A 72,089-nucleotide genomic window follows, 5' to 3' on the forward strand; every position below is an offset into this window, starting at 1 on the left:
TCGACACTTCAGCTGTCGAGGAGATGTTGCGCACAAGGGTGACCAACGCAATAGTGCTACTAGATAGGGCACTTATTATAGACAAGGAGGCCAACAAGCCCACGATTATCAGTTTGAAAGGGGTGGGATTGAATATGGCTACGCTCCCTCAAGAGACACTCTACCTCTTGCAGGATGGAGTCATCGCAGAACTTAGGGCTCGGGAGAGTTGCGCTCTGCAAGTGATGAGCGAGCAACGCACCAATATTGAGCAGTTAGGCCTGCAGCGCAATGAGGTAGTAGAATAGAACGAGAAAATCATGCAAGTAGTGGAGGAAGCTTGCTGGATGGTCCCAAAGTTGGGCATTCAGGCGGAGGAACCGGTTGAGGTGCGCGTCAGTAAGTTGGCCACAGGGGTGCACGATGATCAGACAGAGACGGCCAGGATTCAGCTAGAGCTGAACTCGCAGATTATAGAATTGTAGTTGAGGGCTCAACCTTCAACTCCGCCAGAAGTCAGGGAAAAATGTACCACCGCTATTACAACAACAATAATGGCGGTCGACAGTGCAGTAGCAGATTACGTGCAACTTTTTGAACAATCATTCGAGGTCTTGACCACCCTGCAGGAGGACCCGAATGTAGAGCGTCTAGAGACAGAGGCGCGCGAGCTACAACAAAGATATGACAAGGTCAAAGGGACTACGCAGATGGTCGCCCTTACATAGAGGCTCGCATGGATGCAGGAGGCAAAGGCGCTTAAGGAACAGGTGGATGCCGCTCGGCACAAAGAAGTGGTCCTAAAAGCGCGCCTACAACCATGGATAGACAAGGCATATACGATCACAACTTCCATTGAAGGAAAGCTTGCGACATTGTAGGCAACTCAATAGAAGATTCAGGGCAGTAGTTCAGTGGTAGTCACCGAGTAGAGAGTGGAAGAAGTCTAGCAGGTAGCCACTCAGTGCGCTTATTGTTTTGGAGAATTTGGTATCTACGGATAAATACTTATTCCCTAGATAAGTAGCCATATCTAGAACAACAGTTTAAAGAATTTTAGCCTTTTCCTATAAACGATACGTAAGACAAAGAAGATGGGAAGACCTACTTGTAGTTCCTCTTTCTTCTTGTCTCCTTTGTATCGATCCTGTCGCTCCTTCCCATACTTAACACACTTGAGAAGTACCTGTAAACACAAACAAAAGACAAATAATCGATCAAAGCAAAGGATCTATTGAATACAAGTGAATGGAATCAGATACATTTCACACATATAAGCATCATAAGACAATACAAACATATGGGAGAAAGGTTCAAATACTTTATTGAATAGAAGAAGGAATTACAACCATTGTGTCTGATTCAAAGCCATTACTCTAGCTTGGATCCTATCCACATCACATCAAAAGCATGAAAAACTTGTAGCATTACAATACTTGCTTCAAAGCAAATTCTCATAGCAACATTATCTCCTTACAATTCAACATAGTCTAGCCCCTGATCACTTAGATGAGTGCTCAATTTATATGGAGATGAAGGAGGTTTTGTCATAAATGGTGGTATTGAATGGACTTCCATACTTAGAATTAGTTCCATGGAGGAAGGGATGAGAGGATAGGATGCATCTTAACTGATTCCTCATCCTTTTTCGAGCTCATAGGAGTTGATAAGTGAGGGAACCTTCTAAATGACTCCAAAAGATAAGAATATTCCCCAAACCCTATGTGAATTTCGCTCAAACTCGCCCAACGCAAGTGAAAGGAAGCCTAAGTGCTCTGCAGAGCACCCTGGCATGGACTTAACTACTCTGCAGCGCACCCTTACATGGGCCTACCTACGCTGGTCCCTCTAGAGGTCATTTCAGGATGTCTTCATGTCATGAAACTGTCTGGGAAGGAGGCATTCAAAAGGGTGACTTTTTTAGGGCATGTAGCAACTGAAATTAGGGTTTTATGAGCCCTAAAACACTAATCTGGATGATGGGAGTGATGTGCCCAAATGGATCTGTAACAGATTCCCCCTAAAGCATGAAGTCGGAAAAATAACAATGTCGAATGAAATGCTCTATGATGTGATGAGGAGGTTTCGAAGTGGAAGGTGACTTGCATCAATTACAATACATATATCATGATATTTTGATATTTACATGAATCGCTGAAGGAAGGCATACCCATGCTCAGCTTATAAACTTTCATTACATGTACATAGATAGTCGTCTACAGATATAGACCCATGATCGGAATGACCATCAATGTAAAGCTATTGTACTTATGATTTAGTACTCCTGAAATCGCAGCCCGGATGGATGAAACTAGATCCAGGGTCTTCTATGTCGTTCAATTGTTTGCTCAAGTACGAGTCTAACCATGTGAATATGTGATCTGAAGTCAAACATGGGAAGACACCGTCTGATTGCCAGCCAATGATGTAAGCTGTTAATAGAAGTGAGAGAAATCACCGATAATGATAATGATCCTCAAGGTACTGTAGTACATTCTGCATGGTGTGAATGGATGATTTGATGTCGAACACCATATAAAGTCTTTCGATCGAATGTCATTGATGTAAACCTATCGCCGGAAGCGAGAAACTTGCCATTGATGTATGCAAACCTCAAGGTACTGGAAGGGTGTTTCTAAGTCAACTTCTTGGATAATGTGCTGATGTCGACAAGAAGCAACTCGTCACAGGAGGGCCTTGATGTATCCCACATCAACGACACGAAATGAGTGTAGTGATTTTGGAGATGTAATTTGATAGATGACACAAGGTTCAGGAATGGCGGTCGTGAAAATGAAGGTTTACGGTATTGCAAAGGATGCATTTTGACTAGATGACTTCTCTTGAACATGTCGGTGACACTGAAATGAATTGGTAGCATTGATCCAAAACAAAGTGATGGATGGTATGATAGACCAACAGTATGATAATCATCAAGCTGATAACCCAACCCAAATATTCACAGTGATGGAGTGAAAGTGTCATGTTCAAGAGCGACCCGCTACCATAAAGTTGTTTTCCCCTTTTTCCCATTTTCCCCAGTTATCACTGACCAATGCCTCTTTATTTTTTTATCAAGCTTGAGGAGGATAACATATGCTTGTTTTATAATTCCACCCTTCGGGTGAATCCATCGCTATTTGATGTTTTAACGAGTCTAGCGAAGGTGAAACTCGGTCTTATCTAGATGGACAAGTTTGTTTCTATTTGATGTTTTAACAAGTTTAATGACAAAGATAACTCAATACTTTTCATGTTTAGAGAGTTTGAAAAGGGACAAAAAGAAAACTCCACAGTTCTTTTTCATAGATTTGTCTCTCAAGTCCGAAAAAGAGTAAAATAATATAGGAGAGAACCTATTGACCATGTTCGATCAACATATTCCTTTTTCGTAAATAATCTATCCCAACTTGAAAAAGGGTTAAACTTATACTAAGTAGATTTCATTTACAATCTGTTAACAAGCTGAAAAAGACAAGCGATTTACAACATTTTCATATTTCGAGAGTCCAAAAAGAGCTTAAAGTTGATTCCACTTTGAGGAATGAGTGGTGTCTAGGATAGCAACTAGTTTCGATGATGTTGGAACTTCTCAAAACATGTTGATTTATGTGAAGAGGCTGGCTAATAAGACCACTCATTGCAGCTGTTCCTCAAAAAGGGTAAAACAACCAAGTGAAAGTATATGATCAACGAAGCAGATAGTGAAGATGGAAGGAGAAAAACCAAGGCTCATCTGACAGAAGAGGCTGATAGAATGGCAATCATGAGGGTTAAAATGGAGATGGTTTCATTTTTACACAAGATTGAACCATTGGGAACTATGCTTGGATTCAGTTTCATGTTTACACAAGCTTGAAACGAAAATCTATGCTTGGATTCAGTTTCATTTTTACACAAGCTTGAAACGGAAAACTATGCTTGGATTCAGTTTCATTTTTACACAAGCTTGAAATGAATAAATACACTTGAGATTGGTTTACATGCCCCTAGCATGATGAAAGGGAGAGTCTCCTGTAACTAGATGGAAGTCATCGCAGTGAAGCAAAATGGTTATCCAACACCTTCCTGGCTTCGTCCAGATAGGGACAAAGGTGAATGGGGTGATTCCATTCAAATAACCTACAGGGAAACTTAACTTTACCACTAGGTGCATGCCCCTCAAGCTTCATTACATTCACCTAAGTAGACTGCTCATGGCTATCAGGTGGATGGAATTAAGGTTTGTTTACGAGATCAAGTGAAAGACTCGACTGGGATTTTACGAGATCTAATCAAAGACTCGAATTGAAACTTCGCTCCAGGGGACCTTGTTTCATTTTTTAATGATCTTGACACAAGACAAGGAACTCTGTTCAGATTCCTTGTTTCTTTTTTTAATGAGCTTGACACAAGAAAAGGAACTATGGTCATACTCCTTGTTTCATTTTTTAACGAGCTTGACACAAGACAAGGAACTATGATCATACCCTTTGTTTCATTTTTTAACGAGGTTGACATAAGACCGGGAACTATCCTCATATCCTTGGTTTCATTTTTTAACGAGGTTGACATAAGACAAGGAACTATCCTCATGGGAGCTATTTCATTTTTTAATGAGGTTGACACAATAAAAGAACTATCCTCATATCCTTGGTTTCATTTTTTAACGAGGTTAACACAAGACAAGGAACTATCCTCATATTCCTTGTTTCATTTTTTAATGAGGTTGACACAAGACAAGGAACTATCCTCATATTCCTTGATCATGACCCATAAGAGGTCATGACTTCCAAGAGGTTCTCATCAGATGGGAGAACAATTCTTTGGAAGGGATCCGAAGCAAGGAAACTAAGATCTGGTTCCAATGCCCCTAGTAAATAATGTACAACATCACAAAATTGATCGTCAGTTGATGTAGGCATGGAACGGGTTGCCACATAATTAAGTTGTGGCGGGGATGATACCATTGGAACAAAAGGACCATTAAGGGAAGATGGTTGACTAGAAGCCATATTTGGACCGGGAAACGAAAGCTGGTCAAGAGTGACAATTCTGCCTTCATGTGTGAAACACATCACTCGAAAGAGTGTTGAAACAATAGCTCCCATGTCATAAACATAGTTTCGCCCAAGAAGTAAATTGTAATCTAAAGGGTCTAGGCCTACCATCACATTCAGATAAACGATTTTTCCTCCCAAAGTAATAGGCAACTGAGGAAGGATCCCTAATGGTTGACTGGTTCCTCTGTTAAAAGCTAACAGATTCTGGGTAATAGACACAAGTGGTGACGAACCGAGTGCTTTCCAAGCAATAGAGGAAAGGATACTCACAAATGCATCTTCATCTATAATAGTGCCAGATACAATCATATTACAAACCTGTACTATGATCTGGAAAGACACATAAGAAGGAAGACGACATCTTACCAGTCGATTCCAATCAAAGGAAGTGACCAGACTACTTGGAGGGGGTACCATAGGAATGGGAGAATCACCCCTTTGAGTTACGAGAACTAGAGGATTTTCCTCCTATCTTGATGGAATAAGAGGGTTTCCCCCAAGCTCATTGGAATATGAAGAAACGAAAAGAAATTGAGTGGTATCATACTCACTCTCTATGGGAAAGGTACGATTAACTGAAGGTGAAACTGGGTCAACTGGCTCGACTTGTGATTGGTTAGGTATAGACTCATGGGATTCACATTCGGAGAGAATGGTTTCGATCGACAGTGGATTTAATTCAGTCATTTTATCAACTAGTGAAGGATTAAGGGAGAGTCTCCTATAACCAGATGGAAGTCGTTGCGGAGAAGCAGGACGGTTATCCAACACTTTTTTGGCTTCATCTAGATAGGGACAAAGGTGAATGGGGTGATTCCCTTCACATAACCTACATGGAAACTTAACTTTACCCTTCTTTCCATGAACTTTACTACCACTAGTTGATGGTGTGTCACCAGCATGATCTCCAGAAGTTGATGACACAAGATGATGTGAACGAGAAGATCATTCTTCTAAGATCTGAGGAATACCAGAACAATTTCGGAGAAGATGGTATCCCACACAAAGTTTGCATGGATATCGCACTTTGTGAGGCTTGACGGACGGTTTCTCTTCAGATGTTGCATTCAAATCAATGGTTGCTTGGTTTCCCCTCTGCTGAATTTGCTTCTTCTTCTTCTTCTTCCCTTTCTTCTTCTTCTTAACCCCCTGGTTATTAGTACCAAAGCTTTCACCAGGTGAAGAGGAAGAAGGGGAGGAATAAACAACCGAGGAAGAAGGCAAAGGGTCAACTTTAGGACCAACTAGAGGTTGATTTTTTCCAGTTGGAGGAGTACTCGATTGCAGAGAAATCGTGGCATTTTGAACCAAGGAGGTTGAAACAACCATACCAGCAAGCCAATGGTAAATCCCAGAAGGGACAATGTAGCCATATAAGGAGCACCAATATTTCCGAAAGGAGGAAAAGGACTAGGATTCCCATCAAAAGGAATTCCTTGATCGATGGACTCCGAATTTTTTGTTATATGTTTCAACCTAAGATCAACTAAGGAGTGAGCGTGGAGGATGTTATCTGCGGTCAATTAATTTTATTTTAATCAAAAGTAACATAACAAAACAAAAGAAGGATAATCTAGGCAAAAGGTTTACCAAGTAACTGTGAATTGCAGAATACCTCCTGGCGAACCAAGAAGTACGAGTAGGCAATCTCCCCGAATGTTGTGCTCAGTGTACCCAACAACCAGTCTCGTCGCGACACCATCGCAGGTGTACACGTGTTTCCCGCAATGGTCACTCGACGCGAGGCTCCTATCTATTTATTGCGACGATTGGTCTGAATGCATTACCTCCTTGCGATGTCGTTGCTGATTCTTAGTTCATGACTTGCAACGATCTAGATTTGGCGAATTTGTTCAAATAGTCGGCCTTCTGGGTGTTTCTAGAGCTGGTTGTTGGGTCATTTTGGGTCGCTTTTCCTCCTCTGGGATCGTGGTTCCTCCTATTGTGCAACCTCCCTTGAGGATAAGCTCCCTCTCCCTCATTTCATGGAGACTCCTTCTCCTATAAAATCACTCACCATTGCTATGATCTGCTAGTTCTTTTAGTGTTGGAATTAGTGCTTGCTGGTTCTTTTGAGTTTGGTTTGAAACTAAGTAGATAGTTTTGGTGTGAGTTTGATAAGTGTGGAATTGCTAATAGTTTGGTAAGAGGTTGTGGAGTGCCTTAACCTTGCATTAGAGCTTGTGAGTGAGAGAGAGATATCATCTATTTGGGAGATCCATTCTTGAGAGTGAATGCTTGAAGAAACATACTGGCCGAACCCTTTGAGAAGGCTTGCGACATCAAGACTTGGTTTTGAGCTTTGCTCTTGATTCATTTTAATAAAATCAATGATGATTTCCTATATCTTGTGCTCAATTTACTTGATATCTTATGATTTCTTGACTTTATAAGTAAATAGATCATTGTTGTTCTCAGTTATGTGTTCTGTTGTTCTCTTATGCTGTTTCAGGTTGATTGCTCATTAAGGAGAAGGAAACAGAAGCTGGAGTGGCGCAACAAAAGCTTCATCGAACACCGGTTTTGAGGTAGGCCCCCAACGATGACTATTTAAGGAAATCGATTGTTGTTTTGTTTTTGCTGTAACTAGACCCACTCTAGGGCTAGAGGGGTTGCCTCTGTCCACAGAGGGAACACTTTCCTTTATCACAAGAAGATGGCCACTCAAAATGATACATGAGTCCAAAACCTGTGTTGGTGAATAAAACAAACTCCACTTTTTCTGATGCTTCCAAAAGACTACCCAAGGGGTCTTGAAAATCATGAAACATTACCTCTTGTGGATCAACAAAAAGAAGGGAGATGCTTTCAAATATAATGGCTGATTGTTCTTCTTCATTTGGTTGATCCCTCTTAAATGGAAATGCAACAATGTGATCTTCCATATCATCCAGATTAGAGACAAGATTTGTATGTTCTTGATCTTCAATTGAGGTAGCCAAATCAACATCAACACAAATATCTACAAGTGGCTTTTCATGTCTATTAGAAAGAAAATTGTCTTGGATTTGAAAAAATTCTATATCTTGATATTTTGAAGGTTGTTGATCATATTCATCAAACTCAAGACAACAAACCTGCTGCACACTTTTTTTAACCTCAACGGATAAATCATGACTCTCTAGAGTTTCTATATAAGCACACTCAAAATTCTGATTTGCACATATTTCCTCCTGAATTAAAAAATCATAAGAGGAAAGGAATGAAGGGCCGGTAGAAAAAACATCTTCGTATATATCTTGATCGCTTGAAAACTGGTAAGACTGCTGCAAATTATCATCAACTTCGAAAAATGGAAGATCAATGTCATCTTTTGAAGAATTCCGCTCAAGTTCGCTGTCATCCATAGTAGAATCCATGATGTTCTTATGGTGGTGAAAAGGGTTTTCATTCAAAGAATCCAAGAGTTCATCATCCATAAACTCTTCATCGTCATAAGAACTTTCCAGCTCTAGAATAAAATTCTCAAAGTGATCACAAGAATCCTCAATCAAAAGCAAAGAAGGATAGGCTTCTCTATACTTCTCAAAAAATAATGAGTGAAAATCCTTGAGAGAATAAATACAAGCGGGAGGTAAGCTTTCATACCAAAATTTTGCTCTTTCTTCTAATGTGATCATGAAAATTTTCTTTAAACAATCTTCATTAAAATTAATCCTCAGCTTATGCACATGCATATGAAATCTTATTAAATGAAGTGTAGCATCATCACCTTTTCCATCTCTGAATTTTGGCAAGTATGTTTTCCAATCTACCTGAGGCATACAATTTGGAAAGCCTCGAACATGATCTCGATGCATAGGAGCATACCTTCTGGATTGAGAACTCATTTCATTTTCTGGATCCTGTTGCCGGTGAAGTCTTTGGATCAAGTTGGAGTCGCCAGGTGAATATTTCAGCCTTCATTTGTCTGACTATTGTCCACCATCAACAATCAGATATACAACGTGAACAATATTTCCTGGAGAATATTAACTTTTGTTTCGATCCCTAGCAACGACGCCAAAATGTTAGCACTCATTAGTTTTCCCAAGGCCGATAAAGGAAACCAAAGAGGTAACCACATACCAAATTTGGACTTGACAGTTAACCCTGCCAAATTAGAGAGGGCTCTCTCTAAATCAACCTCAAATCCAATAGAAGTGACTGGAGAATACTAGGGTTTTAGGCTAGTTATCAACTCAGTAGGGTTTTGATTAGGGTTTGTTGGATAAGAAGCACATGGTCTAGGAACTAGGCCAAGTAGGTCAAAAGATCAGTTGCAGATATAGAATGAGGCAAGGTAGGTGTATTCAGTGACACAAATGGTTTGTCATTATAGTATGGTAATGAGGAAAGAAGGAGAAAAATGAGCATACATGTATGCATTCATTTGTTTCAGAAGATGAAACACTTATATGAAAATCTCAGACAAAAACAGAGCATTCTAGACAATATATTCTGTTTAAAAACTTAAGAGATAAGCATGAGTATAAATATGGATGGTTGCTAAAAAAATTTAAAAATAAAATGCATAAGAAACACTGGATAAAACAGTGCCACTAACCAAAACACACGAATCTTATAAAAATAGTTGCAACTGTATATTGTTTCTGCCAATATCAAGTACACTAGTTCAAATTGTATGAGCGTCCAGTATCCAACCCTCTCTTTTGCTTTATTTTGACTATGTATAGATGAAAAACAAGATTTTCCCTCTAAGGGGTCGAATCCTACTCCATAGAAACTAATTCATGAACCTATCCTATCACTTCCAAATCCTCGGGGAATAAAAAACAACTTTCCCCTTTTTAGCTAACTGATTGAGCTTATCTCTCAAAACATTAATTACAAGATTCTTTACTCTAGTAACCCCTAACAAACTCATTTACCTTAGGTAAACTTAGGTAACAACCATTTACATCAACCTAATTGACATTTACCATTTACAATACAATGAAAAAGTTTAAGGCACAAAAACGCAACAAATAACCCATAAACGCATCAACTCGTCAACAGAAGCGCAACAACTTTAGCTTGATATTTAGATGGATTGGAAGAGGTTCTAAGATTTGATGAAGGCTTGTGAAGAAAGCTTAGGATTTCTACTATACCTTGGGACCTTTAAACCAAGAAAAATCATCATTTAAGCCTGGTAAAAACTAATTCCAAAACAAAGTGCCGAGAAATGAAGCAACAATCCAGGAAAGTTAGTAGAAAGGTGAAAAAATGGCATTATTTTATCATTTCCTGCAAATTTATCATTCTTCAAGCATCCTCAAGAAGTTTTCTGGTATCCTTAGGCCTTTATCTATCCAATCATGCTTGAAATTTTGACTTTTGAGACTCTGAGAAAAAGCGCAGCAACTAGTTGATGCGTTTTTGTAGGGTACTTTTTCCAGTGTGCATACAAAAATTCAAAATTTGGTCTCCTTTTCTTTGCTTTCTGTCTTGCATTCAAACCACTAATGATGCATAAGATAAGAGGTCAAGGTTATCCCTCTTCTTGAGTTTCCTTAGGGTACTCTTGAGCTTCTTCTTCATGTTTTTAACCCTAACTTTGCAAACCATGTTCGTTGCATAGTAATGCCTTTCCATATTTCTTTGCATAATGGTATCCCTATTTCCCTTTTTCAATAACATCTCCAAATGATCGTTTAATCTCTCCTCCCTTATACTTCCTTATTTCACTAGTCTTCACCATGTTTTTGGCTTCACTTTAAATAGAAAACCCTAATTTCAAACAAGAAAGGGCAAGGGATTCGATCTGCAAAACAGGGCTAAAAGCGCAGCAACTTTAGGGAAGGGAATGAAGGGGAAGGAGGATGGGAAAATTTTTGAGGAAATTATGGGGATAGGTATTGGTGTTAGTAAAATACTAGAAGTGGAATTTCTCAAAAATAGTGAGAAAAAGGGGGGAAAAAGGTCAAAACATAGACCTAGGGTAAAAGCACAACATATTTCTAGGGTTTTTGGGAAAGTAAGGAAATGAAAGGATTTTGATGAGGGGAATGATGGAGAATGGTCAGTGAAGGATGATGAAGGAGGTATAAGCTTAAAACTAAGGCCTTTGACTCCTGGATGAAGTTATGAACCATGTACAAGGGAAAGCGCAACAAAAACCCTAGCAACAGAATTTTGATTTAATCTATGAGGAAAGAAGGTGCAAGTATGATTGATAGGGTTTGATTGACCATGATTAATCAAAAGAATCATGAAATATGGAGATGACCTACAATGATGAAATGATATTCATTTTTGGAGTGGGAGTAGCAATGACACCTATATAGTGACTTAGGACCATTTGACAACCAAGAGAGATGTCAAATTTAAATTTGAAAATATTATAATTTGACCTAAGACTATAACCAATAGTGCAAAGAGTAATTTTGATCACTATGAATATAAGACTCTAACACAACGAAGAAGAATGGGGAGGTAGATCCATTATAAGCACCGAGAAAGTAATCGAGGATATGCATCTCATGATCCAATTGATGAAGGAGAGGACGAACCCCAAATGAGTGAGGAATAACCATATATATGGCCAATTTTCCTTGTCAAATGCCTTTGATAAATCAATTTTTAGAACTACTCCTTTGAATCCACATTGTTTAAGACTATGAAGCCCCTCTTGAGCCATGCCAATGACCTCATGTATTTGTTTCCCATGGAGAAAATAAAATTGTTCTCCAGAGATCGAGTTGGAGAGAATAGGCTTTAATCCATGAGCGATAACCTTTGCAATGATCTTATAGATGCAATTGCAGATGTAAATAGTTCTATAGTCATCAAAGATACCAAAGAGTATGTATTTTGGATAAGTGCAATGAAGGTAGTATTAAAAGGCATGTGTATCCTACTAGTATCCCTCGACTCCTCAACCAGTCTGAGAAGGTGAACCCCAATGACATCGAAAATGCCAATGAAGAATTCTACCGACCAACCATCTAGGCCCAAACTCTTGTCCTTCTGAAAGTTGGAGAGAACCGCCAAAAGTTCCTCATTGGTAACCGTGGCCATCAAATGTTCATTTTCTTCTTCATATGAATATATGGGGAAGAGCAAGGAAGACCAAACCACCTTAGTGATAGGGGCACCCTGAGGGGCTTTGAATAGACCCCCAAATTGTGTGCATCCCAGGTTTTCCAGAGATTCAAAGGAGGTGACATTGTTCCCATCTTGATCTTGTAATTTCCATATATTATCATTTTTCTACCCTTTGTAAAATTTTGAAAAAACTTGGAATTTTCATCCTTGGCCTCTAGCCAGATAACACAACTCTTGATGTTCCAAGTAGCTTCTTGAGAATTTAGCAGACTCTTTTTACGTCCTTCTAGTCCTACTATTATGGCCTTGGAATCCTTTGATTCAAACCTTCTGTATCTTCCTCTGAAATGGCTTTGAGTTCCCCTTCAATGGCCCTTAAGTCTTGAGTATCTTGAATGCTTTTTGTGATTTACCAAGTAATTGAAATGTGTTTTACAGGTTTTAAATTGGCACAAACTTAGCAACCATAGATATACCAGCCCTGTGATCATAAGGCTTCCAAGTGGATTTTTTCAAGTCCATATAGGAGTCATCCTTTATCCATATAGAATTGAGATTGAAATGGCTTCGGGGTTTCTTGCACTAACCATTGAGATCCAAGAATATAGTAGAATGGTTAGATCCCGCCTGTTAGCACTTTGTAATTCCTCCAAGCTAAGGAAAGGAACCTAAAGGTAACCAAAAACCAATCTTTAGGGCTGGAAGCTAGCCCTTTCAAACCCAAAGAGGGCTCTCTCTTGTGAAATCTTCTGGATCTTAGGCTAGGTCTATAGATCAAGGTAGAATAATTTTAATAGTTTGATGGAAGGGGATAGGGAAAATCCATTAGGCATGGAGTTAAATTAAGCTAAATATTTTTAGTGCTATGATGGGAAAATGAAGAATCCTTAGACATTGGCAAGGTAGGAAATCCTTTATGGTGTCTTTGTCAAATTTCATTGTAGAGAGACAAGTAGACGAATAATGAAATTGATAATATCTAAAGCATCTAGCTGAGGATGAATTTTAGATATTATGGTGGAGGAAAAAACACTAAAATGTTTAGTTACTTATAACAGAGAACTTGAAATTGAATTCTGAAATAAATTCTTTTAACTAAACAATGAAGACATAACATTTAAGCATGGCCATAATAGAAGATAAATAAAAACACAAATAGGAGATAAACATCACCATAAATTATTGACACATGAATCCTTGAACATGTAGACTTCGACCTTCATCATTCACTAAAATTTTTAAATAGAGCTACACAATGTCTTTTTTCTATCACACACTGAACAACTAACCCCTTTCTCATATATATTTACAAGATATATAGGTAAAAACATTTCCCAAACTAATGAGGTCGAGTTCAACCATTTCCCCAAAGATAGAACTAGTTACATTAAAATTTAGCACTGCTTGCTAAGAAATAGAGATCAAATTTATGGTAAATAGGGATCAAATATTAGATCATATCTCTTGAATAATGACTGATGTTACAAAACAAAAGGATTTTTTTTGTATATGAGCTTGTTCTTGAGATAAACCTCTCTCATTTTTCTAAAATTCTTCTCCAACTCCTCAGAATCCGCGCCCAAAGATCATGGCTAAAACAGGAAATGACAAAATCTAAAAAATATGTTTAAATATTCATTCGAATCTTCCAATATATGACAACTGTGAAGAAAATCAAGGAGGTTTTTTTATTTATTATTTAACTCATGTTTGACAAAAAACTCTTTGTGTTTTTCAAATTTCATTTCCCGTTGTTCAAAATCTGATTTTGAAACTGATGATGAAAAAAGTATGTGCACAACAAACATCCTTTTCATAGTATATAATCAATGCTTGAATGTTGATGTCTTCTAAGCATACTAATGAGCTTGTGTTAGTATACACATCATCCTTCAACATACCAAAACAATAATTTGATCATCCTGGCATCTTTTCATACACCTGTGACTAAACTTGCACATATTGAAAGGAAAATATAAAACTCGTGGATGTGAATTTGCAAGACACTTAAGAACACTTGGCATAACCATATAAAATAATTTCAAGAGGTCTAGAGTCAAGTTTACAGGTTAAATTTCCGACTATGTAGAAGAGCAACAAATTTGTTGCATTACTTCCTTTAGAAAAAGCGCAACAAAAACACAATGAATTCACCATTCCCATACTTCTGACCATCTCCTGGATTTATGAATGTGTCAGACAGGTGGAATAAATCCTCTCAAATGTCAAATACCTATTAGAAGACATCTGTTCAAACTGAAAACCTCCATTCTAAAAAATAATCACCTACGAAAAAAAGGCAGCGAATGAGTGCAATGAAACTTCACTTACTTGGGTTTGGCCATGTGTTGAAGTCTCTTGCTAGGTAAGATGGTCGATGGATGATGTTGAAAATCTCAAGTACCTTATTTGAACCTCCATACATAAGAAGGAGTGCCAAAACTATGATCTCACACTCTTCACAAAAACTAAGGACCTGATCTTTATGAAATCATAACAACACTTTACAAATTGACGAGAATAATAAAAAGACAAAAATTGACTTTGATTACTATAACATAAGACTCTAACACCCCACCTTCCCCAATATATTGGGGAATAAAGGGGATTCCATCCAACAACTACTCAACAAGAAGAAACCTATCCAGACGCTTAACAACCCTGTCTAGACCTATCTTGTTGTTTCTCTAGGTGGGCTTAATTTATGTAGGCTCCGTATCAAAAAATTGATGAACTTTTAGGTAATCAAAGAAATATGTTGAATTTTGATCAATATGTGTCCTCAACACCCAAATTTGTACAAGCCCCATGGGGAAGTTAAGGTTGCTACCCAAGATTAGATCATTGGTCGATAAGAATGAAGTGTTGGAAAGAGAATCCCAAAATAGAATATTGTCCTATTGAGGACCATATACATTGAGTACCATGAGATCCATGTCTAGATAAATTGATTAGAATGAGTGACCCAAAGTTGATCCCGCACCCCATGAGTTCGTCATATTGACAAACCATGGATTCCAAACTATAGCCAACCCACCAGCATGACCATTAGCATCTAGACATGAGAACTCCCATCCAAGAAACCATTTTTTTAAACATGAAAAAATAAATACCTCCTCCCTCGGGGTATCTTGAAGAAGAAACATTGAAACTTAATCATAAGCTACCTGTCTATGGAGATCCTATTACTTGGATAGGTTGGCCAGACCCCTGTAGTTAAGGTATATAAATATCATGGGGGAACCTCGTGTGAGGGGTATAATGCTCTAACGACCCCAACAATAGTGTGTTGTTTACTAGAGGCTTGTTCCATAACAACCTTATTTTGTGCTTTAGAGAGATACAAATCCGACCTTGACCTTTTTGTGTAGACACCAATAGTGAATTTTGGCCCAGACCCTTAAACACACGAGGCTCAATGGATTAGGACAACTAAGATCAGAGAGGATATCCATGTTCATAAGAGCTATATTCCGAGGAATACACTTTGTTGGAAGCAACAATGGGAGGAGGATCAACCCTCTCGATGAAAGATATAGGGAAAATTATCGGTGTAAGATTTAGGTGGGACAAGACTTGACCATCAAAGCACACATTTGAGATATTACAAGGAGGATTCAAAGCCATCCCCATATCTAAAAAACAAATGACAAATGAGGAAAAAGAGGGATAAGGATCAGAAGTACCCATCATTAGAGAAGCTTGCAAATATGCCTCGAGGTCCTTCTCTAAAGCGAATCTAAGCCCATCCACCTTCGAAGCAACCTCCATTGGACCCATTGCATGAATATGCATAGATGTGTATAAGTAGCAATTTGGAAATCCATGTGCAACACTAGGATGTCCAATTAAGATCATAGAAGTAGAAGAGGTGGAAGAAATAAGATCCTCCCTGGAAACATTGTCCAAGCCCCCATGCCTTTGAGAGCGAGACTTTGCTAACTCAACATTTTTGCGAAACCCCAATTTGCATTGACCAATTTTGTTCCCATGAGCATGGCAATGCCTACAGTTGAATGGTATACCCATGTAATCCAAGGGGTTGGGTCGTAGAGAAACCTTTATGAGTTAGCACCATTTCACTCCAAATACCCTCTCGAATGTCCAAAATCACTAGAACCCTAGCCACTTTCATCTCAATTGCTTCAATCAAAGATAAATAGACCTGAATATATTCTCCCAATCGACTTCCAATCTCTAGGAGAGCTTGCTTAAACCAAAATTGAACATTGTGTCCCGAGAGTTTGCTTGTCCATCTTTTTCCTTACCAGGTTGAATAAAGGAGTCCAATGTTTTATAAGTAAGGGGAAATAATAAATACTCTACAGCTTGTATAAGACCAACTTGATCTCATCAACGATAGAGAAGAAAATAATAAACCAACCCCGCACTAATGTCTTGATGGAAAAAAAAAGTGGGAAAATTATCCCCCATTCCTTTTGAACCCAGTGTTTTAGCTATTTTCCACTATAGTGGTGCCCATGGGCACAACCCACAATCACAAGCTCACTCATCTGATTGACCCGGTGCATCTGAACATCATCACCAAAGACCATATAAATTTGTCCTTTTTTTCCTTAACATAAGAGTTTTTTCTGTTAACAACCCTCGTGGATGTTACATGTCATTTTGTCGCATTCACTCAAAAGGCTTGACAACCAGATCAATCAACATCCTTAAACACTTTTTTGTTGTCCCTTTGCAAAGACCTAAGTATCAACTCTCCAAAAAGTATGAGTTTCTAGGTCAATCAACTCAAAAACCATGTTTTTAGCCCCAACACACCCTGCACTTGAGTCCACCTGCAATGGTTCTAAGTTGCATAATTGAGCACCTGCACTGACTAGTGTAGGTTTCTCTACTTTGCAGGTGTGATGGTTATAGACTTTCAGGAAAAATAAAAAATATTTATGAATCTTCTCCTTCCAGAAGCTTCTAAGGTGATTTTAACCATTTACCATGGATAAAGATCTCTAAATCCTACTCTAGAGGTCCTATCTCTTATCCTTAGAGCTTATCCTCCTTCATTTGTGGATCTCAAGTCTAGATTGGTAAATCCTAAATACCACTTTTACCCTATAAATTCATTGCCTTCTAGAGAGTCTAGGTTGGCTTTTGGAGTTACTAGTGCCCTTATGTTGCTACTTTGAGCTTAAGGAATCATCCTCCATTAATGCATTAGAGTCAAGTTTGAAGGTTTTCTTTGTGGCAAGGAAGGATGAGACAATTGGGGAGGCATATACAGAGTCAAGCATCTATAAATGGTTGTAACTCTCTCCTTCATTTATTAATACAAAAAACACTATATTTTCCTATAATTGTGTCATGTTGATGCTTATGTATTTAAATGCAATTTGATTCATTGATTAGAGACATTAGTTTATACCATGTGGATATTGTAGTTATCTTGCTTGTGTTAGTCATTTTGCAGGTTCCATTTATATCGCTTTGAGCTAGAGTTGGAACTTACAAGCAAGGAGAAGAGGAGAGATTACTACAAATTCCAGGTAGGTCTCTTTTCCATATTCTAATCTCTCTAAGGAAAACATAGATATTTTTTCCCCTGTTGTTTCTAGATTAGGCCACTAGATCTAGGGAGTTCATTTTTGTTTGCATAAGTGAATTTTCCATATAATAACTTGGTGAGTCCACTGGGGATTGAGATTTCCCTTAGTGGTTTCCTTGGCATAGTCATTTTTAGCCTTTCAAAGCGACCTTAATTGACTTATTCAGATAGTAATTGGTCATAAGAAAACATAATTATGAGCATGGTAGGGTTTTTTTGTCATATTTTGAGCAAATTAGCCCCAACGCACTCTATGTTCTAAGATAGAGTGAACCAACGTAGTCTCTCCTCTTTGGAAGTGTGATGGTTCGCACTAGTGCCCATTCTGCATATGCGATGGTCTTGTAGAATACAAAAAAATTCATTTCTTTACCTTGCTCTCAATTCTTCTTTGATCCAGAAGGTTTTCTTGAGTCTCAGAATTTGTTTGTGTCTTTATAAAGCCACCATTGCGTTTACATTTGATTTTTCTTCCCTTTGATGAGATTTTCTTTAATTTTTTGTTTCTTCTTATCAATTAGGTTTTTGTAAACATTCGGCTTGATTGTTGATTGGATAAATGAATTTTTTATATCAAAATCCCATTTTGTGTGATTTCTTTCACCAATGATCTAGTTGCATTTTATTTTTATCACATTTGAAAATTAAATGAAAAGAAAAGAAATTTTTTCATTATTTGCATTACATATAGGATTTTGAATTTGAGTTGGAGTAGTTGCATTGAAATATTTGTTTAGTAAGTTTTGTTTGTTGCATCATTGTTTTCTGCATTATTCTTTGTCTCTTCCCTCTCGTAGATAGATCATCATCGAAAAGTAAAAGAGTTATTGTTATCATACTAGTTACATCATAGGAAATTCAGTGAAATCGTACCATGAGCCATGAAACTAAACAATAATTGAAGATCAACTTCAAAATTTACTCAATTAACCTAAGGACCATTTGGAACATTAACAACACACATAGAAGTCTAGGCTAGAGATATGTTTTGGTGTCTTTAAACATAGGAGCTATTGTTATTTGTCTGTGTTCCATTCTAGGGGTAGTTGATATTCCACGTACGTAAGTATATCAAATCATTCTTCATGTACCCTTGGGTATATTAGATGGTGCTCCATGTATGAAAAGTATATTAGAATACTTCATATTGTACAATATGCGTTAGATACCACTACCATGGACTGCGCTTCCACGTAACTCCAGGTATATTTTTGAAGTCCCCTATAGGTTGTTATCCTTTCATAGGTAACCGAGTTAACTGCTTTCTCTAATGTGATACACCAAACACAACTTTCAGGGAGATTTCCTACACATACTCGAAACAATATATTGCAGTTTACAGTTGCTTGGTAAACCCTTTTGCCTGGTTACCCCTGTTTTGATTTATTTATGTTGTTAATTTCTAAAATTTATAAATTCATCATGGAAGAACATCCTCAACAACCCTGTCGTTCGTGTAGAATGCAAATATTTCCTCCTTTACCTTGAGAGGAAACACTTGGTTGTCATAAGAATAAGAAGATGAAAACTACCGAAATTGGTATTTTAGAAGCTTCCCCTTCTAGAACTACATATGAAATCAATTAACCAGAATAATCACTTCCCATAAGTACTGAACTTGAAATTACATGTTTACCAGCTGGCGAGTCTAGCGCAGTCGAAACTGAAGCCCTTGAAATTTTACAACCTGAAGTCATTGAACCTAAATTTATGGATTCAAATAATTTACAACTTGAGCTCATACAGCCTGAGGAATCTCATCTAATTGAACCAATTACTTCAATTCCTTCTTCTTCTCTTCCTTTGCCTTTGTCTCAACCACAAGTTGTATATTTCGGTCCTCATGGAGAACAATTTTCACCCGACCTTTTGAGTATTGAGGAAATTATTGAAGAAGAGTCTTGACCTTCATCTCTTATCCATTTAAGAGGGACTCCTCTTTATCAAGCTCATCCTTTTCTTACTCCTCATACTCAAGTACAAGCCCCTTCACCTAGGACTCCTCCTTTCAATTCACTTTGAATTCTCCTGAGCAAAATCCTTTGAGAAGTTTAACCATGACTGAGTCAACAATAGTTTCTCAACCTGTGTCTGCTATCATGAGTGAGTCAACCAATGTTCCAACTACTTTTATGTTTGTAACTTCAACAAAAACCCATTAATATGGTGGTTCATCAGTACCGCCTGACTATCAATCATTATCTGTAACCTTTTATGGTGTGTTGACTAGTCCATGGACTTCTCCCTTGTCATTCTCAATTGGAATATTATCTTGTACCTCTTTGATGAACACCTCACAACTTATGCCACCTATTGCGCCCCAACCTTCTTTGGAGTAGCAATATGGCTCATTTATTAGTGGATTATGACATCCACAACAACCTACTTCGTCTTATATTAGGTGTTGTCCTCCAGGGGGGAATTGTCTTCATATCTTCCTTATCCCTAGGCAGGGGGGCAAATTGTTGCTGGAATGTTTCCACCTATTGATCAAATTCCATAAGTTGGTGCTCCATCCTATTTGAGTTCTCTTCCCCCGAGTCCTTCGTTTCCCATTCAACCTGGTTTGATTTTAAGTCAAAACCTGAATTATCAACCTATTCTACACCTTAGGTTCCTACATGCCAACCTATTCAATTTATATCCCAACTTGCTCAAGTTTTACGTCAAGTAAGTCAACTTGTGTAGGTTGTATCTCAAACACAATCTATTTCAATGGTATATGGGATCCTTCAATGTAACAGCCCTAGTGAAAATTCCATGTAATAAAAGTAAATAAAAGCAAAAGAATAACCACGGTTGATGGGACACTTATTCCGAGCTAAATGTTGGGAAAAATCCTAGTGATGGGGATCACTTGTGATTGTTTATGGCTAAGGAAATTAGCAAAGAAAATGGCTAAGGTTTTGGAAAGGGAAAATGGAAATTTTAGCACATTTATTTATGAAAAGATTGGAAATTAGGAGAAAAGGGAGGTGAAAGGTCACAGGTTGCATGTGAGGAGGAAAATGAAGAAAAATAATGGAAAATGAAGAAAATAGAGGCCTCATTCATAAAATGGCTTCTAAGGATTAGTTGGTAACCTTTTGTCAGTTCAGTTTTGGAGCTCTCTCATTACTCTCTCTCTCTCTCATACTCATGGAGAATTAGAGTTTTCTTGGAGCACTCTTGGTGGGTGTGGCATACTTCGTTTCTTGGAGAAAGAAGGTAAAGGAAGAGCAGGAAAGCACAAGAAGTCATCAAGATCAACAACTACATCATATTTACTTGCAGGTACTGAGTTGCATGTATGTTTTCTTCACTAGTTTTGGCATGCATGGCATATGGATGTGGATTCTTGGTTATGATCTGTCATTGGCATGAAGGATTGCCTGGATTAATAATGGATTTCCTAGCCTTGCCATTTCTTAGATGGCCATGGTGATTGTGGGTTTAATTTCATTTTTTTTAGTTGGTTCTCATGTTTCCTTAGCTTGGGTTGAGTTATTAGTTCTTGGAAGCCCTAGTTGGACAAACGATCTGGAAGCCCTGTAACAGCTTGGGTTGAGTTACTAGTCCTAGAAGCCTTAGTTGGAAAAATGCTTTGGAAGCCCGACGACAGCTGTGGGTTGAGTTACTAGTCCTAGAAGCCTTGGTTGGAACAAACACTCTGGAAGCCCTAGAAGGCTTGGATGGAGAACAATCTGATGATGGTTTTGTGATGTCCGACCATGAGGTGGAATCATTGTTTGATGGGTTGATGTGGATGGCCTCTGGAAGCCCTGGATGAGTTTTGATTGATGTGTCCTATGATATACCACATTCATGTTTGGAATATGGCATGGGGGTGAATGGCTGAAGAGAGATTTGGCTCAAAAATTCTACGGTCGGTTGGAAGGTGGAAGTCCCATCCCGGGTTTGGATTTTGCATCATTAATGAAAGGTTATTTCTCCTTGTATATCTATGAGAATTTTGATGGATTATATGTGGTCTATATGGCTATACTTTAATGAGTATTTCTACTACTATTATGCTGGTATATATGTGATTTATGACAACAACCATGTATGGCTTTCATCATGTTTTTACTTGTAATTGAATGATCAATGTGTTATCACTCAAATGTCTTCCCTAGAAGTTATCAAAGAAGGAATAGTCTGAGGTAACCACAAACCTAATCTTTTAGACTCAGGTTCTAGCCAACCTAAGTCTAGAGAGGGCTCTCTCTTTATAATTTAACTTTGTTTTGGGTAGGATTTTAGGCTAGTTATTAGTGCTCATGATGTTTTGTTTTGATTGGGTGGTGGAATTAAGAAAACAGATGGGCAGAACAAGTATTCAGGCCATTGGGCTATGGAGTCAATCAAAGAGTGGCTTAACTGGATCTGATCAATCACTAAAGTAAGAGTTCACAAGGCAGGCTAGCACAACAAAAATCAAATCTGCAGGTTCAAATGGATGAGGTAGTCCTAACCAGGGCAAAGGGCAATGAAGAATCCTTAATCGGGATTAAGATGAAGAAAAGAAGGATGATCAGTAGTAAAGGGCAATGAAGAATCCTTTACTATGGACCAAAGGGAGGAAAACTACGAAAGTAAGGGAGCAATTAAGAATTCCTAGACCAAGATAATTTAGTAGAAAACATATAGAAAGTAAATAGTTAAAATAGAGAGCATTTAAGCTAATTCTGAGATATCATTCCTTGTTTACTTTTCAGATTTCATAAGAGACACATATGAATATTTATAACATGAAGAGAAAACAATATTTAAACATGAAGAGATAATACTTATTTGTTCCAACTGTGCACAAGAATCCTGTGAAATGTCCTTAGCTTTATTTCATATCCAACAAAACTAGTCCAGTCTTGAATACAATAGCTCCTTGGCTCAATATAAAATGTCTACAGAAATGTATTTTAATCCACCCTAATTACTTCATTTTGTGAAGTATTTATACAAAAATTATTACAAAATATCTCATAACAATATGAGAATTATTCTAGGAAACCGAAAATATCTTCAAGCATGAAGATAGAGATAGATGGAGAACTGTCTTCTTGCTATCCCTTTTATTGTGACTGTGTTGGTTATTGAAATTCAGATTTGGCTCTTTCAGTTGCTTGATACTTATGTGCTGGATTCACTTTATGTCTTCTACCTACTGATACTCTTTACCTGTTCTGCTTTGACTCTGTCTTACCTGGCAGCCATGTTTTACCATGTAGATTTACTGCAGTAACTTTATAGTAAATCTGTTAGTTTCATCCACCATTCACTGTCAGGTAATTTCATCCTTATCATTTTTCTATATATCTCGTCAGCTTCTGTATACTTAGAAAAATTTGGCCTGCTGGTGAACAAGTGCTTTACCTCATGCTCTATGAAAAACAGATTTTCTAGACTATCATATAATACCTTTCCAGTGGGCAAAGATTTTACCCCTGAAGTACTAGCTTGGCTTCTGGCCAGCTTGTTTAGTCTTTCAATATAATCATCTTGGGTCATCAGCTTGTCATGTATTACCATAGGACTAGGAAGTCATTTTTCTCTTAAAATACCATACTTTGTCATAAATCTATCAATGTCTGCTTGGATACTCTGGCATTTTTTCTCAAGATTGAGCATAAGGTTCCTTTTAGTGAGAACCTTCTTGATTTCTATGATTGTTCCTATTTTGTCTTCTATTTCTAGTTCATGAAGATGATACTTGTTTTTGTTGTTCAGGAATGTTATCAATTGGTCAGCTTCTTCAAGCTTATATCCCAATTCTTCCATTGTCTTGCGGATTGCTTATGTAGCCACTTTTACTAGTTCATTTTGTTCAAAAATTACTTGAATAGAAGGCCAAACATCATTGATGGAGTCAGTGATGTTGGCCCAAGGAATCTCTTTCATGTCTCCAAGTGGTTGTTGCAATGTCAAGTCCTTTTCAAGGACTTTTATTCTTTCTCCCATTCTTTGATTCTTTTAAGCTTCTTCCTTCTGTTGAATCTGTGAAAGTTTGCAATTTGTTTCCAAACTTGACACTTGTTCTCTAAGTTTTTGGAGCTCAGTAGCCTGGATGGTCATCTCCTCCATGGATTTTACCAATTCAGTTGTCTTTTCTGTAGATGTCCCTGTGCTTGTTGATGTACCTGTAACTAGCAAAGCAATAGCTGGTGGAACTGTTGGTGCTAATGAAGTAGCCAATGTGGAGGGTATTGCTGTAGAAACTGTAGGAATTACAGTCTGAGGAGTGGTGGCCAACTCACTCTGTTTAGATTGTATCAAATTATCCAGTTCTTTCTCTGTTTCTTTTAACTGTTCATTCAACTTAAGGACTAAGTCCATAAGCTCTTCCTCCTTTTGAGTTTCCAATACTTCAGCTGTCTGAGGATGATGTAGAGGAGGAATTTTGAGCTGCTTCTTCAGTGCAGCTATGTCATCATTTTTCTTTTTAATAAGCTTTTCTGCAGCTTTCACATCTTTGGGATCATGCCCCAGTTCTATGACTAAGTCCTCTAAGGACTTTATTCTGGTATCTTTGGCCTGTGAAGAGGCCTTCTCTAACTAGAATTGCGCTGATATATTATTCAGCGAATTTTGGAGTTGGTGAGCTGCAATTGCCTTGCTGGTCAAGGTGGAGTAAACCATTTCCCTAGTCTGCTTATGTAATTCTATTTGGTCAATAGGATGGATATCCTTTTCCAATACTTCAAAGTCTATTTTCAAATAATCTGCAATTGACCTGGGCTATTGTGTTGTTGGCTTCATAAAAGTCATCTGCATTTTTCCTTCTTTCACATCAAAGGCTGACATTAGCCTTGTCTGATTAGTAGGAGCCATTTTCAAGTAATGTGCATAGCTTTGGGCTTTCAATATTTCATTCTTGGCTTTTATTTCTTTATATTTCTCTCTGATGTCTTGGCTTTCGCCAGTTGGAGCTCTAAAGGAGGATACTTCCACGCTTTGTTGTCTCTATAGCATTTGAGCATGTGAGGTGGAAGGTTCTTGTGTACCCCCTGAGGGAGTAGTCTGCCTGCTTTCTACTCTTTCTGCACCTGTAGTTCCTGCTATCCCTTCAGTAAACTCTTGTTCTGAAAAAGGATTCAACCTTTACCTTTTGACATAAGTTTGGGCAATAGGTTTGCTAGAAGGAGTAGCCTCCTCTCTATCTCTTTAGGATTCCTCTCCTAATTTAGAGGAGTCTGTAAAATAGGAGGATTGCTCATGATATGTTCTGGCTGAGCAAGTTCTTCTGATATCTCTAGTTGTTCTGATTCCTCTGGCTGCTCTGATGGCTCTTGTTGCTCTGATGGCTCTTGCTCTTGAGGTCTTTCTTCTGCTGTTTGCCCACTGTGTCCCTGTGATTCCCTTTGAGATTGGGACTCTCCTGGCACCTGTACAAATGAATCTTCATCAAGTCTTCTTTCTAAATCAATCAATACATTATTGACAACAACTTCTGTGCTATCTCAGTCTACCAAAGTGTTTTCCACCCATTCTAGTTGATTAGCATACTGTTCAATTTCAAGAATTCTATGGTGGATGTAAGAGATAATTTATTCTTTTGTCTCCTATTACAAATGAAATCTAAAGGGTCATATCTCTAGATAAAACTTTGTTTTAATTTCAGCCTTTGGAGGATTTCCTTTGGTTCCTTTCCTACTTCCCTACTGTTACATATAAATGGGCCAAGCTGATCTTTTATCCTAAGTTGAGCTTTCTTCTTGGCCTTCACAAAGTGCACCTCATCTGAATTGATCATTTGCCTGTAGTACTCCAGAGAAAACAATCTCATAGGGAGGTATCTGGGTAGTTTGTAGGGAGCCAACTCACATCCATATATTCTGATTTCAGTGTGGTTTTGGTACAAGTACCAATCCCCCACTCTATATTGTTTGGACAACTGTAGGACCCTCCTGATATCTGCACTGATTCTGGGGGGAGGGCTTCCTAGTAACATAGTTGCCACTAGGTGAACAAAGAGATCTGTGAAATTAGTATATGAATATTGAGAGCCATATAGGTGGATTAATGAAGTCCAGAAGACCACCAATCTAGGGTTGCCTTTGGTATCAAGCTTCTAGAGTATGATTGGGAATTTGTCAGCTTGATAATACAGGAAAAGATGATATAAAACTGAAGAATATTTGAACACTCTTTGATTATCCATCCTCATAAATTGATCATGCATCTTATTAGCAATGAACTTAGCATAGTCAAACATGATGGCTGGAGGTTGTCCAGGAGAGTAAATGGACATAAAGGCTATGATAATCTCATCAACAAATTTACATGTAATATGGCCTAACACATTGGATATCATTTCTATGATGTCTTGGCCAAGATCAGAAAATATAGTCCACATATAAGGGGGAGGGTCCTTTGGAATGTATTGTTCTTCCCTAATGAAGGTCTGGAATAACCGAGCAAGTTTGATTGAGGAAAGTGTAGGGTATCTGTTAAGCATTTCTCCAACATAAAGAGGGGTCAGGTTTTGGCTTGGTTGTAACTGCAACATCTCATTTATGGACTCATAAGTGATGGTAAATAATACGGAATGGTCAGGGGTCATCACTGCCCTTTGGCTGGGACTATAGTTCATACAACAGTAATGGATAATTTCTAGGAAGATATGAACTCTGGGAATTGGTAATTGGGTAAACCTAATTCCCGAAGTCCTATGTAGTCTGCATGGTTCAGGTAATGGTCTCTGTATCTACAATATAGTTTCAAAGGGGATTCTTGGATAGAGGTACCTTTAATCTGAAAATCTTTATCTGCCAGTGGGAGATGGTCTAAATCCCTACGAGGAGTAGAAATGGGCAGGACATTCAATGCAATTGGGGCAGCCATCCTTGGTTCTTGTGGATTCAAGGACGGGGGCGAAGGGTTTTTAGTGAAATTGGTCTAATTCAAAGTATTTTGGAATCACTGGGCAACTATCTTATTGAATTACTTAGCAATTTGAAGCAATTGAGTCCAGGTTTGGGAATAAAACAGGGTTTCTCAGCGAATTTGGGTAAATACTTGGTTTCGGCTTTGAATGGAGTAACGGTGATTGCGCACTATTTGCAGGAAGCGTGAGTGAATGAAAGATGGTCTGTAGTTTTAGCAGCTTCAGCAGGTTGGCAGTTGGACGTGGGTTGACGGTTGCACATACTCTGGTGCTTGCATGGAGGTCTGAGCGGTCTTTTTCACGATAAAACAAAAAACAATGAGTTTTTTAGTTTTATTCGCAAAGTCAACTATTTTGGCGGGTACATTGGGAAAAGGACACTTGGCATTAAGCGGGGGATGCGACGTTTTGTCGTTTAGTGGGAGGCAGTAAGCAGGATCGTATCGCACTGCTTTTGGGCTAAAGTGGTTTTGGGGGGAGGCCACCCGATGCCATTCATCGGGTGCCACGTAGCAGCGGGGTGAATAGTGAAACCACCCATATCGGGCGGGTAAAGGTCGGCCTTCGGAGGCCACCCGATATGAGCATCGACCATTGGATCAAAAGGGGTCAGATCGTACGGTGATCGGGGTGATGATTTGATATGAAGTTTAATGGAGGGGCCCAGCGGGGTTTTAATGTGGCGGGATTTAATTAATGAAGGATTATGGAGGTTTAATGATGTCGGGAGTGATTTCATTGGCAGGGATGATTATTAATTAACCACTAATTGATTAATTAATTTCTTTTATTCGGTGGTGGGTCATGGTTATTAATTAGTCACTGATCGACTTAATTAACCCATTAATTAGTTTGTTAATAAAGTTTATATTTCAAACTTTGGGCGGGATATTAACATATGGGTTTTTAATAAAGTATATGGGAAAGGGGCATTTTTGGGTTTTTGTGAAAAAGGAGGTTTGCTTGGGGGTGATTACTTTTCCTAGGCAAATGGTGCTTTTACCTTAGGAAAAGGGGTCTTTTAGGGGAAATGAATGAATTATGGAGGGGGTGAATGTTTGTGAGGGGACTTTTGGTACTTAGGACCTATAAGTTATTGGGCCGAGGGTCCGGTCCCTCCAGAAGTCAGAGAAATGCTCTAAGCCCCTTTAACTTAAGGTTTTAGGTACTTTAGACTTTACTTAAGGGAAATTAGTAAAATTAAGGGTGAAATGAATGGGGAAATTAATCACTTGACTTTGTGTAAATGCTCAATTATCATCCATACTTTAGAAATTTGATGATGAAGGTAAATGATATGATTTTATCTAATCAATCATCACAATTCTGCAACCATGCAACTACTTACCCATCTACTCATCCTACCATTTTTTCTACTCTTTATTAGGGTGCACTTAAGCTGGTAGAACCTTATCAAAACTTTTCTTTTATTTTACAAAAGTAATCTATCTAAGTTTATCCTTATTACATCCAAGGGCTCAGATTAAATAGTTGAGCTCCTTTTATTTACTCTACCTATCTACTTATCTGCCAAGATTAAACAGTTTGGTCAGATTTTATTCTCTATCTATAAACATGAAATTGAAAGCATGAAATAGCCAAGTTTAAACATTTTGACTATTCATGGATTGTGGCAAAGGTAACAAGAAACACACAATCTTTTTATTTTGCATCAAAGTAAATGGTAGTGGCATTTTGACTTGCACACTTTCATGGTCTTTTTCTTTCTTGGGGTTCATTTTTCATATTTTTTGACCTTTTTCATTCTTTTAGTCCTTTGATTATTCTTTTAGGACATACCCTCTTTACATTTTTTTTTTTTTGAATATGGAAAACATTTGCAGAAAGCAAAGGTATGTACATATTACAATTTTATCTCAGTCATTCAAAAATTATGACTCCTATTGGTATAGGAACAAAACACAATGTATCTATGACCTAATGGATGGAATGACAGTTGATGTATTGAGGCATCAATGGTTCTGAGTGATTCTTAGCTAAGTATGAGACCCCTATGCTCAGACTGTTATTTACACCCGTAGATTACATATTCATGATATGTTTGACGAAATGCCTGTCATGGCTAATAGGGGTCCAATCAAGGTCTTAAACAAGTATTTGATTTAATACTATCATTTCCATTTCATTTTACTATTTTGAAGAGATGGTTCAATTCTGGGCAGTGACTCAGTGACTTGGGCCATGGGCCTGAAAAAGTGGCTCAAATCTCAGGGTCGCTGGCATAACACTGACAAATTTAGTCTGTGGTCACTCACAGACAAGCCTGTGAAAGCGACTTTGGGTTTCTGGACACTGTCATGCCTATAACATGAGAGCAAATGAGGCTTAAGTTGTCCAAAAGTTAAGTGGGACCCAAGGGAAAGCTGTCTAAAGTATTGGATTGGTTCCTGAGGGTCCTGTAGCTGATTGAACACCTCAGTTTTTCCATCTGTTTGTGGATGAAATGTTGTACTATTCTTCAACTTTGTATCCATCATGTCCCATAAATTTGACCAAAAATTCCCAACAAATCGAGAATCTCGATCACTTAAATAGAAGTAGGAAGACCAAAATGAACCCAAATGTTTTGAAGGAAAATATGAGTTGTTTTTTCAGCTGTAAATTGCTTTTTACCTGGTCTTAGTGTTCACATCTTTCTGAACCTGTCTACAACTACATACAAGTAATCATGACCTTTCCTTGACAATGGAAGACCTCCTACAAAATCCATTGAGATACTCTCCCATGGACGTGAAGGTACCAAAAGTGGAGTGTATAAACCAAGTTTCCTATTACTAGGATTACTTGTAGCACATAAAGAACATCCTCTTACGAAATGAGAAGCATTATCCAACATGCGTGGCCAATAACAATACCTTTGAAGATTCGCTATTGTCCTGCCTACACCAAAGTATCCAGCATTTAATAAAGTGTGGCCTCTCTTATGACACTGTTTCTTTCTCCCTGTGGAATACACAACTTGCCAAAGTGATACAACAAACTATTATGTACATGATAATCCAACTCTTCTATTTGGTTTCCTTGACTCATGCTTGCATATACTAATAACAATTATATATTTATAAACACGTGCTTGCTTGTTGAAAGTCACTATCATTTGCATATTGTTCTATGTAACTTTTATGCAAAATAGAATTATGCTTGAGTATAGCAGATGAATTTACAATAGGCCTTGAAAGCATATCAGCTACCTTATTGTAGATTCCCTTTTTATACCTGATAACCAAATGAAATTGTTGTAGAAAACCCATCCATTTGAAATGTCGTGACTGCTGCAACTTTGACAGTGACTGTAAATATTGCAATGGTTGATGGTCGGTATGGATGATGGTCTCTTTCCCCATCAAATAGTGTCTCCATTTCTTAAAACTTTTTACCAATGCATAAAGTTCCTTGTTGTATGTGGGATAGTTAGTTACAACTCCATTAAAAATTTCAGAATGAAATGAAATGAGCTTACCATGCTGCAATAGAACTGCTCCCATGGCATAATCGCTTGGATATATTTGAATCTCGAATGGTTGTCTAAAATACAGAAGTGCTAATACTGGTGTTGAACTTATCTTTTGCTTCAAAGCATCAAATTCTTTCTGATGTACATCTCCCCAATGGAAAACTTTATTGACACTTGCCAATGCATGTAATGGAGCTGCAACGGAAGAAAAATTAGCAATAAACTTTCTCCAATATTGTGCTGCCCCCAAAAAGCTTCTTACCTCTGTAACTGTATTGGGCTTGGGCCAATTCAGAATGACCTCAACCTTAGAGGGGTCTATCTTCAGTTCACCTCCTCCAACAATGTGTCCCAAATACACCAAAGAAGTCTTACCAAATTCACACTTCGACATCTTTAAAAACAACTGTTCTTTTCTCAAGACATCAAGTACTTTGTTTACATGCATGACATGTTCATCTCTTGACTTGATGAATATGAGGATATCATCTAAGTAGACAATGAAAAAACCATCTAGAAATGGTCTCAATACATCATTCATTACTCTCATGAAAATAGCTAGAGCATTTGTAAGACCGAAAGGCGTAACAAGCGATTCAAACAATCCTTGTTGAGTTTTAAATGCAGTTTTCCAAATGTCTTCTTTAGCTATCCTAACTTGATGATAACCACTTCATAAATCTAAATTAGTGAAATACTTTGAATACCTCAAATGATCAAGAAAATCATCAATTCTTGGGAGTGGATAATGATTCTTTAATGTGATTTTATTTAGTGCACGAAAATCCACACACATGCGCCAAGTGCCATCCTTCTTTGGCACCAAGACAATGGGAAAACCACATGGCGAAGTAGATGGGCATATGATACCTTTGCTCAACAATTCTTGGATTTGCTTTTTGATTTCCAAACTGTCCATAATAGACATGAAATACATGCAAATGTTCGGAAGTGGAACATCTTGTTGCAACTGAATCTCATGCTGAATTCCCCTCTTGGGAGGTAACCCCTTTTGTTCCTGAAACATCTTGCCATGCTTTCTTAACACATCAAACAAATTAGATTTCAATTTATCATCACAACCTTCAAAAGATTCATAATCAATATCATTCTTTTTCTTGATCATGAGAAGCACAAAATTTTACTTGCATTTACTAGTCTCTTCATCTGCCCTGCATCAACCAAATAAATGTTAGCTTTTTGCAATGGGGTCTCACTATGTACTCCACCCCAGTCTTGAGAAATATGTATTTGTTGTCATGGCGATAAAATACTTCTTTTCTATCATACAAATAAGGACTACCCAAAATGATTCTTGATATGTCAAGTGGAACTACATCTAACTCAACTTCATCATTGAATTTTTCAGTAATGGTGAACTTGAATAAAGCCTTCCTTGTAACGTATAAGTTTGCATTGTTTACTATCAAACCCAATGGATATGGCTTGTGATAAGGTACAGTTTTAAGGTTTAGTTTTTTAACCAAGTCTTCTGGAATCAAGTTTGATTGTGACCCAATATCAAATAATGCATCAATCTTTGTATGATTTGAAATCACTCTAACACGAAACAACTCTATTCTTGACTCTTCATTTGGAGTGTTGTTTTGACTATGTGATGAACTAGTCCTTGCAACAATTTCTTTTCCTTTTGTAACCATTGCTGAAATCTTGGTCTCATCACCATAATTTGAACCAAGGTCATGTTGTGTGGTAGTTGTCGTCTTTTTTTTTCCCTTATTGTTTTGTTTCTTAGGCTTTAATTCGGAATGCAGTTTCCAACAACGGGCTTCATCATTCCCCTCTTTGGAATAATGTTTGCATGTGATTTTCTCCCCTTCTTTGTTCACACTTGCATTCTTCTTACCCTTCCATTTTCCACCCTTTTCTTTCTCCTTACCCTTGAATGGATTTCTCTTACTACCCTCTTCCTGAATGTTCTTTACTCTAGATTCAAGGTGTGTGGCTTGCACACCTACCTCATCTAAATTGTTTGGATTAAACATAAGGATAATATGTTTCAAATAGGAATGTAAACCTTCAATATATTTCAACAGTGTGTATTTGGAATTCAAATTCACTCCTAATAATTAAGCTCTTTTTCTAAAATCCTGTGTATAAGCTTGGATTGTTTGGCCTTTAAGCTGCCTAAAATTCTGCAAACTCATAATGGATTTTTTCATATAGGCTAAAGTATAAAAATTCTTTTAATTGCAGAAACAAATTCAACCCAAGTGATGGATATATTACCATGTATTCTCATTTCTTCTCGAGTCTTTGCTTCCCACCAAACCAGTGCAACTGCTTCTAGCCTCAATGGAGCTAATTGGATCCATATGTTGTCTTCTTGAAGGTTATGAATTCTGCAGTATACCTCCAACTATAGAATCCAATTGTCCAACTTTTCTGCATTCACCTCTCCATTGTACACGGGAGGTTTAATTTTATGTCCAATTTCAGTAATGGAGTTTTTCCTTTTGGGGTTTTGGAATGAGTATGGGTAGTTTCAGTGGTGGTAGTGGAAGATGATGCCGTGTGAGATGATGGAGATGATGAGGAAGATTATGAGGATGGTGCAGATGGAGGTGGCTTTCCACCATTCCCTTTAGAATCCTTCTTCTCATTTTTTTTGTCCTCTGAGCTTCCTTCTCCATGTGGAGGTTTAGAACTCTCTCCAACCATTCTTGTGTTCCTCTCTTCATAGAGGACTTTAACCATCTCAGTAAAAGTATAAAAATCTTTCTTGAATTCGTCCTCTTCTGAAGAGGGACCTTTAGGCTCTCTTTCTCCATACATAATGGCTATGGATTCAAGCTCAGAAATTTGTACTGCTTGTACCTCGTCAATCTCAATTGAAGGAAAAACTTGAGGAGTTTCAAGTGCAGCTAGAATGGGAAATTTGGGTGGTGGAGATTGTGGCCTTGTGGCTCTCCTTCTTCTGGGCATTACCTCAGGAGTTGTAACCAATAGATTCCCTTCTGCTTTCTGCAACTTTAACCTTGTAAGCGTCACAATTTTGCAATCATTAAAACCCTAATTGCACAACTCAAGCAATCAAGCAATTCAACCTTATGCTATGATACCAATTTGATATATTTTTGTATGATTAGTTTTGTTGTGCTAATAATAATTACAGATTTATAAACATGTGCCTACTTCTTTCTTTTTGTGCTGAGGTTTCCTTAGTTGTTGGTGCTTAAAAACAAGTAAATTTCCTTAAGTTAAACAAGACATTCATGAGAAAAATAGTTTCAAAAACTAATAATGAACAGAAAACATGTACAGTACATTAAACCATCAAAGAGACACATTAATATAGTATTTTGATGAAGGAGTTCACCCCTCCTGGGCTACACCTCCTTGGTCCAACTTCCATGGCTTGGGCCTCTGTATTAGCTCAATGTGGAAAAAATGCTATTTACAAATCTCTATGGCTTTTGATTACCTACACCAATGTGTTCAGAATGTACAAATTAGCCAAGAACACCTCTTTCTGTGCTCAATTTGGTCGAAAATTTCCCAAGATATGTTGCATTCAATTTTTTCCTAAGAAACCCCGCTAAATTTGGAGAGACTCTAGTTAAGTTCGCCAAAACTGGCAGTTTCGCCGAATTTGGCGCTCCCCAAAATCTCCGCCAACTTAAAATCCAGTTAATTAATACAAAACCGGATTAATTAATCTTTAAACACGATTAAGGGAACGCTTAGCGCTGACCCCAGCCGCTGGTTTGGGCGCATGGTCACTTGGGGTGGGGGCTGGCCCGCAGGGCTGGCTCCCATCCTTCTCCCGCCGTCGGTTCCGCAGTTTCTTTAAATGAAATTTCGTGGCAACACTTTTCAATGGTTCTGCTGGTGGTCCAACGACAAAGGCATGGAGTTCGGGTGGGGGAGGTCACAGGTTCAAACCCGCCTCTGCCCATCCCATATATGTTTTACCATACGAATTAATACATTGCCATTCAAAACTCAGAATTTGGACTTATATATTTATGTGGATTTTGGTATAAAGTTTGGAAATTATATATGCAGATTTAATATAACGTTTATTATATATATATATATATATATATATATATATATATATATATATATATATATATATATATATATATATATATATATATATATATATATATGGGGTTAAAAAAAACTATATAATATAAATAATAATTATTTACATAATATATAATAATATTAAAATAAAAACAAATTCAAATTCCATCTTGGAACCAACTAGGCAATTTCACCTTCACACAACCAAACTGGCGAATCTGGAGGTGGCACTTATCACAACCCCATTGGGCGAAAACTGAAGAAGATTCCTCTTGCTGACTGGACTGCCATGTCATCATTCTTTCCCATTCTGCAATTTTTTTAGTTGTTTAGGAAAGTGAACAACATGCCTTTTCTCCTTCATCTGGACTCTGTTTTCGATAAAATGAATTATGTTGCGATCGTCTTGATGAGATAGATGTAGTCATACAATTTTTGAGCTAATCTGAGAAATTTTATTTTTGAGCTAAATAGTAAGAACTTGATCAAATCCCCATAACCTTATCAACATGTCGGGGTAGGATTGCTTAAGGATTCCTCCTTGATGGAACTTTTTCGCTCCCCCCTGCTGACATTCCTAGTCTGGTTTCATTTCTCAATATGATTTCTTCCTGTACCATTCCATCTAATCCCTAGATAGTACTTGAAATTTCTAATGTTGATACATTTGGTGAGTGTATGTTGCTTAGTCCCCTTGAGCTTGAATATGAAGCAATGTATCAGACTTTTTTGACTTTTCGTGGAGGATTAAATCCAGTAACGGGGGGTCTGTGGTTGACCGATAATGCGCATCATCATTTTGGCTATTGCAGTTCTTTTCCTGATAGTCGGTCATATGTATAAGACCAATTGGCGCATTGGCCATAATCTCAAGGACCTTTTAGAAGCTCATAAAGGTCCATTTACGGGGGAGGGGCATAAAGGTCTTTACGAAGAAAATTAGACATTAGCAAGTCCTTAACTTACCTTAACCCAACCCAATTATTGAAATAGAGATTCTCTTTTATATATACGTGAAAACAACCGGTTTTTCCCAGTTTGACAAATTCTGATGTCGATTCCTTAATAAATTGGGTTGATCATTCCCAATATTTCGGTTCATCTTATGACCCTTTCATTAGTACATTATCTACCAACGAAAGCATCATGGAAATCATGATGTCAGATGAAGCACCATGGGATGATAATCATCATTGTTTGTCATTACCTAAATCCCTTGAAAATTATCTTGAAGATGCTTACTCACACATTATTACTGAGACATTTAAGGATTATGTATCCATTCATGATGTCGATTCCAAGAAGAAATTAGCAAATATTGAAGAGACCATCCCTCTTAATATTTCAATTAAACCTGAAGTTATAAAATTTTTCCATATTGGTGCGTCTTGTTCTCTTGACAAGATCAATATTTATAATTCCATTTTTCAAGAATTTTGTGATTTTTTTTCCTGCACATATGAAGAGATTCCATGTATTGATCTGAATATCGTGGTACATGAGATTAAAATTTATACGGATGTTAAGCCATTTTGACAACACCTGCGTTTGGTTAACCCTAAGAAAGCTGTTTCGATCATGGCAGAAGTTGAAAAACTTTTGAGAGCTGGTTTATTTACCCGATTCCTCTCACGGATTGGGTTTCAAACATAGTCCTTGTGATGAAAAAATAAGGAATGGTTTGAGTATGTGTCGACTATTGGGATAGTAATCGTGTTTGTCCCAAAGACAACTATCCAACCCCATTCATCAACCAAATTGTTGACGACTATGCTGGAAGTGAATTTTTTTCATTTATGGATGGTTTTTATGATTACAATCAAATCAACATACTCCCATCATACCATCATAAGACTGCATTTATTTTTCCATGGGGCACACTTGCCTATCAGAAACTCACTTTTGGTTTGAATAACGTTGGTTAGACTTTGCAGAGGGATGTGAATTATGTCTTCCATGATATCAAGTACATAATACAAAATTATTTGGATGATTTACTTGCCCACTCCAAACATCGTGAGGATTATGCAATGCATCTTAGGGAAATTTTCCTACATTGTTATTTATTACAACATAAGATTAAATATGCATAAATGTGTATTTTGTGTCCAATCCAGTAGACTTCGGTTCGTTGTGTCAAAAGAAGGAATATGAATCGATCCACTCAGAGTATAGGCAATTCTTGCTTTTTCTCCAACTTCCTCGCTAGTTCAGTTACGACGCCTCCAAGAGAAGGCTAACTTTCTATGGAGATTTGTCCCGAATTATGCAGTACTTATGAAAGGATTTACTCACCTATTGAAAAAAGGGGTTTCCTACCATTGAGATGATATAGCCCAAAAGGCTTTTGATGCCTTGAAATATGTCCTAGTTCGAGCATCATTATTGTATCCTCCTGACTATCAATGAGACTATTTCCTATATATCGTTGCAACTATTACCACCATTGCCATGGCGTTAGTCCAAGAAGATGACCTAGGAGATGAAAATCCTATATATTATTTGAGTCTAAGTTTAAATGACACTGAAATCAAATAAACTCACGTAAAAAATTTAGCTTTTGCAGTTGTGCAAGTTGTCCAGAGATTTCACCACTATATTCTAATTCGGAAGACTATGGTAGTTTTTTATTGCAACTCGATGACTTACATTTTGTCATGTCAATTGCTGGGGTGAAAATACTCTAAATGGATAATTATTCTTTAAGAGTTTGATTTGGAATTTGTCAAATCCAAATCTAATAAGTCCTTAGTCTTCACTGAACTGATATGCGACCTTCCCTCATCTGAAATCTAGTCTACATCTAATGATCTATCCCAATGAGTCATTGTTTATGATTGATTCATCTGATCCTTAGTATGGAGATATCATTATCTATCTCCATACCCAAAATTTCCAACCTAATAGCTCTCACTCTGATCAACGACGCGTTTGATACTAGGCTCGAAATTACATCATACTTGGTGACACTCTATATCGTCGTGGTGTTGATATGATATTCAGATGGTGCCTCATCCATGAGGAGATTGAAAAAGGATTGAAAGAATGTCACACTAGAGCATGTGGTGGACATATGTCTAACTATGCCACTGCCCAAAAAATTTTGCTAGCTGGTTGCTTTTGGATCACCGTGTTTCGAGATTGCATCCTTGTAGTCCAAAAGTATCACAGTTTTCAAATTTATAATCATAAAGACCATGCTCCACCTACTCCTATGCATCTTGTTATCGCTATTGGACCCTTTGCAAAATGGGGCATTAACTTCATGACCTGTAACCCTCATTTGGCTGGCGGCCATGGCTACATTATCGTGGCTATAGATTATTTTATCAAATGGGTCGAAGAGATACCTACATACAATAACAATGTTGAAACATCTACATTATTTATTTTCAACCATGTCATTTCCAGATTTGGTGTGTCACAAGCCATCATTACAAACCATGGTAAACATTTTTGAAATTACATGATGTCTGAACTTACTGCCAAGTTGGGCCTTTAGCTTGACAACGCAACTCCATATTACCCATAGGAAAATGAGAAAGTAGAGGCCATTAATAAGGTTTTGAAAATGATGTTACAACGAATGATAAGGATTCATAAGATGAGTTGGAACCTCATTCTTTTTTCTGCTTTATGGGCATATCTAACATCTGTATGAACTATGAATTGATTCACACCCTTTCAGTTGGTGTATGGTCTAGAAGCACTCCTTCCAATTGAATGTGAGATTCCATCTTTAAAGGTTGTCATCAAGCTTCTTCCTGCAACTTCGGTGGAAGAAGAGAGTTTTTTACATTTAGACCGCTTAGATGAGACTAGTGCGATGTTGCAATGGCTAATGAAGCTCACAAGAAATGCATCAAAACACAATATAAATTTTTTTTTAAACCTCCTGCCTTATCAGAAGGTGATCTGGTCCTTTTCTATGATCAGGAAGCTGCTAAATTAGGAGCTAGAAAGATCAAACGGATGTGGCTAGGCCCATATATAGTCAAATGTGTACTTGAAAAAGGGGCTTATGAGCTCATTGATTTTGATGGAATCCCTTTGGCACAACCTAGAAATGGGTTGTACATGAAAAACACAATTCCTAGATTACCTTTTCATAGTCACTATGTACATATTGTATAGGTATGTTAGTGTGTTTCCTTCGGAGTTTCCTACCTCCTTTGTTAATCTTGAGTTACATTTGATTTGCAGATGTTAGTGTTCCTTCCACCATATGTTGGTTATGCTAATGAGGCTAGTTATAGTACTCAAAACCTTTCCTCCGCAACGTGGGCTATTTATTCTCCCATTGGCGAGTTAGTAAGTTTACAAGGAATTTGTATCGGTCGCTCAACTAATAATATAGTTGAGTATAGTGTAGTGATCAAACTACTGTTTGACGCCATTTCTTGTGGAATTCACCATTTAGTGGTCAGAATTGATTCACAACTCGTAGTACTACATCTTAACAACGTTTATCCAGTACAAAGTCCAACTATACAACACTGTTTTTAAGGGTTTGCCTCCTAGAATGAGATTTTGATTACATTCAATATCAATATTCCTAGGAGTCCAAATACATTAATTGATGCATTGGCCAATTATGTTTTAGACAAACATTTGCAACACATGTAAATGATTCAATCAACATCACACATTGAACAAGAGAATAGAGAAAATAAGAAACATTGATAGATAAATGTATATAGAGTTTGGTTTACAATGTCCGAGACACATATAACCACACGAACTAGGATATCAAAATACATGTAGACAAAATATGGCTCAAAGGCATCCTAGTCGTCTATTCCTAATGATGATCACGATAAAACACAATCGTGTGGGAAAATTTGCACAACATCCAACTAATGCGATCCAACACTCCAATAATGTATCCCTGCAGTCACTGATGAGCCTCATCATTGAGTAATTATATGGGCATTAATTGGCCTTAATTCACCTACTAGCTTAGTCAAACCAACTATTCTCATAACTTGTTGCATACTTTTGATTATATTTTGTTTATGAAATGAGTTAGAGTTGAATATGTTGCTTTGTGGTCTAATGTGCATGGAATGTAGGAATAAAGGATAAAAGCAAGGAAAATGCAGGTATAAAGGATAAAATCAAGGAACTATGGCAAAGACCTTGGTAAAACTAGAATGGGACAAGGGAGAGTAATTATAGGAGGTAAATCGTCCTCATTTATTACCCCTCCATTCGAATATTCCTCCACCAACTCGGAGTGCAAACAACCATCACTTTGAATACTAGAAGACAACCGAGCAAGTGAAAAGGACAGAAACCAATTTTTCTTGAGTTAGAGGCCAAGCCTCCCTAATGGGAAGGAAATCATTAGAGACTTCAAATGTATAAATAGAGAGGCTTAGGACCTCAGTAGGATTGGGACTTCTATTGTAAAACTCTGCTTTATTTCTGAGCTGCAAAGACTTGTGACGGTTTGCTCTATAATCCATGGTTTTTATAATAAGAATGAGTTCTGTTTAAGCTAGCTCTGAGTTAACTCCGAGGGCTGAAGATATTGGGTTAGGGCCCGACCCAAGCAACCACAACTCCTCTTCACTGTACATGTATGCTAGCATAGTTTCCTGTTTTTCATTGTTCATTTGCTTAAATAGCTTCCTGGTTCTGTTTGTTTGTTTAAATAGCTTTTTGGTTCTGTTCAATTGCTTAAGTAGGATTCATGGTTTTTTTGGTTATTTTCTTAGGTAGCTGCATTTTCTTTACAGTAGCATAGAGTAGATCAGTTGTGCTGTAGTTTACTTCCATTTGTGCCTTCTTTCATTTTACAGGTTAGCTAGGCGAAAAAGATCACTAGCAGGTTGTGCGCAGGTGTCTTGGCCTCATCTCCTCACTTTGGGGCCATGACTTGAGGAAGAGACCCTTCAGAAGCCCCAAAAACATAGTTCTTTAGTTCTCGCATGGGCTACAGAGTTTGCTGTTTAATGCAGTTATTTGTTCACCTGCACTGGTTTTCTCTGTCATTGTCATTTGAAACTGCCTCCACCACATTCCTCATGCATCACTTCCTCGCCGTCTGATCACCAACAAACCTTCACAATCACCGTCTGATTCACTATTTTCTCGAACTACTGCCTCGCGTGGAGTCCACCACTTAATTTATGAACTTTAAGTCCCCACCATCGATCTGCCTCGCCTGATCCGACGACTATCGTGTCACCCAATCACTTTAGGCGCTTTAAACCCTCACCGTCAATCTTCCTTGCCTAATCTGACAGTTTTCGGTTCATCTGATCTCCACCATTGATCAACCCCACCTAATCCAACAGCTATTGCACAATCTCGCGGTGATTAGTGCACAAACTTTATTCGCTCAAGAGCACGCAAAAAAAGTGGTTTTCTTGTGCTACGTGTCGCGCAGTAAAGATAATTGCGTGAAATTTCCAAATACTGCTTACAGCCTGAAGGGCGCGCGAGAAACTACTTACCGCCTTAGAAACCCACTTCCTCATTTCCACACGTTTCTTTTCCTCGCGATATGATCTCCGCCGTCCATCTCTTGGCTTTACCGATGCGATAAGATCTTAGCAGTTCATCGCTCTTGTTATCCTCGTACGTCCATCTCTTGACTTTACTCGCGCGATTAGATCTTGGCCATTCATCTCCTGTTAACCCCATTCGCCCATCTATCTACTTAACCTCTTGTGATCCAATCTCCGCCGTTCATTTGCCTTTCACCTGACTGATCCAACAGTTCTTATGCAGTGTTGCTCCCTCACGTCCTCCTTTCACTGATTTCGACCTCCAATTGCTTTTTTCGCTTGAAACCCGATTTAGCCTAAGTTTCTTTTTTACATCTTAGTCTAGTTTTGATGCTCTTTACTTCTGAAACTTAGATAATTAGCATTAGGTTAGTGTTAATTTAGCAATTCTGCTTAGCATAGCTATTTAATTGGTTAGTTAGGTTATGGTGTAAGTTTAGCATTTCATGCTATTTTCTTCATTGCTGCAGTAGAGTAGCTCTCTCTTAGAATAGGTTTTCTCTCCTTCCATGAAAGAATTAAGTTTCTTCTGACCCTATGGAAGTTTGGCTTGGAACCCCTGGGGTCTTTTGCTAGAGAAACAGTGACAATAGGTAGGACCTTCACTTCTACTTGTGCATATAGCACTATCACCTCTAAATTTGTACGAACCCCGGGTTGATAAGTAAAGTTGGTAGCCCTGGGAGTTGTAGCATTGTTGTTACAATACCTAGGCTCATCACTTTTTGGCACCATTTCCAGGGAGGTGTCTAAGTAGAAGTAATTACTGCTTTCTTCTACTTCTAGTCTTCAACTTTCTTTTCTTCTACTTCTAGTCTTCAATTTTATTCCATTAGTTTATTTCTGCAAAAGTAATCTAGTTTCTTTCTTTCTTTCAGTTGTCATTATCTGCTTTCCTTTCCATTCTGCAATTAGATTTTCAATCATAAAAACAAAAACAAAAAAATTCTCCAAATACCAACCCACCCCCCATTTGATCATGTGGTGCAGTAAGAGCCATATCACCATTCACTCTTGAAGGTAGAAGAAGAAAATGGCAAATAATGTATAATAAATGGATGGAGATGATGACAATGAGGAAGATCCTCTTTGATTTCCCATTCAAGGTACTGATGGTAGTGTGCACATGAAAAACATCCCTCCATCTTTTCTTCCAAAATTTCATGGTCTAAGGATGGAGGATCCATAAACCTTTCTCTTTGAATTTAAAATTATTTGTAGATCTTATGGTTACCTATCAAAAACTCAAAACCTGAGATTGTTTCCAACAACTTTAAAGGATAGAGCTCTTATATGGTTCATGAGTTTAGGGACTAATTCAATAAGATCATGGAATGATATGCAAAAGATATTTATAGACAAATATAAATATCATGATCTTAAAGAAGAAATCTTTGGAATGAATCAAAGAAAAGATGATAGTCTAGAGGATCTAATAGAGAGGGTCATGTACAATGTTAAGAGGGCAAAACTACATTGTTTAGGATCTGACACACTAAAAACCTTCTTACTTAGAACAATTAGGGATGAATGGATTGATCTCCTTAATATCACGAGTAAAGGTGGTGTATACCAATTATCATTTGAGGAAATATGTGAAACATGCAAACACATATCAAGAGGAAAAGCAAGAGTAGATAAATCAGCATCAAGATCAGTAAGTCAAGCTAAACTTGTAAATTTGTTTGATGAATTTAAAGCATAAATTCTTAGCAATCTAACAAAACAAGTAGAAATGTTAAGAATGCAAGATGAAGGAAAATAAAATGCTGATATTTTTTTTGCAGAATCATAGGATGTTAGACATTTTCCATCATTACCAAGGTTGAAGAAAGTTCACCAAGAGGACAATGGACCAAGTCCACTGCCAATGCAACAATGTTATGTAGCTCCAAGAGGACCATAATAGCTTATTCAGCTTGATGTGATGCAAGAGCCTAATTCAGAATTTCAGGCTTATGCACATCCACCTCCAAGTAGTTGTAACACACCTTTTCCTTGGCAACATTGGCCATCACAACCCCAAAATCAATCTTGGCAACAAGGTTGGCAAGGAACTTATGGGATCCATCCACAATATCCTCAATATCCTCAGTATTTTCCTGAATATACTCCATACCAAACTCCGTGTTATCCTTACCATTCACTTCCACCACAACCAAAACCCTATCCACATCCATCTCAAATATACACTCCCACTCAACTACCTGTACCACCATTTCCAAACCCATACATTCAAGTAGCTCAACCCACTTACAATGTTGAGATACAACACTTCCAAACATCTCCTCTTGAGGTCAATGATATTCACAATAGCTCAGGAAGAGTATTGCAAAAAAGATATTCTCCTGATATCATTGAAGGACAACATACAGAAGAAGAATATTTAAAAGAGAAGATCAAAGAACCATGGGCTGCATTTGATGAAAAGCAGACAACAAAATCAGAGATTGAGAAAGCTCCCTCATGGTTACCATCAAATCCTCCATATGTTCAAAATAACACTCAACAAAAAGAAGAAGATTTGAAGGTCATGAAAGGAGACATCCGAGATGATCCAAATTAGCAAGCGGACCAGGGATATCACAACTACATTGAAATATGGTTCTAGATAGTCACTAAGTTGCAGGATCACTCTCTTCCTTGAATATGCTTGATCCTTTCAAAGTCGAATCATTTGGGCTCTGAAATCTAGGTACTTGTCAAAGCATACATTTCAAACCTCCACATCATCTTGTCTGTGATCTTGATGTGCACCTGGCTCCATTAGAAGTATTCTTATACTTTAATTTTTTTTTTTTCAAGTAGGGTAGGGTAGAAAAAAAAGGGGGAATAAGAAGATCCCAGGTTGAAAACCTTCCTTGAGGCGCCTAGGGCAAATATCTAGGGTGAAAACCTCTCTGAGGTAGCCTAGGTGTTTTTCAAATAATAATAATAATAAAAGAAAAAGGAAGAAGACATAATTTTTCTTTGCAGGTGGGTGAGAAAGACAATCAGGGAGCAAAGAGAAGATCCAAAGGGAACCCTGCCTCACATATATTCATCTCCTCCACTCCTTACCATGCATCCATCCATCAATTCTATTGTTTTTCACTTCATTGCTTCAATTCAGGTGAAGATTGTGTTTTCTAACAGAATCACCTCATCCATTACCATCATCCCTGCATCCACACACACTCCTACTCCCTCTGTCCATTCATTATAGCATCCTCACAACACCATCCAGCAACATGATCAAGAAATTCTAAGGGAGACACCAAACATTGCCAAGTGGTAATCCAAGAGCTCCACAACAACAACAACATCAGATCCAGGAGCTCCACAATAGTAGCAACAACAACAGATCTTCAGTCACAGACACCTCCAAAAGCCAAGAAACCATCAGCAAATAGCAGAGGAGGAAGAAGAATGACCATCAACAGCGCCTCTGATCTTTGACAACTGCAGCATGGCATCAAGACCACAGGTAAGTATCCTACTCACTCACTCATATGCATCATTTGATCAAAAGTTGTAAAGGTTAAGAGGTAGTTGGTTTATAAGTGAAAAGGTGGCAAAAAGGAAATTCTTTAATAAGTCAAAAGGGAATGCAAGAGTCCATAGATACAGTGTTGTTATGGCAACCATTTGAGAATTCTTGAAGAATTAAGATTTGGGGTAGAAACACCAGTTCACCAAAGACTTAGCATACCCTATTTCTTGATGCAATCACTCATAGACTCCAGCAGCAAAGTAAAGGAAGGAAATTCCCAGCAGTTAGTTCACCATGGGTTGATCAGGATCCTCATTAAGGATGCCCTCCAAAGCCTCAAGATCCCCATAACATGGTTAGTCTTCAGAAACTTACCAGCAGAGGATGAAATCAAAACCCTCACCTATGATGTTAGTCCTTCTGTCAGTGAGGAGGAGGCAAAAAAAGAAGAAGAAGATACAAAGCTAGATGGGGATGAGATGGGTGAAGAAGAAACTAATACAGAGGAACATGCTGAAAGAAGACAAGGAGGATGATGTTGAAACAAGAGGAGGAAACAAAGGGAGAAACTGATGGAGATGCGAAAGAACAACAAAAGGAAGAAGATAAGAAAAACAGAGAGGAAAACTGCAGGAAAAGAAAAACCAACTAGCATATATGGCCAGCCTCTCCTTGGAGGCCATCTAGTGTAGGATGTTAGCTAAATCCTATGCTCTTTACCTCAGAGAACAATGGCTGCAATTTCAGATTAAAACACTAGCACAAAGGGGCACCATGCCATTTCAGGACTGCAGACAGTTTATTGATATTTGTGATCAAAGTGCACTAGAGGATAGGGCCAAAATGGCTGAGTTTTACTTGCACAATATGGTCCTCATAGACATGAATATTTGGAATCCTAATGCAGAGCTAGAAGATCTACAATTAATGGTCTTGGCATCATGGATGAACCATGAGAAGTCAAGGGCTGCAGAGATGAAAAGAATATTGGCCAGAGAGCAAAATGAACCTCTTTTTCATCAGAGTTGCACAATCAAATCCCATGGCCCTAATTAAAACCCATAATCTAATGGAAAATGATCCTCAACTGGAACCTAGATATCTTGCTGCCCAAGAGAAAGCAATTTCACATTTTGAAAATATGTTTAGGCTGCTAGGAGACGATAATACACATGCCTGCTAAAGGAAATGGAACACACTGCCACACAGCTTGAAGATCAAAGAATATCACTCCCCTCAAAGGTTGAAAGAGGCACTCAACTGGACAACTATGTATAAGCAATCAATGCAAAGGTTGAAGGTCAATTGAATAGGCCTAAAACTCAGTCCACCACTACTCCTAGGGATGCTAGAAGGGAAAAAAGAAGAAGAGGAAAAGAGGCAGTGGGAAGAAGTAGAAAGGAAAGCAGGCTTCTATCAACAAGAAGAAGATACCACAACAGAAGCATGGGATGTTAGAGAGGCTACCAGAGCCACGAAGGACATGGACATTAACAAAGTTGCTCAGAGGATGAGAAACACTTTCAATAGGGGGGTGATGATGAGCCTCATCATTGAATAATTATATGGGCCTTAATTGGCCTTAATTCACCTCCTAGCTTAGTAAAACCAACTACTCTCATAACTTATTGCATAATTTTGATTATATTTTGTTTATGAAATGAGTTAGAGTTAGATATGTTGCTTTGTGGTCTAATGTGCATGAAATCCAGGAATAAAGGATAAAAGAAAGGAAAATGCAGGTATAAAGGATAAAAGCAAGGAACTATGGCAAAGACCTTGGTAAAACTAGAATGGGACAAGGGAGAGTAATTATAGGAGGTAAATCCTCCTCATTTACTACCCCTCCATTCAAATATTCCTCCACCAACTCGGAGTGCAAACAACCATCACTTTGAAGACTAGAAGATAGCTGAGCAAGTGAAAAGGACAGAAACCGGTTTTTCTTGAGTTAGAGGCCAAGCCTCCCTAATGGGAAGGAATTCGTTAGAGACTTGAAATGTATAAATCGAGAGGCCTAGGAACTTAGTAGGATAGGGACTTCTATTGTAAAACTCTGCTTTATTTATGAGCTACAAAGACTTGTGACAGTTTGCTCTGTAATCCATGATTTTTATAATAAGAATGAGTTTTGTTTAAGCCAGCTCTGAGTTAACTCCGAAGGCTGAAGCTTTTGGGTTAGGGCCTGACCCAAGCAACCACAACTCCTCTTTACTATACAAGTATGCTAGCATAATTTCATGGTTTTCATTGTTCATTTGCTTAAATAGCTTCCTAGTTCTGTTTATTTGTTTAAAAAGCTTTCTGGTTCTGTTCAGTTGCTTAATTAGGATTCATGGTTTTTCTGGTTATTTGCTTAGGTAGCTGCATTTTCATTACAGTAGCATAGATTAGATCGATTGTGCTGTAGTTTACTTCCATTTTTGCCTTCTTTCAGTTTACAGGTTAGCTAGGTGAAAAATATCACTAGCAGGTTGTGCGCAGGTGTCTTGGCCTCATCTCCTCCCTTTGGGGCCATGACTTGAGGAAGAGACCCTTCAGCAACCCCAAAAACACAGTTCTCTGGTTCTCGCATGGGCTATGGAGTTCGCTATTTAATGCAGTTATTTGTTCACTCGCATTGGTTTTATTTGTCATTTTCATTTGAAACTGCCTCCAACACGTTCCTCATGCATCGCTTCCTCACCGTCCGATCACCAACAAACCTTCACAATCATCGTCCGATTCACTATTTTCTCCAACTGATGCCTTGCATGGAGTCCACCACTTACTTTATGAACTTTAAGTCCCCACTGTCAATCTGCCTCGCCTGATCCGATGGATATTGCGCCACCCGATCACTTTAGGTGCTTTAAACCCCCACTGTTGATCTGCCTTTCCTGATCTGACGATTGTCACTTCACTCGACCGCCAACTAGCTTGGACGATCTCCACCGTTGACAAGCCCCACCTGATCCAAAAACTATCGCACAATCTCGTGTGGATTAGTGCACAAACGTTATCCGCCCGAGAGCACACGAGAAAAGTGGTTTTCTTGTGCTACGTGTCGCACAGTAAGGCTAATCGCGTGAAATTTCTAAATACTGCTTACAGCTTGAAGGGAACGCGAGAAACTACTTACCGCCTTAGAAACCCGCTCCCTCATTTCCGTACGTTTCTTTGCCCAACGATATGATCTCCGCCATCCATCTCTTGACTTCACCTGCGCGATAAGATCTTAGCCATTCATCACTCATGTTAGCCTTGTCCGTCCATCTCTTGACTTCACCCGCGCGAATAGATCTCAACCATTCATCTCTTGTTAACCCAGTTCGCCCATCTATCTACGTAACCTCCTACGATCCAATCTCCACCATTCATTTGCCTTTTACCCAATTGATCCAACAGTTCTTATGCACTATTGCTCCCTCACGTCCTCCTTTCACTGATTTCAACCGTTGATCGCTTTTTCCGCTTGAATCCCGATTTAGCCTAAGTTTCTTTGTTACACCTTAGTCTAGTTTTGATGCTCTTTACTTCTGCAACTTAGATAATTAGCATTAGGTTAGTGTTCATTTAGCAATTATGCTTAACATAGTTGTTTAATTGGTTAGTTAGGTTATGGCGTAGGTTTAGCATTTCATGTTGTTTTCTTCATTACTGCAGTAGAGTAGCTCTCTCTTAGAATAGGTTTGCTCTCCTTCCATCAAATAATTAAGCTTCTTTTAACCCTATAGAAGTTTGGCTTGGAAACCCTGGGGTCTTTTTCCAGACAAATAGTGACAACATGCACGAACTTCACTTCTACTTGTGCATATAGCACTGTCACCTCCAAGTTTGTACGAACCTCGGGTTGATAAGTAAAACTGGTAGCCCTGGGAGTTGCAACATTATTGTTGCAATACCTAGGCTCATTAGTCACATACAAATCTTATTGACCCTGGTCTCTGGTATGTTATGGGTCAAACTCTCAACATGACACTCAAACTTGGAAAGAGTCTTAGCTGTGTTGAGATCCTCCATCTCTACCTCTGCCCTTATAACAACTCCAATCTGTGCAAGTTGTGGTTGTCCTCGTTGTTAAATGTGCGATGAGCCTACTGGTCATATAGGTCTAATATCTACATGCGAAACCAATATTTAGTATCTTATACATTAAAAACATATTTTTTTTAAGTAAAGCCCAAAAAGAATAAAAAAATATTCAAAATGACATTATTTTACCTATATCACCCTATTACTCACCTTAAGGTAAAACAAGCACTTGGTATCCTCCAAAATCAACCCCGGTGTATGGATAATCCTCAATCATGATAAGTTGTACCCGAAACCATCAAAATAAAGTAGGGGTAAAGCTCATCGTAGGTGCACCCCCATTATGAGACATGAGGTCTACCCATTGCCTCATCCGTGGAACCCTAGGTTGTGGAAGCTCGCAAGAAATCCACTGAGGACGAAGTAATGGTATCCTCTCTAGAGTGAAAGATATCATAATAGAACCATACCCAAAGTTCTTCAAGTGCACATCCTTTTCTCTGTTTAGTTTTTCCTTAAAGTTAGCCAATACCCCTTCACTCCAATTGAAGAAAATAGGCTTTATACACTCCAATGCATATTCCATTTGGGACATGGTAGCCAAATGCAAAGAAACATTACTAGCCAACCAAGTGATAGTAAAGAGGATCTTCCCGAGAGATAGTTGAATGACATACTTGATTTCTATGTTTCCATCTTTTGTTGTGTGAGAATGAGGCCTATAATGAGCAGCTATGTCATCCTTCATAATTTCACCACCTCTTCTCATTCCATATAGTGAAATAGGATCTCCTCTCTGAGATAACCCTCTTATAAAATAAATATCCTCTACCTCTATTGTGACAGTATGTGCTTCGTTGAAAAAATGTCCTTGAATATCCCATGCCCTGACCAAATATTCCAGCAAATCAAGCTGAGCTCTCATGCCTGGAATCCAGAAAAACTTGAGTTCACAGTTCCTTAAGGCTCATATTGTTGCTAGGTCATTTTCAACATCCAAATATTGAGATTAATGTTCTCTTTCTCTCTAGCTTAAAAGCATTTTTTCTCTGGTGAATAACTTCAAAATCACAAGAAAAATACTTAGAATCAAACTTGTGCAAAACTTTGAGAGAAATACAACTAAAAAACATAAACATTTTTCTCCAAATATGCCCATTGCACTTGCCTTTCAAGGGACAGAGCGAACCAACACACTTTACCTTCCTGGAAGGTGTGTTAGTCCGCTCTTCCAAGTATGGATTAGGCAGACCCAACACACCTTTCGATATAGAGAGGGTGTGATGGGCCTAGGGCAAAAATTTAGACCCTAAAATGATGAGAACTCAAAAAAAAATGCATCAAATGAAAAATAGAAACCATGAAAAAGGAGAGAAAGGATAGATCTTCTACCCAGAACTGAGGGCGCTTGAAATGGTCCACTAAATTGGATACAATCACGTACTAAAGTTTGACGGTAAAATGCACTTAGAGCTCTTTCACAAGAGATAAAATGAAAATGGTAAATAAATGTTTTTACATTTCACTAATTATGGTCAATCAATTATTATTTTAATATATTTTTAATATTTTGACCTAATTTTTACCATATAGCATATATTTTTAATCTTTTTGTGGTGTTGTGTGTAGGTTAAAAGATAATTAAAGGATCTAATGCAGATTTTAAGTTGAATACATGTCATTTTGATTAAAGAGCACACTTTTATCACTTTTTCAGGCTCTATAAACTTACGAAAAAGGAATCCTCTGGAGTCCTCTTTCAACTCTTTTGAGACTCCCAAAACATGAAAACATTGTTGAGCACTTGCCTTTTCGAACTCGTTAAAGTAAATGAAAAGACGTCTGCCCAATATATGTTTAACCATTTTCCGAATTGGGATAGGCTATTAACGAAAAATAAATACTCTAGTCGAACATGACTAAAAGGTTCTCCTGAGTATCATTTTATGCCTTTTCTAACTCAAGAGACTAAATTTATGAAATGAACCTATGGAGTTTTCTTTTCCACCTCTTTTTCAAACTCTCTAAACATGAAAAAGAAGCCTAGTTACCCCTTCGCTAGCCTCATAAAATCATTAAACAACACTGGACTTGTCAAACATGACAGAATTGAACCACTCCTTCTCAGGGTTCGTTAAAAATACTCATAAGGATTCATCTGAAGGATGAACTTATAGATCAAGCATATGTTATCCTCCCCAAGCTTGTCAAAATAAAGAGGTATTGGCCAAAAATGGTTGGGAAATTGGGGAAACAAGGTATTTTACCTATTAATGGCAGTGAGTTTCTTGTCTTTCACTTCATCTTCGTGACTGTTGGGTTGGGAAATTTTCTTGTCTCTTTTGGTTAATCACACCATATCAAAAAACTTCATAACCAGTTTTGAGTCAATGTTTCCAAATCCATAAACTATTGCCATTATGTTCAAGAGAAATATTTAAGTTGACATCTTCTACAATACTCTTAAGCCTTACTTAATGTTTGTCATTCCTGAACCAGCTCTGCATCAACATCATTCTGTCTCAAATATTGATACTTGTTTTGTGTTGTTGATGAGGGGTACATCAATTCCCTCCCGTGATGGGTCACTTCCTATCGACATTAGCTCATTATCTAGGAGGTTGACTTAGAAACTTTTTTTTGGTACCTTGGAACTTGCATACCTCAATGGCGAGTTTCCTCATTTTAAGCAACAAGTTCTCATCATTGGCCTTTGACCAAAATATTTTGTGTGATGTTCGGCTTCAACTCATTCATTCACACCACATAGATTGTACTTTATTACCTTGAGAGCCATTATCATTATCGATGGTTTCTCTCACGTATGTTAATGAATTACAACATTGGACGATAATCAGATGGTGTCTACCATGTTCGACTCTAGCTCATTTATTCGCGTGGATAGACTCGTACTATTGAGTGATGATGTAGAAGACCTCGAATCTAGTTCCATCCAACTGGGTTGCGATTTTAAGATTCATACAGGATTACAAAGTATGATGGCTATGATCATTCATACAATCATCCAAGCATATGTCCACTCTCTATCATTAGTGGATGAGATTTCTTTATCATTGTACATGTATAATGGCTTATATGCTGAGTATGGGTATGCCTCCCTCAACAATGATATCATGATGATAATATGTGTTGTAAAAGATGATGATATCGACCAATTTTTTCTTGATCCAAACTTGTCACAAGGTAAGAACTTCAGTCCTTGGCCACTGCTTCTGACTTTGTACTTTAGGGGGAATCTGTTACAGGTCATTTTGTTGCATTCACTCAAAAGGACTAAAAAATAAAAATGGATCAGTCAACATCCTTAAACACGTTGGCATTGTCCCTTTGCAAAGCCCTAAGCATCACCTCTCTAAAAAGTCTGAGTTATATGTTAATTAGCTCAAAAACCATGTTTTTAGACTCAACACACCCTGCACTTCGGTACACTTGCAATGGTTGCAAGTTACATAACTGAGAACCTGCAGTGACCAGTGTAGATTGCTCTACTTTGCAGGTACGGTATTTCTAGAATTTCGGGAAAAATAAAAAATATTTATGAATCTTCTCCTTCCAAAATATTCTAATGTGGTTTTAACCATTTACCATGGATAGAGATCTTGAATTCCTACTCTATAGGTCTTATCTCTTATTCTACTTCATATGTGGATCTCAAGCCTATATTGATAAATCCTAAACTACCACTTTTACCCTATAAATTCATAGCCTCCCATAGAGTCTGATTTGAATTTTGGAGATTAATAGTGCCCCGATGTTGCTACTTTAAGATTAAGGTATCATCCTCCAATAATACATTAGGGTTGAGTGTTACACAATATTTTTTCACACCTCCCGCACTTCCCTGTGAAATATCTCGAAGTGCCCGAAACACGACCATCATGCAGTGTACTCATATAGATATGCAGCTCAGATCTTCCCTAAAACACTGATTGGAAAATGACTTGAGCTCCCCTGAAGGAAATGGATATAAAACCCTAATTTTAGAATCATCGCTCTTATGATACTGAAAACCAAGATGGTCTCTAGTTGCACTATACTAGCCCCATGATGCCATCGCTTTGTTTGCTTGGATACCCGTGATGATCACTAAAAGGCAATTTTCCCAAAGAGTATGAGAAGCTTTGTGATCTAGAAGCTTCCAGAGCGGCGAGATGGAGGTTGTTCGACGTGGATGAGGTCGATTTCTCTCAACTTTGCCTTTTGGTATTATCCCTATGAGCTACCTCCTTGAGATGAGGGACTTCTCCTATCTTTGGAGAGATCCTAACTCCCTTTCCCTGCCTATATATTCATCCTTTCCCATTCCCAAATGGTTGGTCTTTGTCTATTTGCACCCTTATGCTAAGATTGTGCCTATATGCTACTCATTTGGCTTGGAGAAGGAGTGCTTGGAGAGCCTAGCTTGGACTTGGACATTCATTCAAGGAGAGCCTATTGACATCAAGGCTTGGTTGTATGCTTCCTCCTTTATTCTATTAATATACAATTGCTGGTTCATTTTCCATAAATGTGTATGCTCATGTATCATTTATCTTAACACTCCTTGATCTATTAAGTAGGTTACTTTTGATTATGTTATTTGTATTTGCATGCCTTGTTGTGTCTTGATCTCTTGTGCAGGTGTTTAAACGTTGTGAGTAGCAGGACCAAGCCCGTGACACAAGTGATTCAAGGTCTTCAACAAAGGAGAATATGATAGCATCAGAACGAGGTACGTCATCTTCTTCGTCTTTTATTTCAATTGTAACTTAGGAAAGTATCCAATAGATTGTCACGTAGGTTTCTAGTCCCACTCATTGGGATAGAGGGATCGTCTCTGTCCAGAGAGAGGATTGCCTAAACAACATTGACTTTGAAGGTTTTCTTTGTGGCAAGGAAGGACAAGACAATTGGGGAGACATCTATAAAGTCAAACATCTATAAATGGTTGTAACTCTCTCCTTCATTTATTATTACGAAAAGCACTCTGTTTTCCTATACTTGTGTCATGCTGATTCTTATGTATTTCATTGCCATTTTATTTATTGATTAGAGACATTAGTTTATGTTATGTGGATTTTCTCTTGCTTGTTTTAGTCATTTTGCAAGTTCCATTTATAACACTTAGAGCTAGAGTTGGAACTTACAAGCAATGCAAAGAGGAGGGATTACTACAGATTCCAGGTAGGTCTCTTTTCCATATTCTAATATCTTTAAGGAAAACATAACTCTTTTTGCCTCTGTTGTTTCTAGATCAGGCCACTAGATCTAGGGAATTCATTTTTGTCAGCAAAAGTTAATTTTCCATATAATAGTGGGGAAAGAAACATAAGAAAGTTTGCATTCATAAGCTGAATGTTTATTGTATCCTCAAAAATAGGTAACTCAGAGTTTGTCGAAACTTAAGAAAAAATTGTTCTATAACACCTTTGAGTAGAACCGCCTCAAGGGAGGAAGTTAGATTGAAAACCTCGACACTTGCAGAAAAATATGAGGAAAAGGTGCAGGAAGACAGGCCTAGAGACCCCTCAGGAAAAGAGACATACAATCCAAGGGAAGGTAGAGTAAAATGTTCCCCAAAGGAGGTCCCATAAGAGTCCAAAGGCAATGTTTCCAAGGAGTTTGAAACTATGAATGTCATACCACCCAAAGAGGCACCAGAAAAGTAAGCAGGGGAGAGGGTATTTGAAAAGTTTGCTAGATGTTGAATGAAAGAAAAAGTATTGGGATAGAAGGTCGATCCTTGTAAACCCCAACCAACCAAGACCATCATGAAAGAGGCAAACAACACCTGAAACCTACGAAAATTCCCTATTGAAACACTGATGAAGGGGTCATTTGGAAGAAACTTTCGCTTCATGAACATCCACTCGAATGAAAAACCTGTGATCTTCCAGGTTACCAAAACCAAAAGCTAAACTTGAAACAATGACCTAACTGCTAGCTATCCTGATAAATATGCTCATATTTTCCATTGGATCTTTCGAATAGTCCACCAAGATGTCATTCATGACAGGGACCTGAAGGATAATGGAAACTTAGGTAAAAAGGTGGATGGAAGGACTATAAGAGACTGCCTTCAAAAATATTAGAAACTGTCAAAATCATAAATGTCCACAAGAAATGAATAAAATAAATCCATAGACACCCCACCTTCGTTCTCATACCAGTACTAAGAAATGTCACCATATATTAGTGTGCAAAACCCACACGTCGTTGATCCCTAGCAACAGAGAATAAAACTAGAGAAAACCTTACCATCGTGCCAACGCAATTACAATTATTTTCTACTACTATAGATCCATTTTAATCATGGATCTAACAAGTGTCGAGAGGGATCAAATCTCTTGAGGTAACCTCTGTTAGAGTGCAAAATTGAAAAAAGTCTACATGTCTAGAAAATTTGATCACTCTTAGAGCTTGATATATCCATGGTTAAAATGGATATATATATATATATATATATATATATATATATATATATATATTCAACACTTAAAAATATTTGTGGACACTTTTGTATAAACTATACAAGTTAAACTTACAAATGCAATAAATCTTTGTCAGATTTGAGGAAAATTTGACTAAAAAATTTTTGAACATATAATATTGAAAAAACTTGAAACATTTTAACCATAAGAACTTATATTTTTTCAATTTCTTTATATAATATATACATAGTTTTGTTTTAAAACCATATATAACATAATCATAATTCACATTGAAATATTTAAGTTAACATGGTCATTATTATTTTTATTTATGAACCATATTATTAAAATTAAAATGCTCTTGTTGTTATTAATGCATTTTTAAATGCACATCAAAATTACTTAACCTTCAATTGTAATATTGTATTTATTACCTACATCAAATTTTAACATGTTTTTTTTAAATGGCATATATAAATTTTCCATTAAAAATTAGTTGAATTACTCATCTCTCTAAATAATTGAATTTGTTTACTTTCAATTATTTCTTTCTTTTGATCATCGAAATGTTTTATTATGGTTAACCTTAATTTTTTTTAACATCTTCCTCATATTCAAAGGTGAAAATATAAATTTTTCATCTTCTTCATATTCCTCATATTCAAAGGTGAATATATATATATATATATATATATATATATTTTTTTTTTGTTAATATAAAATTATGTTATTTCACATGAATATCAAAATATTTTATTTATGGCTGAAAATAGGGTGAAATATTTTTACCATATTTCTTTCATACTGCACTATAATATGCTTTTAATTAAATTTAAGCAAACATGTATATTCAATTTTTTTAAAACCAAACGAGTAGAGATTTGTATTATTAAAAAATTTTATATTATAAGGCCCAAACCTTTACATATTCCAATCTTCCTTGCATGTTTAAAATTCAGCACATAGGCTTATTCCAAACCCTTAAGTGAGTTCCCCATGACACAAAAAGTCAGTCGCTTTCCAACTAAATTTTTTCCAAAACTCCCCCAATATCCAGACACGTTTACATTCCATTATTTACTATTTTTTTATTTATTTAGTGTGACTTATTTTTTTGGAGAAATACTTTTTCCTTTCTTCCCAACTTGTCCAATCCATGTTTTCTGTAGTTTTTGACGGGTCATTATTTGACAAGTGCATGTTGTTGTTATTCAAGTCTTCCTCATCCTCCTTATCTGCCAAATAAGTTTCCTTTCCAACATTATTCCTTATGGTTTCTGGAGGGGATTTGTTTTCCGTGAGGGTTTGTTGCTTATCCACTTTCCTTGAGTCTAGAGAATCTTCACTGGCATGCAAATTTTCTTGATTTACTTTTATTACCTCTTATGCATCTTCTTTGGTAGTATCAGTTTCTGGTCTATCTTTTGGTTCTTTATTATCCTAAGAATCTTCCTCTTTGTATATTGTATAATGATCACCCTGAGCTCCTTCCCACCATTTAGGCATTTGATATTTTTTCTGATCTTTTTTGCTCTGACGCTTGGGGCAATTTTTTATTACATGCCCTATCTCATAGCATGCTCTACACTAGAATGAAACATTTTTATAGTTGAGCTTTTGGACCTAACATATTTTGGGGTTGTCAAATTGATCACAGTGGGAAAAACATTATTGAAGTCCATCTCCATACAAATTTGAGCATAAGTAGTTTTATAATAATTTCCTGTATCTGGGTTGCAACAAAAAAACTTTCCAAGAGAATTTCCAATGGATAATAATGAGTGGAGATTCCAACGATGTAATGGTAGGTTTAGATGCCTTACCCAAATTAGATCTATGGATATTGAAGTTGTTATCAAATCAAAGGTGGGAGAGTAGGGTTACATGAAGAGACTGACATGACCATAGAATCACAACTCGGATTCACAAATGACCTTCTTGTCCTCAATATTATCGAAAACAAAGACAGAAACACCCCGAACCATGGGATAAGTATTCATATCATTCGTTAAATGAGGTTTCCATGTCTCAAAGATCCATTTATTAAAATCTGTCATCCATGGCCAAAATCCATTAAAACTACAAACCAAACCTTGCACTAAAATAAATGTCTCATGGCTGAAAACTTCCTCATCCAATGGAACATCGAGGGAAGGAATTTCTTGAACTACCAGGAGGCTAGGCTAGATCCATATTTTAGAATGGAACTATATGAAACTGAATAATATCTTTCTTTTTTGGGAACCATTCCAGCAAAAGAAACTATCTTCATTGTTGAATCACTAAGATTCACCACTGATCAAATTGCCACAAAGATCCACAAAGAAATCCATGTGGTCTAAGCATAAATCAATTAGTTAGGTAAAAACCCTAGCTGCTGCCCATCCCCTCCTATTTAATCGTTGAATCTCAGCTACACATCATATTCATGTTCTTTTTTTATTATAGCCCATCTTATCCTTTATTTAGATATTATTTTAATTTTATTTTAAAAATGACACATGTCAACTCGAGACTAGGCACAAAAGTTATCACACATCGCCCTCATACTGGGCTATAGAAATTCTTTCAATTTATTTACACAATTTCTTTATATAATATATACATAGTTTTATTTAATTAAAACCATATATAATATATACATAATTGATATTGAAATATTTTATTTATCATGGAGGTTAAAATATTTTATATATGAACCATATTGTTCATAGTAAAATGTTTTTTTTTTTTTTTTAATATATTTAAAAATAAATATCAATATTACGTAACTTTATATTGAAATATTTTATTTATTACCTACATCATTTTTTTTAAAAATTAATTTTATATTACCTCAGAACATCATAAAAACCAAGTACATTAGACAACCAACCAACTTAAACATGGTTCATTATAGGTGGTTTCAATTTTCCCAACATGAAACTAGATATTTTTAATCAGCAACTCGTTGAGTAATTTGTCCAAAATGCTAACGAATTTAACATATTTAACAAAATTAATGTATTTGCTACAATACTATAATACAAAAAACTGCAAGTTAACATTCCAAATAGTCAAGAGTTTGAGGTGACATGTGTCAGCCCTTTGGCACTAGAGCTTGGAGTAGCTGGAGGATTAGGATCACACTGGAGGTGGCACTCTATATGAGCTATCCTAACATCCAGTCTTTCCAAGCACACCTGTTGGTTTCTTTGGGCACGTTTTATGTCTTCCAAAATTGCAAAGATATTACACCTTTCTTCGTGTTAGTATTTTAAGACCTTGCCCAATGGGCTCTTCATTTTCCATTAAAGGGATATGGCGTTGATGTACTATTTCCTTTTTCCATTGGTGTGACCAGGGTCAACAATCTAGCTATAAACTTCTTCAATATCTCTGAATGAGAAAATCTTGTTTGGCTCTAGTAGTAAGAGATTCCAATTGATGAATCTCATTATGGGTTTAAGGAGGGATGACTAAATGATAGGTTTCAATAGCTTGTTGGGCCTATTATTGGGAGTGGTTCTAACCTTGGGGGCCATGACCTCCCCCTCCACATTGGATACACATTCTTTTTATTTGCATGCTAAACAAAAGGGTCTTACACCTAGGTTCCACATAGAATTTTACAGTTGCAGTGGTTTGGAAGAAAAAATAAACCAAAGCCAATCAAAAGACATGGGTCTGAGAGATAAGATAATACAAAGCCGATCATAGGTGAAGGTGAAAAAGGCAGATATTAGAGAATCGACACCATGTAGGGTAATTGATGGCCAATAGGATGGAAGGTTCACCACAGAGGAGAAACAACTGCAAAATATTGTTTCTGAATGGCCATTCAAGAGACCATAAACACACCAGACCAACTGCACACAAAAACCAGAAACTAACCAAATTACTGATGCAAAAATTGGCAGTGCTTAGAAAAGAATTAAGATTACCTAGGATTGGGTGTGCAGACTCAGGTCTCAAAGATATTATGGATGGAGAAAACACCCACGTCACAATTGCTTGAGGATAACTCATATGACAAAAACCATATGTCATAGTAAAACCACCCCTCTTTTTTAACTCCAAGCTCCCAATTCTCCTAAGCTCGAATGCAGAGCTCATGCCTAGAAAAATTAGAAATAAAGCCCAGCTAAGATTAGTTTTCACAGAAATCGCACTAGGAATGGACAAAGCAAAATTTCGCATAATTATTGTCGAGAATTCATGATCAAACTCCACAATTCTCACAATTTCCTTGGGCCATCTCTCCTTTGGTGGGGAATTAGTCTTTTTACCCCCTCTCCGATGTTATGGCCAGGTAACAAAGCCTAAATTGAAACAGTGAGGGTAATATTCCATGTCTTCCTTCATATCTGAGGTTTGTGTGCTTCTACATGTAACGAACTGACCACATCACCCCCTACATTTATTATCCGCTCATAGGCGAGGTGGTAGGCTAGTCCCCTAAGAATCTAATTTCATCAGTAATCACCCCCATTAGGGATATTGCGTACATCAATTTTTTTTATTTTTATTATTACTATTTTTTAAATGCCACATATTAATTTATATTAAAAATTAAATGAATTACACATCTTTTTAAAGTAATTAATTTTTTTTTTTTCAATTATTTCTTTCCTTTGAGCATTGAAATATTTTATTATGGTTAACATTTATTTTTACATCTTCGTCACATTCAAACGTGAAATTTGTAGAAATTCCCACTGTAGATCAACAGATTATGTAATATACTAAAACACAATACAAGATCTACTTCTACAACACTTTGCGAAAGCTTAATCGAATTGAGCAAGATCAAGAGAACACATATAACTGAGAATGAGAAATCAATCACACATAACACAAAAGAAATAACTCGGGGAAAGCCTCAGCCTAAAACCCCAACTCTGTATTATCATACAAGTGGAAATCTTGTTCAAGTTACAAAAAGAATCAACTCTCAAGCTATTCTGCTCTCTCTGCAATAAAACAATACAGCTCACAGACTAAATAGACACTGTATATGTCCTCCTCAATCCCTCCAAGCCTCCTATTTCCTTGCGTAGTTTTTCTTGGGGTCCAGTGAAGCTACATGTGTGAATTCCCACCTCACACTGCTCACTTGGCTCAAAAATAACTGCACAAACCTGACGGAGATAATTCCTTCTGCATGGATGAGTTTCCTTTATAGGAAAAATCCTCCAACTGGTAGTACACTGTCCCTTCCTTTGATCTCAACTGGGTCTCTGAATGAAGTGACATGCACGAGTTATTTATGAGAGAATATTCAGTTATCTGAAGTGCAGCAGTTATATGCATGCATGCATTAACTAACTGAACTCACAATTAATTCAACAAACTGTTTGAATTAATCTAACTGGACTTGACTCAGTTAATTGAGCCAACTAATTACAACTCAATATTACAACTCATTCTTATCTCTTTAAATAATGGATAAATTCCTCAATCAATGGAGAAACTGTTGCATGTCCCCACATAGACTTCATGTTTGATTTTCTACAACTAATTAACTCAAGATGAATTAATTAATTATTTTACAAACAGTTGCTAAGATCAAATTCGAATTTTACTTCTCAATTTTAGTTCAGGGACTAACTAAAATTGGAATCTATCCTGAAATACTATTTATAGCAATGCTATTTTTAGCACTTCCATTTTTCATTCCTTGTTGCGAAGTCCAACACTGGTACCCGAACTGCTATTTATAGCAGTGCTATTTTTAGCACTTTTATTTTTAGCATTTCTTGTTGCTATTTTCAACACTCCCTCTCAACAAGAAAGGTATTCAACTCGAACCCGATCCTGAACCTTTGGAATGTTTTGCATGCAACGCTTCTCCCAAGTGTTGTTACTCCAACAACCTTAGAAACAAAAAAATCTCCCAACTGACCTCCTTGTTGGGCTAGAAATATCCTCTGATGCTGAAGCTTCCTATGCCGCCGATAAGTGCTCCCTCTGTGACCTCTAAGCTATTGCAACACTCCATGCATATCACACCGTTGCACACCTCTCTGTGCCATCCAGCACTCGTGCAACATTCCTGTGCCTCTCGCATTGTTGCAGCCTGCTAGCTCTGCACTGTCTTGGGATTCCTGCACTATAGCTCTCTCTGCCACTCCATCCACATTTGCCTCTACCCACTCAGCCAATCCTGCTACTCCTCTTTGGGGCTCCCGTAGCAAGGTATAATCAAAGAGGTTGGGTAACTCAAGGATCCTACCCCTATTTCAACCTTCTTGGGACTATCAAGTCACATCGCCCCACCTTCGACCCAGAGGTATGGCTGCATGTGATCCCTCTGCCCACTTGGCTCGAAATTTCCCCCTACTAGAGGTATCTGCATGAGTGGATGCCTCCACTCGGTCTCCTCTCGGCTTCTCCAGTTGTGGTTGCTCCACAACCTCCTGAAGCTGCTTCACCAATTGTAGCTCCTCCACAATTGTCTGAGACTTCTTCTGGCGCTGCATGTTGAGAGGTAATGTACTTTCCCTCTCAACCACCAAGTCTCTAACATTTGCCTTGCTCCTCAAGGCTTTGCATGCATTTTGTACCTCAAGTGCATGTAGGTTCTTGGCGAGCACACCAATCTGTTTCATCTTTCCCGCTGTCACGAAATTTTCTAGAAAAAGAGTTGATTTTAAATCAACGATATCTCCCTCATCCGAATTCCGATTCAGCTGATTTTTTCTTTTGAATTTAGGTATTTTTCCACAAGGAATCTAGATCTGCTATTTGTTTTTGAAAATTTTGCACAAAAACTTTCAGATCTGCTCTGAAAACTCATGGCCCAAAACTCAAAACTTCGAAATCTCCTCTAGTATATTGTTCTCTGCTTTGATCACCTTTGTTCTGATACCATGTAGAAATTTCTCTATAGATCAACTAGCTCTAATACCATGTAGAAATTCTCACTATAGATCAACAAATTATGAAATATACTAAAACACAATAAAATATCTACTTCTACAACACTTTGCGGAAGCTTAATCGAATTGAGCAAGATCAACAGAACACATACAACCGAGAATGAGAAATCAATCACACATAACACATAAGAAATAACCCGGGGAAAGCCTCAGCATAAAACCCCAACTCTGTATTATCATACAAGTGGAAATCTTGTTCAAGTTACAAAGAGAATCAACTCTCAAGCTATCCTGCTCTTTCTGCAATCAAACAATACAACTCACAGACTGAATAGACACTGCATATGTCCTCCTCAAGCCTTCCAAGCCTCCTATTTCCTTGTGCAGTTTTTCTTGGGGTCTAGTGATGCCACATGTGTGAATTCCCACCTCACACTGCTCACTTGGCTTAGAAATAACTGCACAAACCTGAAGGAGATAATTCCTTCTGCATGGATGATTTTTCTTTATAGGAAAAATCCTCCAACTGATAGTACACTGTCCCTTCCTCTGATCTCAACTGGGTCTCTAACTGAACTGACATGGATGAGTTATTTATGAGAGAATATTCAATTATTTGAAGTGTAGCAGTTACATGCATGCATGCATTAACTAACTGAACTCACAATTAATTCAACAAACTGTTTGAATTAATCTAACTGGACTTGACTCAGTTAACTGAGCCAACTAATTACAACTCATCCTTATCTCTTTAACTGATGGATAAATTCCTCAATCAATGGAGAAACTGTTGCATGTCCCCACATAAAATTCATGTTTGATTTTCTACAACTAATTAACTCAAGATGAATTAATTAATTATTTTACAAACATCTGCTAAGATCAAATTCGAATTTTACTTCTCAATTTTAGTTCAGGGACTAACTAAAATTGGAATCTATCCCGCAATACTATTTATAACAATGCTATTTTTAGCACTTCCATTTTTCATTCCTTGTTGCTAAGTCCAACACTGGTACCCGAACTGCTATTTATAGTAGTGCTAGTTTTAACACTTCTATTTTTAGCATTTCTTGTTGCTATTTTCAACAAAATTATAGTATTTTTTTTTTACATGTAATTACCTTATTCTTCTAAAGTTGATATAAAATTATGTTATTTTATATAAATATCAATATATTTTATTTATGCTTAATAATAAGAGTGAAATATTTTTACCACATCTCCTTCATACTACATTATAATATCAACAATGACTCTAGTGATTACAATGCGAGTGGTATTTTTTTTTGTAAAGTAAATGTTATTAATTGAAAAAATTGGAAATCGCATTAGCAGTTTAGAAGAGTTATTATGGTCGCTCGTAAGAGAGGTCGAACCATAAACAAAATTGTACCCTTATAAGGGACAACAAAGACAACTGGAAATTAAAGAGATTGACACCAAACACACTTATGCTATAACATTGGCCTAAATGGACATATATATAGTTTATTACAAAAGAAAATCATAAACTTGTTCAATCACATAATCTGGGGAGCGGTTCTGAGTCTGAGCCTACAACTAGAATAGGGTCCACTAGGTCAACTAAAGTTCTAACAATTGTTGGAGGGATGCCGCGGTGTTTATCAATCATTGTCAGCCTAGGATCTACATTTCCAACCTACAATCATATTACTTCATGTGGTCATGCATATGATCCAGGGTTTGCAAAAGATCCCTTATAGACTCTTGATTATCCATTAGCTTGCATCCCAAGAGGAATTTTATCTATGAATACAAATTTATTTCCTACAAATATTGATTCTCTCTACCACATGTGTTCCCTATATCTAGAATCCAATTTTTCCACTTTGCCACCACCTTAGAGTTTGAAAGGGAAGTTCTTTGAGAAGAAGCTTCCCCTTCATAACCATTCAACTCTTCCTGCACTTACATAGGGATTTGTTCCCTATACCTTGTTGCAAATCCAATCACTCTATTTTGTAGCCTCAAGTTCCCTATCTAAACTCTCTCCTCATAGTATGTGTTAACACTCCAGGAAACTCTCCTATGGTTGCAGCTCAGAGATGCCTAGTAACATATAATATTTAATATTGTTCTCAAAACTATTGGAATGGATGATGGTTTGGATCAAGTCAAATAACCATTTCAGCTCTATTCTCACTCAAGACATGCATGAACACCCTCAACAATACAAGGCTTTAGACCACTAATGCTCAATAGTTTATAGATTCAATGAATAGATGGAGAATACTGACTGTACCAGGCCAGCTACAGGACGTAAATGAGACTTGCAAATCTAATTTATCAATGCAGAGATAAGATGACAGTTATCTGGCATTAGACACAACAAAAAACATGAATAACCTATTCAAGTGCAAGCATAGAACAACATAGAAAATGGACATTGAACATATAACAACAAAAGAATATTATATTGCAAGAATGAAGATGAGAAGCTTGGAGGAACAAAGTAGGAACAATCTCGAGAAGTTGAACCCTTGTTACATTCAGTTTCCAGCCTTTTATAGGCCTTTTACAATGCTCCTGAGCTCTCTAAGGCTCGGAGTCTTAATCTATCCTCTCTGTCCCATAAATGTTTGATTCCCTGAATAGGCAAGCATGGCTCGGAGGTTTTCTTCTTCTGACAGAGGAATAACCACCTTCAGTTAGTTTGATGCGCTGTCTGGGAGCTCTCTCGTGCCAGAGATGCTCCATGATCATTTTTGCTTTTGGATAAGCTGCGCTGTTGATGCCTCATGACCGATTCTGTTTCGGGCTGTGTTACACTGTTGATGCCCATAATCACTTTCCGGCCTCTGTCCTTGTCTCCCGGCCTCTGTTAGGTAATGGAAAGGGTCTGCATGCCTCTATGATCTTTTAAACGTTTACAATGATTGTTTTCTGTTTAATACAGAAAACACAACAACCCTGTAAAAATCCCGCCAATGCTCTGTTCTTCCGAACTTCAAAAGTCCTTAAACATGGCATATCTTCCTATTGGGTCCGCCCTTTGGGTCGCTATCGCTTACCGCAGATGGCCTGGTCCCTTTGTTCCCTTTGTTCCTTGAAATACTTTGAAAAACATCGGAAATACATGAAAACGGCCTCCCTCCGGACTTCAAATTTTATAAATTTCACTTCCCGAACTCTTTCGGGTTCGGGCTTCATTGCTATTGGCGCTGCCAAGTTCCCCTTTATATTTCGTTATATAACGAAATACATTAAAATGCATTTAAAACATGCTTACTATAGACCTCAAATATTATCAGATACTATTTAGAATACCGTCGGGTCCACATCATCGCATCGCACACATGAAGGTGTAAAGGCTCCACCCCTTGGTTTCCCTGATTGCGATCCACCGATGCGATGTGGGTCATCGATCTGCGCGCGTGATCGACGGTCCACGTTGAATCACCGATCGTAATCGCTCATTCCATACTGTCTGCACTGATACCTCCGCCGATGTGACCCGTCGGTTCGATCGTCGGCGATCGCTGATCGGCGGTGTCTTGCACTGATTGCCGCTACTCGCCTGTGCCGATCAGATCCGCCAATTGCGATTTGCTGCTTGGATCTGGGCCGTTGATCAACCAGATCTAATGGCTGCTGTGCTTTCAATGTTTAAGCCTGCGACTTTGGTTTTTTCATGGTTTTCAAGCGTTTTTTGCCTCCCAATAGTGTATTTCCACCCTTCCAAGGGCTCTCCTCTTGTGCTGATTTTGACCTTTGGATGATCTTGAGCAAATCTTGAAGATTTCAAGAGCATTTTTGGATCCATTGGCATGATTTTAAGCAAATTTGGAGACTTTAAGAGCATATATGGATCCAATTTTGGGCCTTTTGCCAGCGAGGCTAACACTAGCTCATTTTGGGGATGAAATCCTCCCTATGAGGTTTCAAGGATCACAGATCAATAACTTTCCTGTAAAAACAAAATCAAATCTTCCTCCTAGTGTTGCATTGGGCATGGAGTCTATTTAGCATGAAATAAAAACTTGAAAAAACATATTTACAATACCAAGGCTTGAAAGCCTTAACTGAAATAAAGTTTGAAGAACAACCCATTGACTGGGCCATCAAAAACATCTCCTCCTTCCTTTAATGCATCCCTTTTGAGAAAACAATCACCAAAATGAAAATTGACCCTTTTTACCTTTCTATCAAAGGTTTCTTTCTCTTGGTCAATGTGCATATCAACAAAATCATCAAAGACTTGCAAAAGCCTATTAATTTGATCATCTACTTGAAAAACTTTCCAGCATTTGATATTATCAGGCAGAGATGGTCTATATTTCACCTCATCTCTATATGCTTTCAACCTTGGATGTTTTTCTTGGAAGGTTTTGTACACCTGCTGAATGATAAGGTCTGCTTCATACTCTGCTGTGTCATTTGTGACCTGAAAAGTTAATATAAAAGATGAATCAATGTATTCCTCTGTGATCTGGCAAACTGGTTTCTTAAGCTGAGTAGAGGCCAACTGAGATTCTTCAATCTGAAGAAAACAAGCTCCAAAATCAGTGTCAACAACATAGATGGGATGATTGGTGGGATTCCTTTCATCACTGATTATATAAGCATAACCTCCTGCTTTCACCTCTGAAAACTGGGATAGTAGCATAGGATAGATCATTTTGCAATGTTCCACCTAATCTCTTGATCCAACCTCTGGAAAGTAACATGCCAAATTTGGGGGGTACATCTGCTACCACAATATCCATCATCATGCTTTTCATGGGCAGCTGAGACAAAGTGAAGGCTAGATCCTTGATTAGTCCCAGGCATTCCACTTTTCTAGAGTCAAAAGAAAACAGGTCATGGTAAGGCTTGGTAATGTCAAGACCCAATTTATCCATGACAGCCTTGGGCATTAGATTATGGCTGGCTCCAATGTCTAGAAGGCAATTGTGAAGGATTTTATCATGAATAGACAAAGAAACATAGAATAATGGGGAGTTGTCTTCACAATTTTCAATCATTGGGCTGAGGATAACAGCTGGTTGGTCATCTTGCAGATTTACATAGTCAATGGAGGCTTGGATGGCTTTAGGCTCAAGAGCCTCAAGGATAGATTTCTTGAAGGACTCATTCTTCACTAGTTCAATCAGAGGCATAGGTATTCTTAGCTTCTGAATTTCTGATTGAAAACTGAAAGAAGAAGGGGACTTGTCAAGGCCTCTTACCTCTATGGCTGGAGCTTTGAGGATGATAGGATCAACTGCTGGTTGCTTCTGCTTATTAGCTTGTTATTCTGCAAGGACAACAACTTTATGAACAGGAGTTTCCTTGACATTATTCATCTTCAACCTCAGATTATATCTTTGCTGATCTTCAGTTTGTAGAACAGCTTCACCGTCCCACTCTTGGCTGATCTAGTCATCGAATAATGACTTCTCATATGCATCTTTGGTTAAAAAATGGGTGTTTCCTTTGTCTTCCATACATTTGATTTAATCCTCTACTTCAAACTGCTCTTCTTCCATGACTGCATTCTGAAAATGGGCCTTCACCCTTTGGTCTTCATTGGCATCTTTGCTTCTTTGCAAAATTTGCAACTGCTCATTTGCTCTTCTATATGGATTTGGATTTGGAGGAGCAAAGGTGTTAGGAACTCTTCCTTTCCTAGAGTGCTGCTCAACCTTTAATTTGGAGATCTCAGAGGCTAATGATTCTATCATCTTGGTCATTTTATCTATCTTAGGATCAGAGGATGATGAAGACTTGCTCCTTTGTCTCCTTCTATCAACATTTCCCTTGAGCTTCTCAGCAACCATGATGTTTGATTCTACTTCCAAGGCTGCATCCTGCATATCAGCCAAAGAAGCGCATCGCCTCTTCCTCAATAGTAAACATAAGTCAAAATCAAAGGCACTGGCATAGATGAGCCTAACAGAGGTATTGGTGGGTTTTACTTCAGCTGGTATCTTGCTGTACATGTGGTTAAATCTCTTATTAAAATTAGACAGCAGCTCACTATTTTCCCTTTTTAAGTTCCCAAACTCAGTGTGGTAGTAAAGGAGATCCTTCATATCCCCCCAATGCTTTAGAAATGCATCATCTAAAGCCTCAATATCTGCTATAGATCTTGGGGTCAGTTCTCTAAACCATTTTCTAGCCTCTCCATCTAGGCTTTGGACACAGACTCTCATCCAGACATGATCTTCACTAATGTCCAGGTTATCATCATAGCTATAGAGTGACTTAAGATGTTCTTCAGGTGAAACACCTTTAGTCCCAGTGAACTTAGGCATATACTTCTAATATTCTCTAGTAGGCATGGCATTCAAAGGAGTGGGCAGTATTAGGGTCCATACCTAGCAACTATGATTCTTTCCATTTTTGTAGGTGCTTATGGACCTGCCATAGCTGTGGTGGCTAAAAGAGTACTAGCAATCTGAATGACAGAGGGCTGAGGACTGACCGATAAGACTAAAGGAGTATGATGGAGAGGAGGCGAGGTTTCCTTTGGGCTTACAATAAAAGGAAAACCTAAAGAATAAGGAGCTTTACGAATCTCTAAGATTTTTTCCACACTGCTAGTATTAGAAGCTATACTCTCAACATGTATTTGTTCTATTACATGCCTTTCTTGAAGAGATATAGGAGATTGTTTAGTTTTACCTGAACCTGATGCTCCTTTCTGCAATACCTTTCTCTCTTTGATGATCTTTTCAGGGTCAGGTACTGGGTCAGCTTGTAGCTTCTGAGGATTTCTCTGAGTATGCCTAAAAAATTGAGCCAGAACTACGAAGTGGAGTTGCCAAGAGGTTCGGCCTCCAGTAGAGTCGCCAGATAGATGATTACAACCAAAAAAGTTTCCAGACTCTGTCTATCATCAAAGCTGGATCTATATCGTTTCCCAGGGAAGCTGAGCTTCAGTTTCCTCTCCCCGGCAGCAGCGCCAATTATGTTAACACTCCAGGAAACTCTCCTATGGTTGTAGCTCGGAGATTCCTGGTAACATATAATCTTCAATATTGTTCTCAGAATTATTGGAATGGATGATGGTTTGGTTCAAGTCAGATAACCATTTGAGCTCTATTCTCACTCAATACATGCATGAACACCCTCAACAATACAAGGCTTTAGACCACTAATGCTCAATAGTTTATAGATTCAATGAATATATGGAGAATATTGACTGTACCAGCAGATTGCGTACATAAACACATATGAATGGCCAGATATAGGAAGTAAATGAGACTTGCAAATCTAATTTATAAATGCAGAGATAAGATGACAGTTATATGGCATTAGACACAGCAGAAAACATGAATAACCTATTCAAGTGCAAGCATAGAACAACAAAGAAAATTGACATTGAACATATAACAACAAAAGAAGCGTATATTGCTAGAATGAAGATGAGAAGCTTGAAGGAACAGAGTAGGAACAATCTCCAGAAGCTGAACCCTTGTTTAATTCAGTTTCCAGCCTTTTATAGGCCTTTTACAATGCTCCTAAGCTCTCTAAGGCTCAGACTCTTAATCTATCCTCTCTGTCCCTTAACTGTTTGATTCCCTGAATAGGCAAGCATGGCTAAGAGGTTTTCTTCTTCTGACAGAGGAATAACCACCTTCAGGTAGTTTGATGCACTGTCTGGGAGCTCTCTCGTGCCAGAGATGCTCCATGGTCATTTGTTGGTTTTGGATAAGCTGCGCTGTTGATGCCTCATGACCGATTTTGTTTCGGGCTGTGTTGCGCTGTTGATGCCCATGATCACTTTCCAGCCTCTATCCCTGTCTCCCGACCTCTGTTAGGTAATGGAAAGGGTTTGTGTGCCTCTGTGATCTTTTAAACATTTACAATGATTTTTTTCTGTTTAATACAGAAAACACAACAACCCTGTAAAAATCCCACCAATGCTCTATTCTTCCGGACTTCAAATGTCCTTAAACATGGCATACCTTCCTATCGGGTCCGCCCTTTGGGTCGCTGTCGCCTATCGTAGATGGCCTGGTCCCTTTGTTCCCTTTGTTCCTTGAAATACTTTGAAACACACAGGAAATACATGAAAACAACCTCCCTCCGGACTTCAAATTTTATAAATTTCACTTCCCGGACTCTTTCAGGTCCAGGCTTCATCACTATTGGCGCTGCCAAGTTCCCCTTTGTATTTTGTTATATAACAAAATACATTAAAATGCATTTAAAATAGGCTTACTATGGACCTCAAATATTATCAGATACTATTTAGAATACCGTCGGGTTCGCATCATCGCATCACACACTTGAAGGTGTAAAGGCTTTGCCCCTTGGTTTCCTTGATTGTGATTTGCCGATGTGATGTGGGTCGTCGATCTGCGCACACGATCGACGGTCCACGTTGAATCACTGATTGCAATCGCTCATTCCATACTGTCTACATCGATACCTCTACCGATGTGACCCACCGATAGCGACTCGCTGATCTGACCATCGACGATCGCTGATCGACGGTGTCTTGCACCGATTGCCGCTGCCCACCTGTGCCAATCAGATTCGCCGATTGTGATTTGCTGCTTGGATCTGGGCCGTTGATCGGCTAGATCTAACGACTACTGTGCTTTCAATGTTTAAGCCTGTGATTTTGGTTTTTTCATGGTTTTCAAGCGTTTTTTGCCTCCCGATAGTGTATTTCCACCCTTCCAAGGGCTCTCCTCTTGTGCTGATTTTGACCTTTGGATGATCTTGAGCAAATCTTGAAGATTTCAAGAGCATTTTTGGATCCATTGGCATGATTTTAAGCAAATTTGGAGACTTTAAGAGCATATATGGATCCAATTTTGGGCCTTTTTCCAGCGAGGCTAACAGTATGCATACCCTCTCCTCGCCTTACCTGTCTCCCTCAGCATGATGAATACAATCTCAACAACCAGAGCTAAATAATGTAATTTTTTTTAAACTAGAGGATCCTCTCTCCCCCTAGTCAACCATGCTTTTGATACTACATTTGTCCAACAGGGCACCCTATCCAGAGGGACAAACCGTAGATGGCTTCTATCGCATATTCCAAGCTCCTCTAAATTCCTAGACCCAATTTCTCCTAGTTGTACTCAACCACTTTCTACACCAACCTGCCTTTAGACCTTGGCCCATAATAGTATAACAAAGGCACCGCTTATCCCTTGTAGCTACAAAAAAAACATAACCATAATTTCCATTCAACCCAAGCAGACAAGAATATGTCACTGTATTGATTAGTATCTGGGGTCGCCCCCTTTGTTAATTTCTACTTTAATCGAGCCAGTATTCATACCAGACATAGTTTCCCCAACACCTAAATAATGTGACCACACTAGGAGAATTGCACCAATACTTTTAGTAAATAAAGAACCAATACACCACAAATCATGAATAACAACACACTATTCTAGAGCATAAGATTCATATCGCACGAATACCCATCCAAATTATTACCAGACAACACACTTTACTCCCTTTTTGACACATTAGAGGGGAAACCATACATATATAATTATCATCTCTCCCAAAAGAACTAACAAAGAAAAATAATATTCCTTGAAAGAGTTGGAACAAGAGTGAAACACAAGCATCTGGAGTAGAAATATTCTAAGCATTAGAATGGAAGTTACCTGGAGAGGTGAAAGTTTTCCTCAGTTCCTTGTGTCGCCCATCGCCTTGCATTTCATGCTCCCATGTTTTGACATTCCAACTGAGTTCTTAGGTGGCAACCCTCATTTGTACATTCGTTGTGAAGTTGACATATCAGATTCTCATCTCCCCACCAGCAATAGACCACAAACTTCCTTCAAATTGGGGTTGTAGGCAGTGAATCTCTCTGCTCTCTGTAAAAAAATCCCATTTCTATCCATATCGCTTCCCCATAATTCCCTTATGCTATCCTTAGCCATCTCTTTAGTGTAATTTGATTCCACTATGTAGTCACTTATAAACCACCCTATCTACATTAATTTTACCATGCTCAACTCTGAGATCCTCCTCCTCTCACACTTGAAGCCATCCTCCTCAACCATACAACACCCCTTCATCAATCATAGAGTTGGCTTATTACATGATTTCTCCTATGTTATGACATTTACAAGGGGTGTGTTTCCATGTCCCCCTACTTATTGGCTCACTGGTGTAATGGCATGCATCCCCCCTTGAATTCTCTCCACTGGTCACCCCATTCAGGGAGGGAAAATAATCCTATATCACTTTTTGGCACACTATAGTAGTTCTAGTGCACTGCCAAAGGGAGAGAAGTTTACAAACAACCATAATTCACTAATATATCTACATCCTTGTTCCTTGTACGCATTTTATGGGGCAAGATAAGATCCAATGTGATGGCTATGAGTTTCTTGATCTATTTTAATATGTATCCCAATCTCCAAATTCTCGATACTTGTGAATATGGGACCCTGCTTCTAATATTCAAATCATGTTGGTGATGATATGGGAGTCCCCTTCTATATAAATGCTCCAAAATCATTGAATCTAGGCATATTCCAACCCAAATATTAATCCTGATAACTCCACTTCATTGTTTGTGCTAACGCAAATTGTCCCAAAGAAAATAAACAAGAGCTTACCTGCATGATCTCTAATTATACCACCAAAACTAGTAGGGTTTGGAATACCCTTAGCTACACCATCAAAATTCAGTTTAACAAAGGAAGCCAGGGTGGGAACTAGCTGGGAGGGCTGGACACAATAACAAGGGTGCAATGGATGAACCCTAAGGGATAGAGGGGAATCATATTTGCATAAGGTTGGATTCCCCTCCTCACACCTATCAATATTGGGTTGGACATTGTAGTGCAAGAACCATTTCC

Source organism: Pinus tabuliformis, chromosome 3_1 (genome assembly GCF_031772625.1).
Source record: "Pinus tabuliformis cultivar Carrire ecotype Pingquan chromosome 3_1, CPIR1, whole genome shotgun sequence".
Classification (NCBI taxonomy): domain Eukaryota; kingdom Viridiplantae; phylum Streptophyta; class Pinopsida; order Pinales; family Pinaceae; genus Pinus; species Pinus tabuliformis.